This window comes from Mytilus edulis, chromosome 9 (genome assembly GCF_963676685.1).
Source record: "Mytilus edulis chromosome 9, xbMytEdul2.2, whole genome shotgun sequence".
NCBI classification, from domain to species: Eukaryota; Metazoa; Mollusca; class Bivalvia; order Mytilida; family Mytilidae; genus Mytilus; species Mytilus edulis.
In genome coordinates, this window is record NC_092352.1 from 80,218,411 (window position 1) to 80,290,499 (window position 72,089).

Consider the following 72,089-nt stretch of genomic DNA (forward strand, 5'->3'; position numbering starts at 1 on the left):
GGTGTTCGTAGCTACTGCAAGAAAAAGGCCAAATATATCAAATATACATTCAAACTCATAATTAGAAAATAAATTAAAACGACATGACAAAAAAGGATAAAAGCGAATAACAGTATATAAAACAAATATAAAACTAAATACTGAGCATCACAAACCCAACAGGAATGTGATGGTTATCGCAGCCGCTCCGGGTGTAGCATTTGCCGTGTTGCTCATGTTAGTACAGATTCGAAGTTAAGGCTTAATTGGTATGTCATAAGCGGGATACATAGACTGGATGTAAGTTGCAACAATTTGAATATATCCGATGTCATCTGTGAAACTGATATTACAATGCGGTAAGCTACATTTTTGTAACTCGTGATGCCATCTGTTAAATTTTCGAAAAGATGATTTCATTATCACTACTTGGAATTCTTTATTTTATAGCTTCTTTGTAAACAACAACCATCTAACAAGGAAATTACGATATGAAACGCACACTCTGGAATATCGTATCAATTTCAAGACATATTTTCCATATGCAAGCGATGCTTGAATGTTGCTACATAGAAATGGGAAGTTCTTAATTGGGAAGCCAAAAGTTTCTCTTTTGTCATAAAGTTTTGTTCTCAACTCACCCATATTTTAATTTATAGATACAGGTCAAGATATAAGGCACCCCTAACTGTAAATGTTGCATCCTATATTTCAATTTCGTTGGCATTGATGTGTTCATCAAATTCACCAAACTTTAAATTAACTAGTAAGAGAACATTATCTCAAACTCTTAACTAGTCCAATCTGACAGAAAAATAAATATCTATATATGCACTTGAACCTATATTATTATGAATATCCATTCAAGATAGGTTTTCTGCTAAAAATATATTGTTGGAACAAGAATCAGATTTATAAGAGATAAGGATACATACCAATGAGACAACTGTCCATAAAGATGTAACAATTAACTGTATAATGTAATTTTCTTTTACATGTTTTACATGCACAGCTATTTCTATAAAATAGTTTTGATTAGTCAAACATGTTTAAAGTGATCTAAAGATAACTGCAATAGTTATAATTAGGTAAAATCTAAGTTATCCGGAACTAAGTATGTTCCATCAATTTCAACTTCAAAGATGATACAAAATTAATAAGATTGAGGTGCTTTCTTCTGTAACATCAATATTCCAATTAACGTAACATGGGAAAACATAGTGGTACTTCCGGCTCTATCAAATAAATCTGATGCAGATTTCTAATATTACTGAGTGGGCAAGGACATTATTGTAATAATACTTAAGTATCATTTATGTCTCACTGAAAACTTGAAGGTATGGGGTTTAGATAATACACTTTGTCTGGAAATTATGTATGTTAAGAATAAGTACATTTTTAAAAGATAGAGATATATGCAGACAAGTCAACGAACAAAACAGGCTAGCGGAGTGCAATTCACATTTATGAACTTGATATGTATCTTACACTACATGTACCTCTGAGTAAACGTAAAACAACATGAAAAATTATGTGAGGATTAACGCTTAATGAATGAAAAAAGAAGGTGTCATATGACTTTCGTTCATGGTACATGTCTTTAGTCTAATGATATACTTCATACAGTGATATTGTTTTACTAAATTTCTTAAATATTCTTTTCAGTGGAAACAATTTGTTTTGTGTGAAAACTATCAAAATCTTACTTGATATGTATTTTCTGTTCAATGATGTAACGGCCAAATACGAAAAAATCATCCCCAGCAAACCAACAGACAAGTAATAAAAACAGATCACAGCTTTGCATACCATATGATCATGACGATTGTCGTAAATGTGAATACTAAACAATTATAAAAATACAGAATAAGCCTCTCTTTTCATGCAATATCATAGCTTATGTGACTCTTCCTGATTCTTAACATTAGCTTATTTTTCCAAATTCAGAAGACTAGAAGAAGAAAATAAACCTCTGTGTTACAAAGAAAAACAAATGGCCAACGCATAGAAAATAATTATGTAAGGTATAAAAACAGCTGTAGCTGTATAACGCTGTTCGAAAGTCATAAATCGATTAAGACAAAAACAAATCCTGTTTACAAACTAAAACCGAGAGTTACACATCTACTATAAGAGGATAACAACGAAACAACAGGAAGGAGCTAATCATCATTTTGTGAACGAGAAATAAATATATTATAAAATCATTTTGATCCAAATCTTCAGGATGCATGAATGTTGTATTAACATTTTTTTTTAATTATTTGCATGAGACAGACACTATATTGAATAAACATATTTTATTTTGTGTTTATAGGCATTTATTGTCCTCAATGCTTTTCAACTTAGTACTTTATAAGGCCTTTGAACTGTTTTATTGGAACGTTACTGATGATCCATTTGTAGACAGAACGCTTGTCTGGCGGACAATATTTCAATCCTGGTATCTATAATGAGTTTATTCACATAACTCTTTGTGTCTTTTATAGGAGTAGGTGACAAAATCATGTCACCAAAAAGACAACCTTTACAGACTATAGTAATAGAAATGGATACATGCATTTGAACCTTGTACATTTAAAACGAAATATAGAAGTTAGCTGTGAAGCCGTTTTCCTTTCCTACGCAATGTTCCAGTTTTTCTAAGTCATCTTTTTAAAAGCATATTGCTAGAAGCTTCTGATTTTTTTTTCATATCTAAGTTCATAAATGTTTTAGCATTAGTTTCAATGACGATGTTGTACTTCAAATCACCATTAATCACAAATGTCATGTACCTTTATAAACTTGAAAATAGAAATGCTAGAATATGTCAAAGAGACAACAACCCGACAAAGAGCAGACAACAGACAAAGGCCACCAATGGGTATTCAACGCAGTAAGAAATTCCGTTTAGTAACTGGATTTTATTTAATAAAATAATAAAATTAAATTCAAGTTCATTATTGTTTTCTTTAAAAATTCAATATCATATTGGACAGCCGACTAAACTAATATGACTAAAAATAAACGAAACTTTCACAAATATTTCAGTCAGAATTTCAGATTATAAAACAATTCTGAATACCCTCTCTGTTGATGGAGTGACAGATCAAGAAAAAGGTGGTTATTGTACGTCTTTAATGGACCGGCATACCTGAAGGCTAAAAAGCAAAGCCAATACCTTAAGCTAATTTTTCGGTCCGGTAGTATACATTTCATACGGTGCAATTATAATATATTAAGAAAAAAGACATTTGGATTTTTTTTTCAAATTTCAAGATGGTAAAAAAAAATGAATATTGTTACTTTTCTTTTCACATATGATTTTGCATTTTATAAAGAGAGTTTAATTGTTTATTCATAATGTAAAACTAGAATTCCTATTTTTTTTCTAAATTTTGTCAATTTTTACTCAGTTTGGCGAAAGCACACTGTATTATTTCAAAGAAATGGATGCAACATTTGTAAATTTAGATAACATTGAAAATTTCATGATTTTCCGAATTAAAATGTTTAAAACTTCCTATTGTAAAGTTTCGAAGCCATTCCAAGTCAGTATTTCTTATAAACTAACTTTAATGAAAATTGTTAACTTTGCATTATAGTTAAATGAATATGATATGGACCTCCTCTTTATCCTGGTGCTCATTGAACGATTGTAGTAATGTTTCTAAACTTCCTGTCGACAAACTGCAAAAAGTCCTGACAAAAACAGAATGCATACTTGCTTTAAACATAATAGTTATCAAAGATACCAAGATTATAATTCAGTACGCCAGACGCGCGTTTCGTCTACATAAGACTCATCAGTGACGCTCAAATCAAAAATAGTAATAAACAAACAAGTACAAGGTTGAAGTGCATTTGAGGATCCAAAATTCCAAAAAGTTGTGCCAAATATGGCTAAGGTAATCTATGCCTGGGATAAGAAAATCCTTAGTTTTTCAAAAAATTCAAAGTTTTGTATACAGGAAATTTATAAAAATGACCACATAAACCTGTTAACCTAATTTTACCTTGCTTAGGCATTACAATTACACCATGAGTTTTGCTCTTAAATATTTTTTGAAAATCTAAACTCTTATGTTTTTTGTGCATCCTTTTCTGAAGTACGTAGATATCGGACTAGTTTAGCAAATTTGTAAATAGACAGAATCCAAGACATGTCCTATGAACCTAATGGTATTGCTGTATTCATAAAAGGTGGTCGTATTATATATACAAGAGGGAGCAGAAAATATTGACTTAAACACTGAAACAATCGATGGTAAAAATACATTTCACTCCATGGCACGAGTTGCATTTCAGTATCAAAACGAATCATCAAACGCCCACATGAGTTCCATTAAGGTTAAACGGGGACTAAAGATATCTTTAACGTTAAATGATTCGAATACCTATATTATGGCATGTTTACCTTTCGGCAAGCCAACAGAACGGTATGGACCTCTTCGTTATTCTAATGTTTATGGGCAGATTGTGTTTTGTTTCATCGAACACCGAGATATATCTATCCTATCTTTAAGATTTCTGTGACTTCTTTCGGGACACAACTTAGATTCGATTCCATTTTCTGCAGAGAGCACTGAACAAACTGTTCATTTCGAACCGGGTCTTACAAAAAGCTAAATCTGAAATTTCGTATGTAGCCTATGCTGCGGTTATAGATGCCAAGCCTAGACATGGCAATAGTATTTACAGATATGAAACAATGTTTAGATATGTCAAAACGTGTTGGTCAACAACATGCTGTGCAAACATTTGACAATTATTTGTATGTTGTTGCCCAAATGTAAATGGTCTATTCCTGACGTGTTCGAGGATGAACTTTGGTATATGATGCAAGCTCTAATGGCTCTTTTGTTTAATTTAAAAGCATTCTTCAATTGGTGTTAAGACGAAAATCGTTAATTAATGTCAAACCCAAATATTTATTTATGTCACAAAACGTTCATTTGCTGTAACACCAAAAAGCGCTGAAGGTATTGCAAATGTTTTGGATAAACTCTCATATTGCTAAACCAGTGATCATACTTTCCAAAGCCTCTGGCATTTCTGGTTGGTAAGAAGGTAAAAACAGTTTGCTCTCGGTTGTCTTTGAGGGACCTATGTCAGTAGATTTCCTTCAATAACTTGTTTGTATGTATACGGACTAGATAAAACAGCTTGCATTAAAAACAGTGTATGCAACCAACAGAAATCCGCGTATACCAATATTTGTTCATGTGAAGGGTCTGATGGTTGTAGAAATTATTTAACTCACCGAACAATATTGGAAGAAGATGACGATGAAAACGATGACTGGTGTCAGGTTTTCAAAAGTTTTCGTGCCCTTTGTGTGTTAAAATACCCCATACAACCACTGTTTTAAGGGGTCCATGTATGCTTTTGTAAGGCAAAGGCACATAAAACCAGAAAGTGTCATAGAGCTAGAATATACGCTGAAACTTAAGTACATCGTTTAACTCATTTGATTAAATTGCCTTGTGAAATATTTGTGACTGGCAATAAATATACATCAAAGCAAAAACCAAATTGACTTCGATTATTTTTATAAATGCCGTAAAATTCAGAAATATATCTTTAGAAGTACATGCGATGTAAAAAAAAAATGAATTGAGATTCGGTAATTCTATCTTCTACTTTGTTGCTAGTCTGAATTCCCTTTAAAATGTGCATTTGGTGGTTTCATTATTTTCAAATTAAGTTAAAAATGAAGTGTCACAGTTTTTTTCATTATGAATTTCTTGTTAAGTGTCAATTCAGATATTTTTGGAGACTTTTTATAATCTCTTGTGAAAATAAATTGACAATAGTGAAACAACTCTATCACTAACCTTTGACCTTATTTAAAAAAAAAACAATGCACCATATTTCAATTCTACGACCAGGCAAAAATTAAAAAAATACACCTTTCTCTTTCCAAAAAGTCATAATTTAGGGTGTTCCATTAAAGTTGAAAAATTGTTGGCTTTGTCACTCCACTATTTGTATTACATACCATATTAAGGTGTGAGTAAAGTTCTAAAATGTAAACTAAATCAAACTAATTGTAAAAGACTGAAAAAGAATTATCAGATAGGATGTACAGGAAAAATCACCAAAGGACATAATCGATTATTTACATCCAAAATAAATTCAAAATGATATAAGATTGCATGGTTTATATTTTATATGTATTAGGCATATATCACAACTGAAATTTCGAGATCTGTTTTGAACATTGTACTGCAGATTATATAGATGTACATATATGTAGAATTGGACAATATCCCAAAATTTAACCTTACAAAATATAAAAAAGCATTACATCTTGCGTTTATCTAGTACAATGTAGAACGTACATGTAGTACACACGTTTTTTGTGACTTTCCTGAAAGCTTATAACGACTGATAAATGAAACCAATATACGTTATAATAGAGTTTTGGCCAATGAAGAATTGAGATCAAACGAACCACATGTCGAATAAATAAAGATAATCAACACGACTTGTCAGGGCTAGAATAAATCGTGTAAGAATTAGAGAAATGTTTGTATTCAACAATGAATGGATGAACAACATTATCAATGACAACTATTGTGTCTTTCCATGTCTAGCTTTTATTTAGTATTTGTTTCAGAAAACAAGTGAAACATTTATTTTTGAACAATTTTACATTAATTTATGTTTTTGGCATTTTATGAAAATGTATTTTTACATGAAACACGATATTTCTCTGTTTTGTTTCCTGCAGTTCCCGTGATATATAGTACAAAACTATACTCTGCACTATGTTTGCTCGTTATAGTTTTCCGAAATGATCATGTTTATTATGATTAATGCTTGTATTTGCGTTTGAATTGCGTAAGTATGCAACATATACGGCTGTTTAATGAGTTGCAATAATCTAAATGAAGGGAGAGAGAAAACATTAATTTGATCACGCATATTTTAGTGCATGCTATCATCACAAGGGTAATTTAAGTGCATAAGGTCATAAGCTCGTCAGAAACAAAACACTTTAAAAATACCTCTAATTGATAGATGGTCAAAATCTAGTTTCAAAGAAAGCTAACACATTAGATAACGGTCTCTTAGGTAGTCAATATATATAGAAATACAAAATTTAAAACTGACAAGATCAACTTGCCGACTAAATTCACAAATGAAATTTAGACTACTTGTCATTCATAGTGATCATGACCCTTATATAAAGAACTTACTATCGTTGTTGTATGTAGATGAAATTGCTATGAGCTTTTGTTCAATGAAAATAGAAACTTTTTACTATTTTTTTTTAATTTAATTTAATCATGTTTCAATGCTGTTGAAAATATAGTTTTAATGCAGTTAAACATATAGTTTGAATGCTGTTAAAAATATAGTTTGAATGTTGTTTAAAAATATAGTTTGAATGCACTGTTTGTTAAAATAATCCTGAATACAATAAAATCTTTAGATTGTTAGATAACGATCTACTGTCACTGTGGTGAACGTCAGAAATCAAATTAAAATTCAAGCATTTTTGTGGATTTTGTGCTAAAAATAATTACAAAACTACATACTAGTAGTCCATATTTCATGTCACAATGTCAACAGACAACGAGGACATTTAAGGACAAATAAACGGCTCTTGTATTAAAAGCATATATAATAACTATCTTTAACACTTGTTAATTGCATGTTTAAACTATTATTTCGTTTGATATTATCGCATAAATATCATTTTCTATAAAGAAGATTTGAACCGAATCATTTTTCATCATGAAAAAAACAGCTTTTAAATTGTTGTTTTTTTAAATAGACTGCAAAAACAAATGCAAACAAAAACATGATGGTTAGCTTTAGTGTGTTTTCTGCATTTATTGCATTCATCATCCAGATTAAACGTTTATATTGTTGCATCTTCCAAGTGCTCCACAAAACCTCTTTCTAAATTATTAACATCTATATTATCAGCAACCAAAGACTCATTTGATTTAATTGCCTTGTGAAATATTTGTGACAATAACTATACATCAAAGCAAAAACCAAATTGACTTCGATTCTTTTTATAGATGCCGTAAAATTCAGAAATATATCTTTAGAAGTACATGCGATGTAAAAAAAAAATGAGATTCGGTTGTTCCATCTTCTATTTTGTTGCTAGTCTGAATTCCCTTTAAAATGTACATTTGGTGGTTTCATTATTTTCAAATTAAGTTGAAAATGAAGTGTCACAGCTTATTTCATTATGAATTTCTTATAAAGTGGCAATTCAGATATTTTTGGAGACTTTTTATAACCTCTTGTGAAATAAATTGAAAATAGTGAAACAACTCTATCACTAACCTTTGACCTTATTTTAAAAAAAACAATGCACCATATTTCAATTCTACGACCAGGCAAAAATTAAAGAATACATCTTTCTCTTTCCAAAAAGTCATAATTAAGGGTGGTCCATTAAAGTTGAAAAATTGTTGGCTTTGTCACTCCACTATTTGTATAACATACCATATTAAGGTGTGAATTGAAAAACAATTACAGTTCTGAAATATAAACTAAATCAAACTGATTGTAAAAGACTGAAAAAGAATTATCAGATAGGATGTACAGGAAAAATCACCAAAGGAAAGAATCGATTATTTACATCCAAAATAAATTCTAAATGATATAAGATTGCATGGTTTATATTTTATATGTATTAGGCATATATCACAACTGAAATTTCGAGATCTGTTTTGAACATTGTACTGAAGATTATATATATGTAGAATTGGACAATATCCCAAAATTTAACCTTACAAATTATAAAAAAAGCATTACATCTTGCGTTTATCTAGTACAATGTAGAACGTACATGTAGTACACACGTTTTTTGTGACTTTCCTGAAAGCTTATAACGACTGATAAATGTAACCAATATACGTTATAATAGAGTTTTGGCCAATGAATAATTGAGATCAAACGAACCACATGTCGAATAAATAAAAAAAATCAACACGACTTGTCAGGACTAGAATAAATCGTGTAAGAATTAGAAAAATGTTTGTATTCAACAATGAATGGATGAACAACATTATCAATGACAACTATTGTGTCTTTCAATGTCTAGCTTTTATTTAGTATTTGTTTCAGAAAACAAGTGAAATATTTATTTTTGAACAATTTTACATTAACTGATATTTTTTGGTATTTTATGAAAATATATATTTACATGAAACATGATAATTCTCTGTTTTGTTTCCTGCAGTTCCCGTGATATATAGTACAAAACTATACTCTGCACTATGTTTGCTCGTTATAGTTTTCCGAAATGATCATGTTTATTATGATTAATGCTTGTATTTGTGTTTGAATTGCGTAAGTATGCAACATATACGAATTCTTAATGAGTTAATTTTAATGAAGGGAGACAGAAAACATTAATTTAATCACGAATATTTTAGTGCATGCTATCATCACAAGGTAATTAAAGTGCATAAGGTTATAAGCTCGTCTGAGACAAAACACTTTAAAAATACCTCTTATTGATCGATGGTCGAAATCTAGTTTCAAAGGAAGCAAACACATTAAATAACGGTATCGTAGGTAGTTAATATAAATAGAAATACAAAGTTTAGAACTGAGAAGATCAACTTGCCGACTAACTTCACATATGACATTTATACTAAATGTCATTCATAGTGATCATAACCCTTATATAAAGAACTTACTTCCGTTGTTATATGTAGATGGAATTGCTATGAACTTTTGTTCAATAAAAATATAAACTTTTTAGTATTTTTTTTTAAATTTGATTATATCATGTTTCAATGCTGTTAAAAATATAGTTTGAGTGCACTGGTAATGAAAAAAAAAATCTTAAATACAATAAAACCTTTAGACTGTTAGATTACGATCTACTGTCACTGTGGAGAACGTCAGATTTCAAATTGAAAAAAAAACTTGTTTTAAACATTTTTGAGCATTTTGTGCTAAAAATAATTACAAAACTACATACTAGTAGTCCATATTTCATGTCACAATGTCAACAGACAATGAGGACGCTTAAGGACAAATGAACGGCTCTTGTATCAAATGCGTTCATAATAACTTTCTTTACCACTTATTAATTGCATGTTTAAAATATTATTTCGTTTGATATTATCTTTGTCAAGTGAATTTCTACGCACAACATCTTTGCCGACATGATGACTATGGACATAAATATCATTTTCTATAAAGGCGATTTGAAATGAATCATTTTTTCATTCTGAAAATAAATAGCTTTTAAGTTGGTTTTTTTAAAACAGACTGCAAAAACAAATGCAAACAAAAACATGATGGTTATCTTTTAGTGTGTTTTCTGCATTTATTGCATTCATCATCAAGATTAAACGTTTATATTGCTGGGTCTTACAAGTGCTCCACGAAACCTCTTTCTAAATTATTAACATCTGATTTATCAGCAACCAAAAACGGGCTTCAAAGTTATTTTGAAACTGCCTATTCTAGAGGTGGCGTGAATCAGATGTGGATACTTAAAAATTCCAAAGATCTTTTAGAATACATACAATATAACTCTTTTTCATCTTGTACTAGTATTAAAACATTTGCCTTTTCTACACTTTATACAAGTATTCAACATTCAAAACTAAAAGACAAATTGAAAAAGTTGGTATTGCTTTGTTTCATAAAAAAGAATGGCAAACGAAGATACCTTCTTCTTAGGAAGGGATCAATCCTACTTTGTAAAGGATCACTCTGACTCAAACAAAACATTCTCTGAAACTGACATTATCAAGATGCTTGATTTCTTGATTGACAACATATTTGTTACGTTCGGAGGATGTGGTTTTCAACAGACTATCGTCATTCCAATGGGAACGGATTGTGCCCCTCTTCTTGCCGACTTGTTTCTTTATTATTTTGAGGCTGACTTCATACATGAACTTCTTAGGAAGAAAGATAAGAAGTTAGCAACATCTTTTAACTCTACTTTTTGCTATATAGATGATGTTCTTTCACTAAATTATTCAAAATTTGGTGACTATGTCGAACGCATCTATACCATTGAATTAGAGATAAAGGATACAGTTAAGTCGGCTTCATACAGTTGTATATTGACTTACATCTAGATATTGACAATGAGGGTCGATTGGAAACAAAACTTTACGACAAAAGAGATGATTTCAGCTTTCCAATTGTGAACTTTCCATTTCTAAGTAGCAACATTCCAGCAGCACACGGTGTATATATCTGCAAATTGATACAATATTCCCGTGCTTATATTTCCTATCATGAGTTTCTTGATAAAGGGTTGTTGCTCACAAGGAAGCTATTAAATCAAGAGTTACAAATGGTGAAGTTGAAATCATCTCTTCGTAAATTTTACAGACGCCATCACGAGTTGGTTGACCGTTATGGAATAACCGTTTCTTAAATGATATCGGATATGTTCCTTACGTCGTAACTACAATCCCCTTCCCTTTCATAAATGTAACCTAACGAATTAGATTATTTACCGAATTTCTTATCTCATAAAAAACACGACGGGTGCCTCATGTGGAGCAGGATCTGCTTACCCTTCCGGAGCACCTGAAATCCCGCCTAGTTTTTGGTGGGGTTCGTGTTGTTTGTTCTTTAGTTTTCTATGTTGTGTCATGTGTACTATTGTTTGTCTGTTTGTCCTTTCATTTTTAGCCATGGCGTTGTCAGTTTATTTTCGATTTATGGTTTTGACTGTCCGTCTGGTATCTTTCGTCCCTCTTTCATATTTTTCCTCAATGCAGATTTTGATAAAGGGACGTAGCACAATAACTAAACATGCATGAAAATATATCATTCCTACTAACCCCATTAGAAATATCCATGTTCTCCACGCGGTAGCTTTTAACCAATCGTATTCCAATAAGTTATTGGAGGTATTAATATACTAATGGTTTCAAATTTACCAGTGCACATTTAAATTTTTTCTCAGTGAAGTCAAAATTAACGCATGCTTGTAGTGCCATCATTATTTTCAGAATAAGTCAGTAAAATCTGGGTTATCAAGAACTAAGTATTTTCCATCAATTACAACTACAGAGATGATACAAAATTAACAAGATTTATGTGCTTTCTTCTGTAACGTCAATATTCAAATTAATCTAACATGGAAAAACAGAGTGATTCTTTTTGTTCTATCAAATAAACATCAACATGCAACCGAAGCCTCTCTCTTCACGCAATAGCATAACGTTTTTAATTCTTCCCTTTTCTTTACATTAATATACTTGAATTTTAAGACAAAATCGTATTAATAATTTGTTTAACAAATCAAATATGGCTACACAGAAACACATATCTTGTTTCAGGAAGGAACCAATCAACATTTGAAAAAAAGAAAAAAACACTAAACGGAACAAAAACAAATGAAACAATACTTGCAATATACCTGAAATCGTCAAGATGCTTTAATTGTATAGTGCTGTCATTATTTCACTATAAGTAAGTAAATTCTGGATTTTCAGGAACTAAGTATGTTTCATCAATTACAACTACACAAAGGATGCAAAATTAACAAGATAAAGGTGTTTGCTTTTGTAACATCGATATTCTAATTAACCTGATATGGAAACACATAGTGGTTCTTTCTGGTCTATCAAATAAATCTGATTTAGATTTCTAATATTGCTGAGTTGGCAAGGAGGTCAATGTAATAATACTGAAGTACCATTTAAGTCTATCTGATAAGTTCAGGAGCCCGGAAGGTATGATGTTAAATTATACACTTTGTCTGGAAATAACATACTAAACGAAAAACTATATTTATAAAAGATGAAGATAGAAGCAGATCAATCATAATATGTGAACAGAAACAAAAAATAAGCGCGGTGAGAAATTTAAATATAGTAATTTCATAAATAATATACCTTACATTTATATTACCTCTAGGTAAGTGTAAAACAACACGAACAATAATGTAAGCACGGGATTATGATAACAGTTTATAAGTGTAATTAACTTAATATATTTTTTAAATAAAATTCTCAATACCATCCCTTTCTGTGTAAACATTATTTCTTGTGAGAACCACCAAAATGGAATTCGAACTTGACATGCATTTTATGATTTATTATATTGTGACCAAATAAAACAATAGGTTCAGCTGAACTTGATTTATCATGAAAAAACAACAACAGTGTGATAAACTGTCCACAGCTGTAGATTCCCTAGAAGCAAGGTGTATGTGAATACTAAACACAGCAGTACAATATTATCCACCCTCTTCAGGCAATAGCATAACTTATGTGACTGATGTCTATTTTTGCATAAGTTTTCCTTAATATAAATTTCAGTGACTAAAAGAAAGAATTAGTCATTTGTATTACAAACAAAATGGCCAACACATATACAAATATCTTGTGTTAGAATGGTGCAACTCAACATTTTGTTAAAATGAAAAGAAAAGCAAAACAAAACAAAACAAAACACCAATCACACAATAATTTCGATTTAACTGATATCTTCAAGATGCATGACTGTTGTAATGACATATTAATTTTTTTATTTGTATGATACGTACGATATATGGAATATAGATTAGCAATTTTGTATTTATAGGCATTCTGATTCCTCAATGCTCTGAACTTCGTACTTAATTAGGCTTTTTGAACTTTGTTATTCGAGCATTTTCTATGAGTTGTAGACGAAGCGCGTAATAACATTTATATCCTGGTATCTATGATGAGTTAATTCACATCACCCCCTTTTCATGTCTGCCATAAGAGTAGTCGACAAATTCAATTTATTAAAAAAAGACGTCGGCATTTAAATTTTGTTTGTCCACTAAATTGAAAAAAAGAAGTTTATTGTCAAGCAATTTTCCTTTCCTACGCAATGTTCCATTTTTTTATATAGTCATCGCCTTGAAAAGGTTATTGCTACCGGCATGCAATTCATTATATCTATTTGCAAATGGTTCTCTTAGTTTAAACATGTTTTAACATTAGTTTTATTGACGATGTTATACTTCAAGTCAGCATTATACAGGTCATATACTCTAATGTTATATAACTAGATCTTTTTCATAGAAAGTCAAATTGAATTCAAGTGAAAATAAAACTGTTAAAAAAACTTTAGTCAGGATGTCAGAAGAAGAATTACTGAAGGAGAATAAACATTATTTTTATAGCTTTTCACATGGACGTTAAAATCAATTGAAAAAAATACAATCCTTAAATCTTAACTAAAGCAACCTCACTGTAAAAAGCTAAAAAAAAAATAATTATCAGTCAGCATGTAAAAAAAGGCAAAGGAAAGAGCCAAAAATTTACATCGAAAATTAATTCCAGATGATATAAGATTGCAGCAACTAATATTGCTTAGGCATACACCACAACATTAATCTAGTTATCTTTTAAGGACTTTGTGCTGCATATAATGCGATAATGTGTTTATATATCTAAAATTGGAAGATAATGCCAAAACAAACATTACAAATTATTACAACTTGTATTTACGTACGTTACATTCATGTTGGTTTCTTTTTTTAATTTCCTGAAAGCTAATAACGACTGATATATGTAACCAAATTTCCAAATATAAGCTTTAATTCGAACAACATTAAGATGTAATAGGAGTAAACACGCATCATGAATATAAAAAAGGATATAAGTATAGGTATGATATGTTTTATGAGTTTTTATTCGTATAAACCATAAACCAGCTTCGTCTGTTTAAAACACTTCCGAATTGACACTTTCTAATCTGTCTACAAGATTCAGACAGGAGTCTGTAACACTCTCGTTTATATGATAAAGGGTAATAACAAAAACTACGACAGCCGTCAAATATTGTCAGTAAAGAAAAGTAAGAAAATATCTTGTTTACAAAACACCATTCCTGTCTACGAGTATCTAAACTTTTTTTCTTTCTTTCGAAGTAATATTTAAACATCTTAAAAATGCTTTTATAGCTGACTATGCAATATTGGCTTTGCTCATTGTTGAAGGCGATGACGTGACATGTAAATGTTAGTTTATGTGCCATTTGGTCTCTTGTGGAGAGTTGTTTTTACGGACGCCATCACGAGTTGATTGACCGTTGTGGAATAATCGTTTCACAGATGAAATCGGATTCGTTACTTACGTTGGAACTACAATCCTCTTTCCTTTCATGAATGTGACCTACTGAATTAGACTATTTACCGGATTTGTTATATATGAGCAACACGACGGATGCCACATGTTGAGCAGGATCTGCTCACCCTTCCGGAGAACCTGAGATCACCACTAGTTTTGGTTGGATTCGTGGTGCGTATTCTTTAGTTTTCTATGTTGTGTCATGTGTACTATTGTTTGTCTGTTTGTCTTTTTGAATTTTAGCCATGGCGTTGTCAGTTTATATTCTATTTATGAGATTGACTGTCCCTCTGGTATCTTTTGCCACTCTTTTGTCTCATTTGAAATCATACTGTCTGTTCTTTTTTATATAAACAATGAAGGAATGAACAACATTACCAATGACAGTATTTTTTTCTTCACGTGTCTAGTTTTTATTAAGTATCCACTAAGAGAACAAGTGAAACATTAAGTGTTGACAAATTTTATACTATTTTTTTTTTGCGTCTTTTGAAAATAGATTGTTACCTGATACACTATATTTTTCTGTTTTGTGTCCTGTAATTCTCGTCACAAAGAGTGGACAACTATATTCTGCACTATTTTTGCCCATTATGGTTTTCAAAAATGTTATTATTGATCATGTTTGTAATGCTTACTGCGTTTGCATTTTGTTATTATGCAACATATACGGATGACTAATGAGTTACAATTAGCTTAAATAAGGAACACAGCAAACATTCATTTCATCACGGATATTGTGATGCAGATGAACATCACAAGACTAATTTAAGTTTGTAATGGTAATACTCTCGTTTCAGACAAAGCATTTTAATACATGTAATTGATCGTTGTCGAAATCTTGTTTCAAGGAAAGCATACACATTAAATAATGGTCTCTTGTGTTTTCAAAATAGATAGGAATACAAGCTAAAATACTGAATAGATCATGTCTTTATTCTAACAGTCTTGTTATTGCGACGAAAGTTTGCGAACTTCAACTTGTTTCAAATTCAGTCAATCTGGTGAATTAGTTATTGTCTTGCAATTTGGTTTGATCACAACAGTTTGTGATTTTCATAAATAAGAAATATGGTAATTTTTTCGATAAATTTCATTTTGTGCAAATTTCATTTAAATTGCTTTTATTGTGTCAAGACATTTGGTTAGTAGTCGGTATATTTGTTTTGCATCTAGAAGACGCCATATTCGTTAAATTTTGTACTGGAAACGTCATCAGTATTCTATAGCTAGTACAAGTTATAATTATGTTATTGTGCACACTAATCATGAAAGTGTCTGATATAAACGGTGGTATCATGAGATAACAGATAATGTTTGGACCATCAAAGTTGCTTTAATGTCATTAACATTTCATGTTGTTAAGCTTTCAGACTTAATTAGATGTTTCAGCTTTTTGATACACTGACAGATGAAACTCTTCAACACTAATATCAATTTACGATGGATAGTCAGTTTTTCTATATTGGAGTAAACAAATGGAAAAGTAGAAAAAAGTGATATGACTGCTAATTAGACAAATCTTTAACAGAGATTAAATGGCATATAATAGGGCATCGCACAGCCCTCAACATTGTGAAAAAAAACCGTACCAATCACCCATATGTTCAACAATAGATCATCATACATTTTGTTAAACAAAATTATAAAGTCATGTCAAATCATTTAAAAAAGGTTGACTCTTGAATGTATATGTCAATCATAACAGCTGATAATCTACAGTATGCTATTCAAATAAACATGCATTGACCATCTTGTCCATTCGTTTTTGATGTGTTTGGTCATTTGATTTTGCCATGTGATTATAGATTTTCCGATTGGATTTTCCTCTGAGTTCAATATTTTTGTGATTTTACTTTTTGACCTAAAAACCTTCATTGTAATTTAATGCTTTAATTTGTATGTACTGTTGCTGTAAATATATAAATCATGAGTATTTTATTAAAACTTTCAAAGCGGTTTGTATTGTACCGGCCGACAAAGCAGCCAACAATGTGGTGGTGGTATGCCGTAAATACTATACGGACGTTCTAAAGAATGAAATTTTAAATTCATCTACATTCAAGTCCATGCGATCCACAGAGAGCCATATAGTAAACAAACATATCATGACCACATCAAAGCTTAAGGCTTCTTCTGAACATTTGAAGGTCCCTACTATGTATTGGCTTCCCAAACTACACAAAGAAACATTCAAATATCGTTTCATCTCGGCCTCTAGTAAGTGTTCTACAACTAATCTTTCATTGCTTTTTTACAAGTTCATCATTTACTATCAGAGAGCTTATTATAAACTATTGTAATAAAATATATGTGAACAAAATTCTATGGATGTTTTAGATAAATTACGTGCTTTTGATGGTCCTTTTGTTTCTGTTGACAGTTGTGATTGCTCTAGTCTCTTTACTCTACACTTCCACACTATCTTATCAAACAAAATGTTCCTATTTAATTAAATGGTCGTTTGGTAAATCTGATTGCAAATATATTTGCTGCAACTCATTTAAAGCCGTCTTCTCCAATGAGAAAGGAAAATATGCTAGATATACTACTGGAGTTGTGATGAGATGATTGAAGCTGTTAATTTTCTCCTTAATAATATTTTTGTGCGTTTCGGCAACAAAATTTATCGACAGGTTGTAGGTATCCCATTGGGCACTAATTGCGCTTCTGTAATAGCAGACTTGTTTTTTTGTACTGTTACGGATCACAGTTTATGACTAAACTCAGTAAAGACCCGTCGAAATTTTATTTACTTAATAAATTTAACAATACTTACCGTTATCTTGATGATATTTTGTCGTTAAATAATCAACAATTTTCTCAATATAGTGCTGGAGCTTACCCCAAGGAACTTACTTAAAATAAATCAAATTTAGACGGTAGTAACTGTTCTTTCCTAGATTTAGATGTTTCGGTTTTAAACGGGAAACTCCACACTTTACGACAAAAGGGAGATTTTTCGTTCCCTATTGTTAGTTTTCCATTTTAGATTGTGTTGTTCCTTTTGCACCATCTCACGGTTTTCATATTTCACAGCTCGTTCGATATGCCCGTGTCTGTTGTAACGTTTTTGATTTTAACGTACGTAATCTATGTACTACTGGTAAATTATTAAACCAGGGATATCGTTACCATAAATTACTTACAACCTTTACTAAATTTCTCCATAGATATAAAGATTTGGATTTTGATTATACCTGTAGAGAACTTATTTCAAACTGGTTAGCACATCCTCATTTTTACGGAAATGTTGTTAACCGTGCCCGGAAATTAAGAAATGATAATTGTTAACTTATCCCTTAAATAAACTTATTCTCAAAGGTTACCAATTCAACACTGTTATAAGATCATTGAATATTGTTTTATTGGTATAAATATTGATTGATTGTTATCAGTAAATTAAAGCAAACTAAGTATTACTAAGATGTTATATACATATACACATTTATGAATCTGTTGATACCTGTATCTTAGCATTGCATAAGGTCATGTTTTTCTCTGACTGTTTATAACGTTTTTACTCAAAATCCATTGGTTGTTGGATGTGTACAGATTGATAACTTAGTCTTAGATGCATGATTTTTTTATCACTTAATGGCTTTGAACTAGCTGTCCGTTAACTGTGAGTACTCTCCGATCTGTTCCTAGTGTGGTTTTTTGTTGTTGTTGGGATGTACAGTTAGGCGGCAAGTCCACTTGTTTGTTGTCCAACTGATGATTTAATCCCTTTTCAACTGATTTTCATAGTTCGTTCTTGTGTTGTACTGTTACACCACTGTTCAAGGTTAGGGGAAGGTTGGGATACCGCTAGCATGCTTAACTCCGCCATATAATATATGTTCATGCCTGTCCCAAGTCAGGAGCTCGTAATTCAGTGGTTTTTGTTTGTTTATGTGTTACATATTTGTTTTTTCGTTCATTTTTTTTATAGATAAATAAGGCCGTCAGTTTTCTCGTTTGAATTGTTTTACATTGTCATTCAGAGCCTTTTACAGCCGACTATGCGGTATGGGCTTTGGTCATTGTTGAAGACCGTACGGTGACCTGTAGTTGTTAATTGTTGTGTCATTTTGGTCTCTTGTGTAGAGTTGTCTCATTGGAAATCATACCACATCTTCTTTTATATACTAACATTGCTAATAACATTGTCAAAATTGATATATATCAGTTACATCTATGGACGAAAAACAAAAGTGTGAAAAAAATCGCAACAATAACATTTACAAAGCTCTAGTCAAATTGACTGGTATCATGCGTTTCTTATGCAGGCACCGTCCTATACTTTGGGAATAGCTGAAACAGATAAAAACAAGACATAAGTTCTCAAAATACAATAGTACTATCAACGCACAAGCTCAAATATGTACATTTACTTGATAATGACAAAAACAACTAAACGATACGATTATTTCATTATTTATTTTAGTAGGTACGTGTGAATCTTATCGCAAGCAAATATCAAAAGGATGTTGATCGACAAAAGGACAACAAAAAAAAGAATAATGATTCACCTCATAACAGATTCAAACAGATTTTAATAGATTTAGTTAGCACTTAACTGTACTTTTTGTGTTTTTTTATTATAAAATTGCATATGTATTTTAAAATAATCTAAATGCAAGTGGTAGTTGTCAGTTGCCGTTTGCTATATTGCTTTTTCTGTTTAATGATGCTGGAACACGTCATGCAAACTGGATGTGTATTTGATTGAATTAACATGTTGTAATTCCTGGAAGCAAACATGCTAACTTATGTTTCTCTTTTATTAGCATCACATATTCTTTTTTTATTCGATGTTTGACTAAACCTTACTTTCAATTGCAATTTTGGTTACATGTAGATGGTATTGGTGTCAGTAAAACATTGTTGAGTCTATTGTTACTTAGATCAAGATATGTCTCATTGGCACTCATACCACATCTTCTTATATATCTATATTATTTATATTATGTATTATGGCTTACACCTCATCCCTATGGCAATGAGACGAAGATAAAATGTGATTTAAAATCTTTAATGTTATTGTTGTTCCTGCCTTCCCTTTCGCCCCTCTTTTCAACTGACAGTTTTAATTAAAGTTATTAGTTATCAAAGGTACCAGGATTATAATTAAGTACGCCACACACGCGTTTGGTCTGTATAAGACTCATCAATGACGCTCATATCAAAATATTTATAAAGCCAAACAGGTACAAAGTTGAAGACATTGAGGATCCAAAATTCCAAAAAGTTGTGCCAAATACGGCTAAGGTAATCTATGCCTGGGATAAGAAAAATTCAAAGAGTTGTAAACAGAAAATTTATAAAAATGACCACATTATTGATATTCATGTCAACATCGAAGTGTTGACTTCTTGGCTGGTGATACCCTCGGGGACGAAACGTCCAATCAGATATGTCTTAAAACTTACCAAACGGCAGACCTAATGCTGCTTTGATGTTTAATACGTTTGACGTCAAAAATCCACCACATCCACCCATATGCATCTCCCAATCCATATAAAAACTGCTGTCCATATATTGAGGGTAATCAATTGCTGTAGAGGAGGTAATCCAATGTGTCATGAAATCATTCGCTGAACCTAAAGAACCAGGGGATGCATGTTTCGGGTTGAAGAAAAATGTGATATAGCTGTTGGGGTTTCCATCGCAATTAACAAACGTGAAGTCCATGTCTTTAGCTCGATATCTTTGGGAGTTTCTATTTTCCGACAGCTTGATTGGGAGGAAGCCAAGGAAAAGATATGGTTGAAGTCCCGAATCTGGAGACGGTCCCTTATATCCATCATGACTATTCAGTGCAAAATGAAGATTGGACAAGTTTTGAAATGATAACATGTTTTCTACAAGTACCTCCCTTTGCTCTCCAGTATTTTTGAAAATTCGTATTTTTGCGAAATTGTTAGTGCTGTACAATGCAGTTACGTCAATACTTGCTTCTGCAGACTTTCTTGAAATATAGGTGAATCCATAATCTCCTTCGAATGAACAGTACACTTTTACAGCATGTTCCCGTTGATAAATGATATACTCTCCGCTTGGATTTCGACGGTCTTCAAAATATATGTCTAAGCATGATACTAAAATATCGTTCAAACAACTTTTCTTAATTTCAAAGGCAAATTTGGTCCTCCAGAGAAGATATCTTTGATTTTAAAACTGCATACAAAATGTGGCTCATTTTTTAAAAAGACTTTATGCAAAACCAATGACGTTTCAGACAATTGTATTACTACAGCCATTTTGAATGCTTTCTCCTCAAAATAAATCAAAAATGATGTCAACTTTTATCAAACATTATTCCCGTGTTTTTCTGTTGTTAAAACAATTCCGGAAAATTGCATAAATAACACGGAAGTAGACGCACAAAAATATCTATAAACAAGACGCAGAAAGAGTAATATAACAAAGGAAATTACAATAAGCTATAATTCAACTGATTTATGATATGAAGAATTGGAAGTAGATGAAGAAGTCGATAGTGGCATGGGTCCCTTTTCACCACGAATGTGACCTACTGAATAAGACTATTTACCGGGTTTGCAATACCATGAGCAATGCAACGGGTGCCACATATGACACAGGATCAGCTTATCCCTCCAGAGCACCTGTGGTCAATCCCATTTTATGGTGGGATTCGTTTTGCTTAGTCTTTAGTTTTATATGTTGTGTCTTATGTACTATTATTTGACTGTTTGTATTTTTGTTTAACCATGTACGTTTATTTTCGATCTATGAGTTTGACCGTCCGTCTAGTATCTTTTAAACAGATAACAGTACATTGCCATAAACAGGTTTAAGTATTAATTTTTATACATTATTATCTTAAATTAAATTAATCGTTATATCCGATTACAGGTAAACATCACCATTTTGTTTATCATTTATTCTAAAAAAAAGTGTTTACTTCTTTTTAGGGACGTCAACGAATACTCGATTGCCGATTACCAAAATGATATTCGACTAATCGGTTTCCTGTTAGAATTTTGCGTTCTTACATTTAAAAACAAAATATATTATATTAAGAGCGCCTCCCTGGAAATAAGATATAGATCAAAATGAATTAAATTTAAAAGACAATTCGAATGTTTGCGTTTAACTGTCATTTAAAATGCTCTCAAACATTGATATGTTTTGAACAAGAGAACCTTTTAAAAGCTCGCATTTTAAAATAATAATTTCTTAGGCAGCCTACCACGTCTGACATCGGAGCAGATATTTTCATTAGCTGGACTATTAGTTACCTAACAAAGTTTAAGAAATCGCCTAGTCCCAAGAAAAGTTCACAAGATAATATTTTTGAATAAAAATAAAGTCGTTGCACCCTTTGATTGTAGTCATCAGTAAGTTCCAATCATCACCCCTTTGATGATCATTTAATGTGTTTTTCAAAGATTCACTAACACTGTTGTTTGTGAGTAATCATTTCTATAGATATTCATTAATTACTTGATTAGATTATTGCCTGTTTACATAATTAGTACATGTAGTAAATCTTTTAATGAGCTATCAACTATGGTAAAAAAAATCCTTTAACTTTGTAAATATTTGTAAATCAGTATGTGACACTATAATAAAATAAATATGTATTTATTATTATAAAATTCCTTTAACTATTATCTACTAGTAGTCTTTAGTACAAATATTGAAGGTGTAAAACCAAAGACAATGACCCATAATCATAAAATGGATATAATTGTGAGTTTCCATTTTGTAAATGTTTCACCGTGCGAGTACTCGAGTATCGCTCGGTCAATCCAACGGGTACTTGATTAGTAAATCTTCACCGAGTTGACATCCCTACTTCTTTTATATCTCCATTCTACGCATTGTAGAGGCACCATAAGACACTATATACATGATAATCTTACGATCGGACGTGCTTACCTGGTTTTACACACTGATGTTGTTGGTTCCAAGTTAGCAACTTTTGTTGTATTGTGACAATACTTGAGGTTAAACGTTGTTCATTAATTTCCAAAGCTGACAGACGGTCATCTGTTTCTGTACACTGAATTCGATAGATCAGAATCATTACAAGAAGACTAACCAGCATTGTTGTCGTCATACCTATCCGAAAAGAAATTGAACCATTACTAGCAATTGTATTGGTAAAATATATTGAAAAATATATATATAATATGTTTATGATATATTTATATTGAATTAACAATGAGATTAAATGATAACTAAATAATACCGTTTAGCAATATCCAGCTGGACGTCTAGTTATACTAAATAATCACACATCCACTCAATTCGACGTCATTTTACATAACAGTGTAATTGTTGTGCAAAAAAGAAAAGCATACACAATTAACGTTAATACTTGACATCTACAACGTAATAGGATGCAAGAACGGATATATCTCGTTGTATCAACTATTAGTATAAATATTTTACGCACATGTTATCTTTACAATCTGTAACCAACAGAGTCATATAATTATAAGGGTTTATTAGATTTTAACCACAAATATTGATAAATAAACCATGATACCTATCAATTTCATCAATCGATATAGGCGAAAAATCATGACATAAAACAGAAACCGAGAAAAAACAAATCTGAAACACATGGTTCAAGCTCGGTTCAAGACCTAATATTTACTATTAGACCTTTTCAACCACGCTCAATACCGACATTTGACACATACAGTTTACAGGAGGAATAAAGGGGTCATATCAAAGACAAGAATCGTTCATGTTTAACATGTTTATTACATTTATATTACATAAAAACTTAGTACTACATATTCGATGTGATAATAAAAAAACGAATATTTTGCACATTGTTTTGGTTGATTTTCAGACTAGTGTTTTTCACATTTAATACCTAATATCATAAGTTAAAAAAAATTCAAAGCATCTCACTCTCAAATCTTTAAAAAAATAGCCAATATATTTTATATTCGAAACTATTACATTTTCGGTAATATGATTATTGATATTTATAGTTGTTCGATTTTCATTGGAAGTCTGCTTCGCCTACCAACATTCGTTAACTCGTTTTAGGAATGTTATTTTATGACTTTACATTTTAGCATCCCCATAGTAAAAACATTACAGATAGTAGTGGCTGATCCCGAAATTTTCCTAAGTGAGGACTCATTGACTGCCTAAGAAGAGGCCTGGCCCAGTCATGCATCAGCGATTCTCTTGTTGACCATTTATGTATATTCTGTAAAACACATCCAGACTCTTATGCATTCTCAATCCAAAAAAATAACTAAACATATAAATCAGTAAATTGTTAATAACAACAAACATAACAGTATCGTTGTGATAAATTATAAATTTTGAAACTATAAGGAAACTAAGTTTTCATCTCCCTCAGGCAAAGTTGACTTTTGATAAATTTGGCTAATTATTTTAGTTTTTTTTGGTAATAAGCAAACAAGTTTTTTTTCACTTTTCTATTCAATTACGGACCAATTACAATTATATAAGAGCATTACTATTTTAAAGACCACCACTTACATTTTACCTGCCGTAGTCGTTGTCAACTGTAAGGATAGACAATTGTTGATAAGGTCTACTGGCTAGGGTGTTGACAACTAAACTCAACAATAAGCACTATAAGACGGACAGAGTGTGCTAAGTTCGTATTGGTAGAATCATAAATGGCGTTTTTGTTCTTAGTATTTCTCATTTAAACTTATACTTATTGTAGTATATACGGGGTAATAAGGGCAGAGATACAACATTAGTAAAGTACAGGCGCGTTTCTAAAACGTTTTATAGACACCAGTCTTCAATTGATAAGAAACTTAACAAATGTTGAATATGTTTCATATACTTGAATGGTCGAGTTTCAATTTATAAAAGTGTACGTAAACTTTATGGTACAATAATCCTTTATTTTGGCAAGGAAAACTTTGATGAGAAAAAGTAAACAAACGTGTACTGAAAAGTAAGTTAACTAATTTTAAAAGAACATATTCACTCGACTAATCATTGAAAACTGTTAATAAAATGTTCACAGATTGGATCACATGAAAAATATAAAAACATATATTCATGATATTGTGGCTCTATTAAATCACTTATCTGTCACATGATGCACGTGTATGTATTACTTATTAATGACTCCAACTGATATCACTGCAACAAACTCGAAGTTACAATTATCATTCTATCACCAATCATAACGATAATGATTTATAGATTCTTAAATGTGCATACAGGACAACTTACACATTTAACCAGATAACTACGATAATAGGTTAAGGAAAACAAAATGGACAATGCAACATGAAAAGTGAAAGGTTGTACCAATGTTTAAACAGCAAGTGTGTACAATTGCAGATCTAAATTCTATTAAATGAATCATTGGTATTAGAATCATGGCATACCTTTGATAAATTGTATATACCTTTCTGTTGTAAAACTTTGCATAAAGTAGAAAAACGACAAAAGTAATAATCTTTACTAACTACATGTACATGTACGTGCAAGAGCGTGATATATGTATACATACGAACACAATCAATTAGTGGTCTTTCCGGGATTCGATAACATTTTAATGGGAAATTTACAAAGAAAAATATTACTACAGAACGGAATCAACGATTTTTCAAATTAACCAACATTTTGAATAGGAGACAGACAGTGTGTTCAAGTACCCATCTTTTTAGTTACAGTTATCAATGGTATTTACTGTTCCTTGTCATGTGAACTATTTATCTAGTGTACGGTTTTACTTAGAATGCGAACTGTTGATAGCTCCCGTGATGCCGACATTTCAAATGAGTAGTCTCTTTAAATATATCGTATTGATAAGTTTTGTATTCTACAATTCTCGTCGTATTTAGATTAAACAATATTCTTGACTACTCGTGCCCATAACGGTATTCTGAAATATAATAGTTGTGATGCAAACCGCTGGTATCGGCATTTGAATTACGCCACTAGAGATTATATAATGCTATCTATTGGGTTACAATTATCTTAATTGAGAAATACTACAAATATTCACTTGTTCGCAAACATTGTCGTGCAAGTAATTATTACAATAATGGTACTTATATCATTTTGCAGTAACATTTCAATCTAAACAAATGAAAAACTAAAACAAAGATAATTACTTTATATCTCTCATGAAACCAAAGTTCTGTATAAGTTAAACGTGTTAAACGCGGAATTAAAACTGTTGTCTTATTGTTTTGCAGCTATTGCATATGCATGCTGTTTTATTCTGTAGATATATGTCGACATGTACATAGTCACGTCGTCTTCAGACCAATTAGCACATTACTTATGAGCTGATAAAACTGGTAGATAGATTGATTGGTTGATTGATTGATTGTTGGTATTTTAACGCCACTTTTAGGCGCCACATTTGGGCTATTTCGTGGCGGCCAGTTTAAATTGGTGGACGAAGCCGGAGTGCACGGAGAAAACCACAGACCTTCGATAGGAAAACTGACAATCCTAGTCAATAAAGGTTGACGCCGAGTGCACCAGCACGGGCGGGGTTCAAACTTTTGAAAAGCTTTTGGTTTACAAAATGGTTAATACAGCTTATTCTGAATTTAAACTGAGAGCCATAACATGTACCTATTTTTCCAGTTTTTTTTAAAGTTCATTATCAGTTTTCAAATATCATATGTTGTGCATGTCTTTTACAAAATGCAAAAGCTATTCATGAATGCATATTATCAGGTGCCAGCTGAAGCCCGTCTTCGGATGCGGGATTTTCATTGTTGGCCTTCTGCTCTTTGGTCGGGTTGTTGTCACCTTGACACAATCCCCATTTCCATTCTAAATTGTTTTCGTTCATGTTCATAATTAAATTTTACAATGGCAGTAACAGATGAATGAGTGCTTTGCTCACAAGAATCTGATAACACACCGTTCATACCTCGGGATATCTAATATAAGTCAATAAACTTCCACCCTTGAAAAATTTTTGAAGTTGTGTATCTTTTTACAAAACCATTGGTATCCGAAAGGTCTATAACACAGAATTAGAACGGAGTATTGTCAAATCCATGTAAGCGAAGTGTGGAAATAGTATTTGTATTTCATCTAACTTGGATGTAAATGACCTATTCATTAATTCTGTCAATCAAATCAATGCTGATATTCTTTTTAACTCTCTATCAATTTCAGTAGGATAACATACGAAAAAACTATGTTCCCATATATTGGACTTGATATACCAGTTTTCATTAATACACAAAAGGGACTTCTAAACGGAAAATATACCAAAAAGGGAAAAAATGAAATCATACAAGACATTATTAAAATTATCGATCAAACCCAAAGTCACCAGGAAGCACATGCCATGATACCAATGTTTAAATCTATATTAACGAGTAATTATTGTAAGCTAAACGGGGAATACAGATGTATTTAAGGTCGGAATGAAATACCGTCTTCTATATTTATGTGCCTGTCAAATGCCAGGTTACCGTATGTCTTATATTTATAACATATTTTTGTTTATTTAGAGAATTAGGTTCTGATGGTACTTCTTTGATCGTATATGAATCCCTCAACTTTTTAGACTCGAGACGATTGACACCATAGTGGTCTTTATTTATGTATATCGTAGGGTTGCTTTTTTAAATGAATTTTGAAAAACTTTTTTTTTCCATTAGGGACCAAATGGTTGATTAGGTCAGAAAAGTATAGTTTCCTGGATGTTTTTCTCTAAGGTAAGAGATATGCCTAAGAGATATGCAGTGGAATAGAAACGTTTTCGACGCCACGTGTAATGTATGCAGTGTGTAATACTTTCTGTTAAAAAAAACCTTCACACAAACTCACAGAAATACCGGATCCTTGGTGGTAAATTGCCATGCAAAATTACCTGCCCAATCCAACATGCGTCCTTGTTTTGACCATGTTTGTACAACAAGTGCAGAACAATTAGCCATATCTATTTCATAGCAGTAAGCCGACTTATCTATCGAATTTATTGTAAATTTGTATTAGTTCTGAATATGCATGATTTTTGTGTGCTAAAGAAACAACAACAATCAATCAACACATGTTCATACATTATTTCAGCTTAAAAATTATAGCCGCTTTTAGTTGTTTTTGTTTTTGTAATTGAAATTGGAACATTTATTTTGTTTCAGTATTTTGACGAATATCATACAAGGGATCCCAAATATCATACGTTTAACCATTTTGACCTGTTTTGTTTTGTTTAAATTGTTATTTTTTCTATACAGTAAAGACACATTTTATACTTGTGAACACATAGTATTTTAAAGTTTCTTGACTTCATTTGTATACGTCTGTTGTTCATATCTCTATATAAAAAAGAAGAGGCCGTACCAATCAAAACTATCTACCAATGTTTAAAAAGACAGGCATTTAAGTAAGCAACTGGAGGTCACTATACGGCCTTCATTAATGAGAAACAACAAATACCGTAAAATTTAAAATGCCCTTACATGACAGACGTGAAATAAGATAAACTTCAAAATAAGCAAAAAGCAAAAAAAAAAATGGCCTGATTTATGAATGACAAAAACAAGAGAAAAACAAATATAACAATGCATATCCTTGTTCAGTGTGTTGTGTTATGTTGCTTTTTCTCTTGCTTTACATTTTCCCAAATCGTCGTTTTATTCGTTTAATTTTTTTCTGGTTTGAATTATCTTCAACTACTACATGTTTACCCCGAGACAAAATTGCCTTAGCCTTATTTGGCTTTTTTTTTGTTGAAAAATTCAGTTTTAATACTCTTTAACAAATTTTATAAATAAAGAAGGGGAACCATGATCAAACGTAAAGTTAAAATATGGATTTTATTTGAGTTATCGACAAAACTATCTAGTTGTTTTATTTTGTTTCCCACTGTCTCTTTTCAACCTGTACTCCACTCATAAGTCATACTCATTGCAAGGGATAAAGGTCATATTCGTCGACAGTTAAATGAGATTGATGAGAAATTACTGGAACATAAATTTATGTTATCTCGTGTCTTGGCTCGTCCGTTAATGATATGTTTTTTTCCTAAATCAGCTTATCATGCCTGTGTACTAAAGACTATTAATTATTATTGTTTGATAACCATAATCTATTTTCCGTGTTAAGTAATCACCCCTGCAGACCAAAAATGTGTCTTCAAAGAAATCAAAGTGTTTTCTTATTTATCTAGCCGTTATAAAAAAAAAACGCTATTGTTCACGCTGAAAATAAAATTACCTGCATGGAGGTATTAATTGATCATACCAAAATTATTACAATAACCGCTATAGAGATATCTGAAATATTACCGTACGACTAGTCTAGAGATGATAATTATAATGTTTAAAAAGAATTCTTCTTTTAATTACTCTTTACTTCATCCTATATTTATTATTTATATATGTATAAAAAAATGTATCACCATTTTGGCGTCGTCATATTTGGTTATTTGAATTAATTAACAAGCTATATATTTTGTGGAAGGATTCTTATCTAAATATTTCAATTACAAAGGAAATATATTGAGATAACAATACTGCTGTTAACGTATTATTGGTATTGCGTATGCATGCTGTCCTGTTCGGTAGACATATGTCGCCATGTACATAGTCACGTCGTCCTCAGACCAATACGTACATTACTTATGAGCTGATAAAATTAGTAGAAAATATTTACTTTAGTTTGTATATGCCTAAAACTTTATCAAAAGCTAAATGAATAATTTCTCCTGTATTGTTGATTTGTTATCAAAAAGTAAAATAACAAAAATACCGAACTCTGATAAAAATTCAAAACGGAAATTCCCTCATCAAATGGCAAAATCAAAAGCTTAAATACATCAAACAAATGGATAATAACTGTCATATGTCTGGCTTGGCACAGACAAACCGCACATCTTTTTATTTCAAATTCAAACTATAATTTGACGTATCGACATTTCTAAATAAATCGGCAGTTTTTAAGGATGAAGGACGTAAAATCCAAGTTTTAAGAAATACATGTAACTCTTCAAATCAATTCGACGTTTGTGTCAATCCCTTTCGTCAAGTGTTTTAATCTTTCAATACTATATGCAACTAGTTTCTTGAAATTATTAGGTTAAGGAAATTATTCAACCAATATGTGTATTACATGTTTACGTACCCTTAACGTTTATAAGTAAAATTGATGAGATATTTGGTATGTAAAAATTGTGTTTTTCAGATTGTCCCACTTTTAAAATTCCAGGTAAAAAAGTAATAACATTTTATGGGACAATCAGGAATATGTTTGTGGGACAATTTGAAAGTTTAAATGTTAAACAATTGGGAATTGTTTTGATAGTGGTTAATTTGTTTTATAGTGTGTAGGAGGTTAATTACAGGTTACTCATCAATGTAACTTATAAAATATAAAAAAAACATGAACAAATGATAATATTTACATATTATATCCTCAAAATGGAATATAATATGAAGTCAACAAATTTTAGTCTCAGATGCATGATTTTTTTATTAAGTTTTTATTGGCTTTCAATAAGCTGTCAGTAACTGCGATTACTCTTTGATCTGTACTTACCGTCTTTGTTGTTTGGATGCAAAATTTGTCTTTGTTTTTGTAAGATGCATTTCTATGTGTCAACTGAATTTAATAGTTTATTCTTATGTTGTACTGTTACAACACTGTCCCAGGTTAGTGAGATGTTTGGCGCCTTGAAATAAGTTTAACCCCGCCACATTATGTATGTGCCTGTCCCAAGGCAGGAGCCTGTAATTCAGTGGTTGTCGTTTATTGCTGTGTAACATATTTGTTTTTCGTCTATTATTTGTACATAAATTAGGTCTTTAGTTTTTCTCGTTGTAACTGGTATACATTTTTTACATCGGGGTCTTTTAAAGCTGACTATGCGGTATGGGCTAGTGGGAACATCTCTCCTTCAACAATTTTGTGTAGAGTGTAAAATGTAAATGAGTTTATACCGTCTTTTTTTAAATTGCATGCATTTTTTTCTAAATTTATCTAAAAACTTATTGAGAAAATATAATTAAAATTACGGTATTGACATTTGTTTTATAAGAACCAAGAAATTGTATATTTGAATATACAATTTATTAATAACGTACCATTGTTGGTACATTTCATAAATCAGAATTATTATATTTTATTAATCCACAATGCATTAATCTAATGATTTAAAAAACATTTTGTTTTATACTTTTATAAAATTAACATTAAATTTGCAATAATTAATTCTTGTTTATATAGCAAAACAAACACCAGTTACATTGTTTATCTAAGAACATCTTACTTTAACAATAATGTGGGACAATCAGAACTTTTCATGTGGAACAATCAGAACTCTAAAATTTTAAAAAGTGAGACAATCTGGAAAACAACCGTAAAAATTTATAACAAACTCTTCCGAGGTACCATGATTATAACGGAAAAAAAGAGTATAAATTGCTATTAAAATTATTAAAAAACAAAGCTGAAGAATATTGAGTTTAGATATTGTTTTGCAGATGATGACTCTAAAGTCAATATAATCTTGCAATAATGATTACTATAATAATTGTTATCACATATGTCCGTAAATGTCCTCCCTGATCTGAACACCGAGTCTGATATTAGTACTGGTATTATAATATAAAAGATAACTGTATTGATCACATAACGCATTGTCACTAATATTCATTCAATTTAAGCCTTCAAAAATTATTAGATAGACCAAGCACTGTGATATATAGTGTTTTTACATTTGCATTATGTTTTTAATTAACGGTTCATATTGGTTTTGTGAAATTTTTTTAAATAAGTAAACAATGTCTGGTGCTTTAGTGCGTTCTGTTTTGCTAGTAAGACGAACGTTTGAAAGAAGAAATAATCCTTTTTTAATAAGAGATAATATCCGTTTATATATAGTCTCTTCGAAATTATCATTTGCCAGTAGTAGATATTGCATACGCATGTGTTTGAAAAGCTTTTGGTTTACAAAATGGTTAAAACAGGTTATTCTGAATTTAAATTGAGGGTCATAACATGTACCTATTTTTCCTGGGTTTTTTTTCATTATCAGTTTTCAAATATGTTGTGCATGTCTTTTACAAAATGCAAAAGCTATTCATGAATGCATATTATCAGGTGCCAGCTGAAGCCCGCCCGGGTGCGGGATTTTCATTGTTGGCCTTCTGCTCTTTGGTCGGGTTGTTGTCACCTTGACACAATCCCCATTTCCATTCTAAATTGTTTTCATTCATGTTCATAATTAAATTTTACAATGGCAGTAACCGATAAATGAGTGCTTTGCTCACAAGGATCTGATAACACACCGGTCATGCCTTGGGTTATCTAATATAAGTCAATAAACTTCCACCCTTGAAAAATTTTGAAGTTGTGTATCTTTTTACAATTTTTACAATTCCACATTGGTATCCGAAAGGTCTATAACACAGAATTAGAACGGAGTATTGTCAAATCCATGTAAGCGAAGTGTGGACATAGTATTTGTATTTCATCTAACTTGGATGTAAATGAACTATTCATTAATTCTGTCATTCAAATCAATGCTGATATTCTTTTTAACTCTCTATTAATTTCAGTAGGATAACATACGAAAAAACTATGTTCTCATATATTGGACTTGATTTACCAGTTTTTATTAATACACAAAAGGGACTTCTAAACGGCAAATATACCAAAAAGGGAAAAAATGAAATCGTACAAGACATTATAAAACTTATCGATCAAACCCAAAGTCATCAGGAAGCTGATGCCATGATCCCAATGTTTTAATCATTATTAATGACTAATTATTGTAAGCTAAATGGGAATACAGATGTATTTAAGGTCGGAATGAAATACCGTCTTTTATATTTATGTGCCTGTCAAATGCAAGGTAACCGTATGTCTTATATTTATAACATATTTTTGTTTATTTAGAGAATTAGGTTCTGATGGTAATTCGTTGATCGTATTTGAATTCCTCAACTTTTTAGACTCGAGACGATTGGCACCATAGTGCTCTTTATTTATGTATATCGTAGGCTTGCTTTTTTCAATGAATTTTGAAAAACATTTTTTTTTCCATTAGGGACCAAATGGTTGATTAGGTCAGAAAAGAAAAGTTACCTGGATGTTTTTCTCTAAAGTAAGAGATATGCCTAAGAGATATGCAGTGGAATAAAAAAGTTTTCGACGCCACGTGTAAATTAGGTAGTGTATAATACTTTCTGTTAAAAAAACCTTCACACAAACTCACAGAAATACCGGATCCTTGGTGGTAAATTGCCATGCAAAATTACCTGGCCAATCCAACATGCGTCCTTGTTTTGACCATGTTTGTACAACAAGTGCAGAACAATTAGCCATATCTATTTCATGGCAGGAAGCCCACTTACCTATCGAATTTGTTGTAAATTTGTATTAGTCCTGCATATGCATGATTTTGTTGTTCTAAAGAAACAACAACAATCAATCAACACATATTCATACATTATTTCAGCTGAAAAATTATAGCCGCTTTTAGTTGTTTTTTGTTTTTTTGTAATTGAAATTGGAACATTTATTTTGTTTCAGTATTTTGACGAATATTATACAAGGGATCCCAAATCTCATACGTTTAACCATTTTGACCTGTCTTTGTTTTTTTTAATTTGTTATTCTATGCAGTAAAGACACATTTTATACTAGTGAACACATAGTATTTTAAAGTTTCGTGACTTCATATGTGTACGTCTGTTGTTCATATCTCTATATAAAAAAAGAGGTCGTACCAATCACAGCTGTCTACCAAAGTTTAAAAAGACATGCATTTAAGTAAGCAACTGTAGATCACTATACGGCCTTCAATAATGAGAAACAACCAATACCGTAAAATATAAAATGCCCTTACATGACAGACGTGAAATAATATAAACTTCAAAATAAGCAAAAATCAAAAATAATGGCCTGATTTATGCATGACAAAAACAAGAGAAAAACAAATATAACAATGCATGTCCTTTTTCAGTGTGTTGTGTTATGTTGCTTTTTCTCTTGCTTTACATTTTCCCAAATCGTCGTTTTATTCGTTTAACTTTTTTCTGGTTTGAATTATCTTCAACTACTACATGTTTACCCCGAAACAACATTGCCTTAGCCTTATATGGCATTTTATTGTTGAAAAATTCAGCTTTGATACTCTTTAACAAATTTTATAAATAAAGAAGGGAACCATGATCAAACGTTAAGTTAAAATATGGATTTTATTTGAGCTATCGACAAAACTATCTAGTTGTTTTATTTTGTTTCCCACTGTCTCTTTTAAACCTGTACTCCACTCATAAGTCATACTCATTGCAAGGGATTAAGGTCATATCGTCGACAGTTAAGTGAGATTGATGAGAAATTACTGGGACATAAATTTATGTTATATCGTGTCTTTGCTCGTCCGTTAATGATATGTTGTTGTTTTTTCTAGATCAGCTTATCATGCCTGTGTACTAAAGATTATTCATTATTATTGTTTGATAACCATAATTTATTTTCCGTGTTAAGTAATCACCCCTGCAGACCGAAAATGAAAGAAATCAAAGGATTTTCGTATTTATCTAGCCGTTATAAAGAAACGCTATTGTTTACGCTGAATATAAAATTAGCTGCATGGAGGTATTAATTGATCATACCAAAAGTATTACAATTAGCGCTATAGAGATATCTGAAATATCACTGTACGACTAGTCTAGAGATAATGATTATAATGTTTAAAAGGAATTCATCTTTTAATTACTCATTACTTCATCCTATATTTATTATTTATATATGTATAAAAAAATGTCTCACCATTTTGGCGTCGTTATATTTGATTATGTGAATTAATTAACAAGCTATATATTTTGTGGAAGGATTCTTATCTGAATATTTCAATAACAAAGGAAACATATTGAGATAACAATACTGCTGTTAACGTATTATTGGTATTGCGTATGCATGCTGTCCTGTTCGGTAGACATATGTCGCCATGTACATAGTCACGTCGTCTTCAGACCAATACGTACATTACTTATGAGCTGATAAAATTAGTAGAAATATTTACTATAGTTTGTATATGCCTAAAACTTTACCAAAAGCTAAATAAATAATGTGTTATCAAAAAGTAAAATGACAAAAATACCGAACTCTGATAAAAATTCAAAACGGAAATTCTCTAATCAAATGACAAAACCAAAAGCTCAAATACATCAAAGAAATGAATAATTACTGTCATATTCCTGGCCTTGGTACAGACAAACTGCAAACCTTTGTTTCAAATTCAAACTATAAAATAAAATTGAGAATGGAAATGGGGAATGTGTCAAAGAGACAACAACCCGCCCAAATAAAAAACAACAGCAGAGGGTCACCAACAGGTCTTCAATGTAGCGAGAAATTCCCGCACCCGGAGGCGTCCTTCAGCTGGCCCCTAAACAAATATATACTAGTCCAGTGATAATGAACGCCATACTAATTTCCAAATTGTACACAAGAAACTAAAATTAAAATAATACAAGACTAACAAAGGCCAGAGGCTCCTGACTTGGGACAGGCGCAAAAATGCGGCGGGGTTAAACATGTGTGTGAGATCTCAACCCTCCCCCTATACCTCTAACCAATGTAGTAAAGTAAACGCATAACAATACGCACATTAAAATTCAGTTCAAGAGAAATCCGAGTCTGATGTCAGAAGATGTAACCAAAGAAAATAAACAAAATGACAATAATACATAAATAACAACAGACTACTAGCAGTTAACTGACATGCCAGCTCCAGACTTCAACTAAACTGACTGAAAGATTATGATTTCATCATATGAACATCAGGCACAATCCTTCCCGTTAGGGGTTTAGTATCATACCATCATAACATATATGAGAAGAACATAACCCGTGTCATGCCAACAACTGTTTTTAGAATAAATGTGTTTAGTTCCGATGCAAAGACCTTATCAATGACTCAATATTAACGCCAAAATATGCAATCTTTAATGACTTGACAACAGTATCGTAATTATATCCCTTCTTAATAAGTCTATTCAAAGGTTTTGTAAGTTTCTGAGGTGAATACTGACACCTTTGTGCTTTATAAAGAATATTACCATAAAAAATTGGATGTGAAATACCTGAACGTATTAAAAGTCTGCATGTTGAGCTATATTTACGAATAATGTCTTTATACCGATGATAAAATTTAGTAAAAGTTTTGACTAGTTTGTGATATCGAAAACCCTGGTGTAATAATTTTTCAGTAATACATAAATTTCTCTCGTTAAAATCTAAAACATTGTTACATACACGAGCGAATCGTACAAGTTGAGATATATAAACACCGTAAGATGGTGACAAGGGAATAGTTTATCGTATCGACATTTATAGATAAAACGGCAGTTTAAGGATGAATAACGTAAATTCAAGTTTGGGAACATAACTCTAAAATCAATTCGACTTTTGTGTCAATTCCTTTCGTCAAGATACTCTAGTCTTTGAATGTTATATGCAACTAATTTCTTGAAATTATTAGGATAAGGAAATTAACCAATCTATGCATTAAATTTTCTGGAAACCCTTAACTTTTATCAATCAAATTATTAAGATATTTGCTATGTATAAATGTATAACAAATTCATCAGAGATACCAGGATTATAATGTGTCCAAGACGCGCGTTTCGTCTACAAAGACTCATCAGTGACGCTCAAATAAAAAAAAAGTATAAAAAGGCAATTAAAAATACAAGGTGAGGAACATTGAGTTAAGATATTGTTTTGCAGATGGTGACTTTAAAGTCAATATAACCTTGCTATAATAATTACTATAATAATTGTTATTACATATGTCCGTAAATGTCCTCCCTGAACCGAACATCGAGTCTGATATTAGTACTGGTATCATAATATATAAGACAACTGTATTGATCACATAACGCATTGTGATTAATATTCATTCAATTTAAGCTTTCAAAAGTATTTAGATAGATTAAGCACTGTGATATATAGTTTTTTTACGTTTGCATTATGTTTTTAATTTACGGTTCAAATTGGTTTTGTGAATGTTTTTAATAAGTAAACACTGTCTGGTGCTTTAATGCGTAATGTTTTGCTAGCAAGACGAACGTTTGAAAGAAGAAATAATCCATTTTTAATAAAATAAGAGATAATATCAGTTTATATATTGTCTCTTCGAAATTATCATTCGCCAGTAGTAAATATTGCATACGCATATGTTTGAAAAGTTTTTCGTTTACAAAATGGTTAATACAGGTTATTCTGAAGTTAAATTGAGGGTCATAACATGTACCTTTTTTTCCTGGGTTTTTTTAAGTTCATTATCAGTTTTTCAAATATGTTGTGCATGTCTTTTACAAAGTGCAAAAGCTATTCATAAATGCATATTATCAGGTGCAAGCTGAAACCCGTCTCCGTGGGCGGGATTTTCATGGTTGGCCTTCTGCTCTTTGGTCGGGTTGTTGTCACCTTGACACATTCCCCATTTCCATTCTAAATTGTTTTCGTCCATGTTCATAATTAAATTGTACAATGGCACTAACCGATGAATGAGTGGTTTGCTCACAAGCTAGGATCTGATAACACACCGTTCATACTTAGGGTTATCTTATATTAGTCAATGAACGTCCTCCCTTGAAATTTTTGAAGTTGTGTATCATTTAACAAAACCATTGGTATCAGAAAGGTCTTTAAAACAGAACTAGAATGGAGTATTGTCAAATACATGTAAGCAAAGTGTGGACATAGTATTTGTATTTCATCTGATTTTGATGTAAATGAACTATTCATTAATTCCTTAAATCAAATCACTGCTGATGTACTTTTTCACTCTCTATGTATTTCAGTAGGATAACATACGAAAAAAACTATGTTCCTATATTGGACTTGATATACCAGTTTTCATTAATATACAAAAGAAACTTCTAAACGGAAAATATACCAAAAAGGGAAGAAATGAAATCATACAAGACATTATTAAAATTATCGATCAAACCTAAACACACCAGGAAGCACATGCCATGATACCAATGTTTAAATCTATATTAATGACTAATTATTGTAAGCTGAATGGGGAATACAGATGTCTTTAAGGTCGGAATGAAATCCCGTCTTCTATATGTATGTGCCTGTCAAATGCCAGGTTACCGTATGTCTTATATTTATGACATATTTTTGTTTATTTAAAGAATAAGGTTCTGATGGTAATTCGTTGATCGTATTTAAATTCCTCATTTTTTTAGACTCGAGACGATTGACACCATAGTGGTCTTTATTTATGTATATCGTAGGGTTGCTTTTTGCAATGAATTTCGAAAAACATTTTTTTTTCTTTAGGAACCAAATGGTTGATAATGTCAGAAAAGTATAGTTACCTGGATGTTTTTCGCTAAGGTAAGATATATGTCTAAGAGATATGCAGTGGAATTAAAACTTTTTCGACTCCACGTGTAATGTAAGGAGTGTGTAATACTTTCTGTTAAAAAAAAACTCACACAAACTCACACAATCTCCGGATCCTTGGTGGTAAATAGCCATGCAAAATTACTTGTCCAATCCAGCATGCGTTCTTGTTTTAACCATGCTGGTACAACAAGTGCAGAACAATTAGCCATATCTAAGTCATGGCAGTATGCCCACTTACTTATCGAATTTGTTGTCAATTTGTATTAGTTCTGAATATGCATGATTGTTGTCCGCTAAAGAGACAACAACAATCAATCAACACATGTTCATACATTATTTCAGCTTAAAAATTATAGCCGCTTTTAGTTGCTTTTTGTTTTTTGTAATTGAAACAGTAACATTATTTTGACGAGTATTATACTAGGGATCCCGAATATCATACGTTTAACCGTTTTGACCTGTTTTTGTTTTGTTATTTTTTGTATGCAGTAAAAAAACACTTTATACTAATGAACGCATAGTATTTTAAAGTTTCGTGACATTATATTTATACGGCTGTTGTTCATATCACCAAAGTATAGAAAGGAGAGGCCGTACAAATCACAACTATCCACAAAAATTTTAAAAAAGACGTGCATTTAATAAAGCGACTGTAGGTCACTTTACAAACTTCAACAATGAGAAACAACCAATACCGTGAATATATAAAATGCCCTTACATGACAGATGTAAAATAATTCAAACTTAAAAATAAATAAAAATAAAAAACAATGACCTGATTTATTCATGACAAAAACAAGGGAAAAACAAATATAACAATAATGTTCTTTTTCAGTGTGTTGTGTTATGTTTCTTTTTCCTTTGCTTTACATTTTCCCAAAGTCTTTAGTTTGTTCGTTTAAAGTCTTGGGGTTTGAATGATCTTTAACTATTACAGTTTTACCCCCGAGAAAAGATTGCCTTGGCCTTTTTGGGCACATTTTCTTTTAAATTCAGTTTTAATGCACTTTAACTTTGTATTTGACCTTCCAACTGTTTTGGTTCGATTGTTCCCTGTTACGTTTTAAGTAGACGAAACTCGCCTCTATCGTTCACAATTATAAGCCTGATATCTATGATGAATTAAATCAATCACTGTTGTTCGGCGTTTTGTACACGAGGTTATCAGCAGCCCAATATTCATCACGTATGTGTTGACATGCATCATCAATGATATGTTACTGTAATATCTACTGTTAAAATGTTCAATTAATCTAAACAATAAGTTTTTTTTTTTTCTACTTCCAAGTCTAAATGGCCTTAGCCTTATTTGGTATAATGGAATTTATGGGTTTTTTTTTAATGCCTATCAACTTCGTATTTGATTCGGCCTTCGACCTATTTTATTTCAATCGCCACATAAGTCTTTTGTAGACGAAACGCGCGTCTGATGTACAAGATATAAGCCTTGTAACGTTTATGAGTCATTTTCTACCAACTTCACTTCCCTTAAAACGAATTCTACATTTTAAAATAATCGTTTGATAACCTGGACAGAGATTGTTCCATGTTTTCTTCAGTTTTGAAAATTCATTATTTCGTGTTTTTGAATGATATATTCAAATATTTTGTCCGTCTGAAATTTATTATTTATATATTTATGCTATACCAAGTTGTGTGTGTATCAATGTATAAGACGTCATAATCGCCCACTCTATTGTGAATCTCATATTCAATATAGTTTGTAAAGGCATATCAATGTCCGTTTTTATTTTGCTAATAAAACATACATGGCAGAATTATAACACAATGCATTTGACGTAGAAACAGACTTTAAAAAAGCGCGCGCTGATAGAAGCTGCTTAAGTTCTAGGGAGTAAAATTGTCAATGAGAAACAGTGCATATGTTCTCGTATAAGATTATAACCTGTTAAATCATATATAAGAATTGAAGCTGTAATTGATATTTCCGACAAACCAACTGATAAGCTACACTATTAGATATGTATTGTATAATTACCTAAAATAGACATACGTTCATCCCAAATCTTTTTCATCACATAAACAAACTACCTTAGAAGGCATACAATTTGTATTTGATTTCCTATTTACTACTTTGTTGGTATCGTTGTCACTGTTAAGAAACGTAACTAACATTGTCAGAAGAAGGATAAAACGTCACTTATAATGGAAACTTCGCTTTGATTATATACTAATGTTTTTTCCTAATAGCATTCCTTGTCCGAGTCTATTAATACTTTTTTATGAGCAGTATTATGCCTTTACTTAAGGGATAGCTAAAACAATTCAAAAACAACTAAATGTATTCTAAAAAGAAATGCAAATCTGATGCAGTAAAAATGTTACCGTTAAAATTAAAGTTGCACAACTTTCACAATTATAACATTATTCTACAAAGTTGAAAATTTGGAACTTTTTTTCGTGTCTATTTTATAGCATATATGTTGAGTGTGTTCAACAAAATATGGTTAACTTACTGTAACAGGATAAAATGTGATACAAGCTTCTATAAACCAATCAAATCACGAGGCAACTAACAAATTGATAACTGAAAAATCCTTTCGATTTCTTTCAATAATGTTCTTTAATTATTCCCGCTTAACAATTTTATCTTTACAGTAACATCAAACCCTGTAAATAAGTTAATCGTAGTTATCTTCAATGTTCGAGTAGCCTGTAGTTAAGTGTTAAAGGTTTTTTTCAATTGTGCTCTAGTCAGGATATTGATATCTCTTTTGAAACAATTCACATTTTGTCGTCCCGGTTTTTCTAAAACTTTTTTTATGGTATTGGTTATGCTATTTGCTAATCACCATACGATGACCTGAAAAATGTAAAATAACCAAAACACTGAACTCCAAGGAAGCGGAGTGTCCTTTATCAAATGGCAAAATCAAAAGTTTACACACATCAACCAAATGGAAAACAACTGTCATATTCTTGACTTGATACATTCATTTTCTTATGTAAAACTATTGTGGATTAAACCTTGTTTTATAGCTAGCCAAACCTCTCACTGGTACAACAGTCGCATCAAATTCCATTATATTGACAACAATGTGTGAAAAAAAACCCAAACATAATAGGTTAAAATGTCGAAATAGGAGTACAAGAGTCAACATTGTGTAATAAACTTAATCACTATAAAACAAACAAATATGTGAACAAAACAATGGCATATATACAAAGCACATACGCAACAATGAAAGACAAGATTACAAAAAATGTCCGCAGAACAACAAGACATTGGCGGGATGCATAAATACCGAGTCAGTCAAATGGATATTGCCAAAAAAATGAATTAACAGTAAAGATTCACAAAGACAAATAAGACATCACTATAACACATAATTAAGACGATAAACTACGTTAGTACTTAAAATCTATACTTCAAGACCATCATGTATTATTTGTGAGGTTGATACGGAATATTTGTCCACAATTTTTTGGTATCTTCCGCTGGCCTTTTTTTAGAAAAAGGACCAGACGATCTTTGACATAACACTGGTTCATCATCATTCTGCTCAGACACTGGTGGCGTTTGTAAGGTTTCACATCCTTGTTGGCCTTAAACTTTGGTAAATAATTTTCACAGTGGCAATCAATATCTCTTTATTTCTTATATCTTTTGCTTGATCAATACATATTATTATTATTATGGTTATAGTATAACGACAATTGTGTCAGTAAAACGTTGCTAAAATGTCCTTGCAACATCGCCCAAAACACATATCATTAACACTACAATATTACATGTATCGAATCGGTAGGTTTCTTAACAAACACTGTACTGTTCAAATGATAATTGTATAATTATCGACATGGAATATCGAACAAAATAAATGCTTGTTCAAAATATAAAACAAAGTATATTGCAGAACTAGCACTTCCATCATGTCAATATATGTGTGCAGATACAACAATGGGTACTTTCCAACATTGTAGACCATGAGTATTTTTTTGTTTGTATTTATCTTGTATTGCTGATAATTTTGTCAGTATAGTTTCACGAGATCTAGTCATGTTTATAGCAAATAAAAAAACATTATTATTGCAGCAACCCCTATAAGTGACCTGACAATTTTGATATTAGTGACCTGTTTGTTGACCAGTCTTGGTGATAACTTTCAACAGTTTATCTCTCTTTTCTAATTAAATTGTTTTCAAAAATCCTAAAAACAATTTCAGTCATTTATTAAATATTGTATTTATCTTTCTTGTATTGCTGATCATTTGTACTTTTGAAAATATCTCTTTTCATTTTAGATTATATAGATCAAAGATAATAGGCAATATTAAAAAGATTTTGGTAATTATTTTAGGGTAATAACTCCTATTATAAGTCGTCTGACAGTTTTGTTGTAAAGAACAATAGGTTGATTTCAACAATCCTACATTTAAGCTTAATTCAGATTATAGCGGGGTTTTTTCTACAGTTCAATTTTCAGTCATGTCGGCTGTGTTTGCTGAAAAAAAGAAAAGCAAACATATCGAACTGCAAGGAAAATAAAAAAAAAGGGAAATCCTTAAAAACTCAAATCAAACGGTAATAATCATATTAAACTGCACTAATCATGGCTTGCTACAGGCATGATCATCGAAGCATTTTTATTTAAAATCAAAGAATTTGTGTGAGCATGCTCACATTCCCCACGCCCCCACATTGTCACTGGGCAAATACAAATTGTATTTTAGTTCAAATGCTCATAAATCCCGCAATTAGTGAAATGATATTTTTTGTCTGTAAATATGTACATCTGTATAGTATTTCCTATCTTTCTACAAAGTTATATTCGAATTTGTGGTTTCACAGGAATCACGATTACAAACTGTTGCAGTAGTATATCAAGGCCAAAGTTCTAAGTTCAAAGAAGCATAACTTCGAGTAAAAAATTCCTGTTTGTATGCACATCCACATAGTGTGTTCTTGTTGTATACAAAGTATCATGAATTATGTTGTGTGGGGTTTCAAAGAAGTTGCGATAACAAGAACAGGACTGACGGACGGACTGACTGACTGACAGACGGACAAATCAAAAACATTTTCTCTACGGAATTTTTTTCCGTGTGGTATAACCAAGCTTTAGGATTAAACTGTCAATGTTTTGAAGGTGTTTTACGAATGTAGTGACTTTCATTTGTACTTAAAGAAAAAAAAACAGTAAATTTTGTACCACTTTTGTTGTTATGTATAATGTTCCGGACCATACGCGTATGGTCATGACCTCATGAGTACACCCCTACTCTAAAATTTGGACCATATGAGTATTAATTACTCGTCTGGTTGTTAACGGCCCGATCCATATGAGTATTTAGACTTTATAGGTATTTGACTTTATTGATCTGTTCCTGCTCTAATGCATACGAACTTAGAATACAAGTAGTTTATACATGCTGCTGCCATTAGACCATAGAATGACAGTAATTTATACGTGATGTACATCTTTTCCTATTTTCCACATAAAAATGAAGGAATAACACGTATACACCTCTATTATAGTAAGATAGTATAAATAGTTGACGTCTTATGAAATGGTTCATTACGACATTGCCTTTAGTTATTTTCCAAAGTCGACATATTACTTTTTCTACGTAAAAACTGATAATGAAAAAAAAATTACTTTAACTAATGAGTAAATGTCACTTTGCTTTATTATTTATCAACGTTCATCATATTGGTTACACGGACCATACGGTCTGGAACATATATATATAGTTACATATAAATTATAAGTATTTCAGGTACTAGATTAATAAAAAAAAACAATCAATTGGTTTCGCTGTGTCATCTCAATATCAATGTATTTTTTAGATTAATTGAACGCTGGAAATTAAGCAGCGTCAGTAATGAAAAGACTAATATTAATAATATACTTTCTTTTTTTTGTACCTATTTCTGGACAGAATCAAAATATGTGGTCTTTTTATTTATATTGGAGCAATTGCGATTAGGATTTTTTTATTCGTTCAACTGTTGATCTAAATTTACATAATTGATTATTAGCAAAAGTTATTCACACCATAACGTAAACATGTTATAAAGAAACTAACCATTCAACGACCCTGACATAAACCTAATTGACAAGTAGCATTCCTAGATGACTAAAATAAATGATTTGTTCACAGTTGTTTGTGATGTCGTCCATTGATCAAGTGTCTTATAAAAGACGCAACGATATCAATAACAGAATACAAGATATAATTGTTAAAAGGAAGAAATGATGTATAAATAGTTTTATCATTGTACTTATATTGCTAAAATTCTTCATTTTGTATTATACTATTACAAATCTTCATTCTGAATCATATTGTTAAAATTCTCCATTCTGAATTATATTGTTTTTATTTCAGTTATGTAGCCAGAAGTATTATATTGTTTTTATTATGTTTGACAGTTGTTATCCATTCGTTCGATGTGTTTGAGCTTTTGGCATCTGATTAGGGACTTTCCGTTTTGTATTTTCCTCGGAGTTTGGTATTTTATTTATTTTACTTTTTTTCCAATGCAAAACAATATTGGCATGTACAACAAACAATATTGTTTACAAACCGGTTATGACAAAAGTTTCATATTCATGTTTGCCGAGCCATTACTCCTACCAAAAAATTGGACGCTGCTATTATTTAAGTATTCAACTATTCTGAACTAGTTACTCGGTAAAGTGGTGATCTCACCATGGAGGTTCATAGATTAAAAAATGACATGGTATGGTTATCTCGTTATAAAGTACATGACATAAAAATCGACAATTTGTATTCATTTTGTGAAGCTACACAAAGTAGAAGATAACTGTATGTCAAGGTCATTCAAATTATCTAACCTTTTGTGAAATTCATGTTTTAATGGAACATTAAGGAAAAAACGACAAATCTTGTTTGCTGTAATTTTTACATAGCTGTCTTTGCTAATGCATATACAGTGTCGATGAAGTGCTTTTTCTGCCAAAAGTTCTCTGTTGTTGGATATACGCAACAATTACACGTGTACCTCCGCCAAATATTCTGTTTTATAAATACTAGATTTTGTAAACATTTAATTTATTCTTTTTTATTCTTTTTCTTTACTTCTCTTCATCAGGAAATGTTAAATTGAATAAAGTGGAACCAAAATATTGAAATCCTATTTGAAAGTAGTGCATTGACACGCGACAGTGTACAGGAAATTAAAACAGTGAATATCATCACAAGTTACATCGAATGTATTGTTGCTTAATACTTTAAAACGTATATTATAGCTGTTTTTCAAATGAGTTATGAAATTGAAAAAAATAGTCTTGAAGGTACAGAAAGAAGTTATTAACGGATGGTCTGACACTATTGGTATTCGAGACCTGATCGGTGAAAAGTGTGTCATATTATCACATATTATTAAACGATGATAGTCTAAAGTAATACATTTATTATTACGAATTCCATTTAATATACGAGATTGATACATATAGCTCTGTTCACTGCGTTAATTGATTATGACCGATATGCGATTATTAGATATGCATTTGTTAACAGTAATTTGTTTAACTATCACATTACAAAAAGTATGTGTCTAAAACAAGTACAACAATTTCAACCAAAACACAAGTATATAACGTCAAGATAGTAGGCGTAACCCTCGGAGCATGGTAAATTTAAAGTATCAATTTGCGTGTTACTCTCGCTTTGTACTGTGTGTGATGCTGAAATAACGAGTATCAATTAACGTGTACCCGACAGAAATAATTTAAGAGAGAAAAATATTCGGTAAAAATTGACGGTATCGCGTGTCAATTCTATCAAGGATATTCGAATATACTCTTCTGCGTCTAATATGTCCCATGAACAATTATATAGTTAGGCTATTTCATGAGACATTTTCCTTTCACAGTCTCCTATTCGTTACATTCAGAACGTTGCTTTTTCTCTGTTGAGAAGGATTTTGTATGATATTGCTTCATATTCCTACTACTAATGACTGGAACCATGCAATTATCAATCTGATGATTTATCCACGCTCTGTGTACTGCTACCAATGGCTTGTATGGAAGGCATGGACACATAATCTATATTGTAGAGGTAATTAGTGTAAGGATTTATATTAATGAACTATATTAATATAGAAAACCTAAATGAAAGTAACCGAAAATATATAAAAAAAAAAACCTGTCTTTTTCTCTAAACACGTAAAACTCACAACAACAACAAAATAGCTACTCAAAAACAAAAGCTGATGCTATTGTTAGAAATGTACCAACGGGATGATAAATTGGCTGTCACAATCTATTGGAACTGTCATTTTCAGCAAAAAATAGTAATGTGAGAACAAATTTGTTACTGTAATAAGAAGTATTAATTTGAAAGCAGAAGGCAACAGCTGTGTGACAAATTTTGTCGTGTCCCAATAACATCATTCCAAAGTTCATTATTCTGTTTTTTTTTAAACACTTGTCATTCTACTTAAATTATAAATTTTCTTGTTTTACTATTTGAATATTTATTATGTATTAAATCCGTTTACATCTAAAGTGTTGTATTCCAGGATTTAAGGATAAAAGCCAAATATTAATATTATCATGTTATTTTTTATCACGCTTCTGTATATTGAAATAGTTCTTTTTTTTAATTGTGGAATTGTCCTCTAATACAGTTTGTTAGCAAACCAAATCATATTCATTAGATATACTATGCATTAAAATCAATATCAAAACTGTTAGTTATTGTGCAAAATAATTCAAAATGAATAAACGAATAAATTATTTGAACAGGATGCTGCTATAAAGTCTCCCAAACAAAGCCCCCATAAATATATATACCTCTGGGGATTCATCCAACACATGCTACAATGTATATTTCATTCAATTCATCTCGACATGTAAAACAAGGAAATCATATGATTGAGGGTTACGATCTCTACCGTTTATAAAATAACTGAATATAGTAAAATTGTGGACGACTCACGGACTTTGTTGATATATAAAAAAAAAAATATTCAGTTTCAGTTTAGAGCTTGGGATCTGATACTTTAACGTTCTCATTTGAAAGGCAGAGCCATATCAACATACCATAATTTTCCAGTTACAGCTGGAATTTCGGACCTTTATTAAGGCAACAACATGATAACCGAACCATGTTTTTTTAACATGATGCAATGAATCACGAGCATTCGGCGGTTGAATTTGATATAAGTGTTTGAAAATCTAATGAAAAAGATTTCCGACGTATAGCAATGGTAATGTCAAACACAATGTCACAACTGTGCATTCTTACTAATTTGACAATTAGTTCTTCGGATAATATTGGCCATATTGCACAATCATACTTTTCTGTTGGATTTGTATCTGACCTATATATATATTTGTGAACACTTTATGTTTGTCGAAGGATGTGGTCAATATTTATAGAATGATATAGATCTTGAAAGTTTGATTGAAAAATTCTTCAAAAGGGTAATATAATAATTATTATCATACCTTATAAATTTTCAAAATGGGATAAGTTAATAAGTTGAGGAAAATCATATACTTTAACTAAATAGTAATATAAAGGTAAGCCTTATGTGGTTCTTCTTCTTTTGATTACGGACTGAAACATTTCGAATTGTTACCTTTTTACCTTTTTGTCTGATTGTTTGCTCACACATTGTTGTCAATATAATGTATTTCTATGCGACTGTCAGACTGATTTGTACAAGTGAGAGGCTTATCTAGCGATAAAACCAGGTTTAAACCACAATGTTCTACATTAGGGAATGCCTGATCCAGGTCAGGAATATGGCAGTTGTATTCCATTCGTTTGATGTGTTTAAGCATTTAAGTTTGCCATTTTTTCCGTTTTAAATTAAATCTCCTCGGAGTTCGTTTTTCTTTTCTTTTACTTTTAAAACTAATTTGCACACAACTTTTGAATAGTATAAGGTGTCAGTTTATGATGGTATAAGGTCTGGAGTACATGGAGTCACTCTGCAGATTTTTTTTTCAGATACGTTTGATTTTATTTGCAATTTCGAACAAATTATATCTTCCTTAAAACAGACGACACCACTGTTCAACATGTCTTAATTCTATTTAAATAATGCTATATTTACAGCTGTTAATTTCTGTGTCATTTGGTCTCTTGTGGAGAGTTGTCACATTGGCAATCATACGACATCTTCTTTTTTATATTAAGATATTAAAAGTGCAAGCCAATGTTTATCTTGAGAATTGAAAATACTTTTAACATGTCATGAATATCCTCTGAGCTTCCTTTAAATATTCATCGTCTAACTAATGAAAAAGACTTTATAACTATCAAGCATGCCAGGGTACATTAAAAATATATCCTCAACAAATATGACAGATTATAACTATTCTTGTTCCAATTGACCTATGCATTTCGATATCTCTATTAAGGTTGAAACAATGTCAAACACAACCATTGAATCATTTAATCCAAATTACTGAATAGAGTGTATAGTCGATTATGAATAATAAGGTGAATATTCAATGATTATAAATTCAACGATTATAAGGGATTCACACTCGTAAGTCAAACATAAAATGACAACTACACAAAAAAAAGAAAAGCGGCGAAAAGACAAACAGCAGTACAAAAAACACAACATCGAAAACTAATAGCTTAACAACCCAACCAAATATCATGGGGTGGTATCAGGTGCGCCACAAGGGTGTGCAGATCCTTCTCTAAGTGTGGCACCTGTCGTGTTGATAATGCAACTACAAATCCGGTGATCAGTCTAATTCTGTATGTGACATTAGAGGGAAGAGAACGTGATTGTGGTTATAACAACTTCACTACTTAGAACTATTGGTTCAATAGCTCAACAATAAGCAGTAACCTACTATCAAGGAACTCATGATAGACAATGCAATTTCTGGAGTATAATGGTATCAACTGCCAGATATATACCACGTCTGTAGGTGCTGCTGGAATGTTGATTCATAGAAACGAAAGTTCACAACTAGGGAAGCTGAAATCATTTTTGTCGTCTCTCATTTTTTGAATAAACATAACATTGTAAAACAATTTGTAACTTATAAATACACACTTAGAGTTTAATAATTTTGTCATCTTTGTAAAGCTGAGGTATCAAAAAAAACATACGGGCGAACTGAGATATTTTAAAATTTCATCTGTTTAATTTATCCACTTTATGGTTTGTTTGAGTCGTTTGGTCTACAAGTATATTTGAATTTTTGAATTCCAAATTTGGGTCATCAAAGTTTTTTTATCTTCGTACTTTATAAGGAATTTTAACGTTTTTAATTCGAATGTCATTGATGAGTCTTCTGTAGACGAATAGTACGTCTGGCGTATATAATTTTAATCCTGGTATCTATGATAAATTTATTTGGCTCACTGTCTTTCTCTGATTAAATCAGATGTAAAATAAACAAAGTCATCAACTCTTGAAGCTTCACTCACATCAAGTTTTTGTTTCATGATTTAACCAGTGCATGTAACAATTAGTTGTAAGTCAAATAAAATGATGATAGAGTTACAAACAACGGTATATTGCTGGGTCTTCCAAGTGCTCCACGAAAACTCTTTATAAATTATGAACATCAATGTTATCAGCAATCAAAGCCGGGCTTCAAAGTTATTGTGAAACTGCCTATTCTAGAGGTGGCGTGAATCAGATGTGGACACTAAAAAATTCTGAAGATCTTTTAGAGTACATACAATCTAAGACTGTTTCATCTACACTTTACACAAGTATTCCCCATTCCAAACTAAACGACACATTGAAAGAGTTGGAATTGCTTTTGTTCATAAAAAATGTCCAACGTAGATACAAGTATCTTGTCTTAAGGAGGGACAAATCCTACTTTGTAAAAAATCACTCAGATTCAAACAAAAATATCTCTGAAACTGACATTAGCAAGATGCTTGATTTCTTGATTGACAACATATTTGTTACGTTTGGAGGACGTGTTTTCGAACAAATAATCAGCATTCCCATTGCAAGCAACTGTGTCCCTCTTCTTGCCAACTTGCTCATTTATTCCCATGAGGCTGACTTCAAACAGGAACTTTTTAGGAAGAAAAAAAGAAGTTAGCAGTATCCTTTTACTTTAAATTCCGCTATATAGATGATGTTATCTCACAAAATAATAAAAAAATTGGTGACAATGTTGTACGCTTGTATCACATCGAACTTGAGATAAAGGATACAACAGATACAGTTAAGTCTGCCTCATATCTTGACTTACATCTAGAAATTGACAATGAAGGTCGGTTGAAAACAAAAGAGAGGATTTAAGCTTCCCGATTGTGAATTTTCCATTTCTATGTAATAAGGTAGCAACATTCAAGCTGCGCCTGCATACGGAGAATATATCTCGCAATTGAAACGATATTCCCGGGTTTGTATTTCCTATCATGATTTCCTTGATAGAGGGTTGCAGCTCACAAGGAAGCTATTAAACCGAAACTTCCAAATGGTGAAATTGAAATCATCCCTTCGTAAATTTTACGGACGCCATCACGAGTTGGTTGACCGTTATGGAATATCCGTTTCACAGATGATAGCGGACATGCTCTAAATGTTCTAACTACAATCTTGTACCCTTTTCACGAATGTGACCTACCGATTTAGACTTGTTACTGGGTTTGTACTAACATAAGCAACATAAACGGGTGTCACATGTTGAGCAGAATCTGCTTACCCTTCCGGAGCACCTGAGATCACCCCCAGTTTTTTGTTGGGGTCGGGTTGCTTATTCTTAAGTTTTCTATATTTTGTTTTGTAAACAATTGCTTTTCTGTTTGTCTTTATCTATTTTAGCCATGATGTTGTCAGTTTGTTTTCGATTTTTTTAGTTTGAATGTCCCTCTGGTATCTGTCGCAACTCTTATACAGGAGCACAGAGAACCACAGTTTGTTAATGATTCCTACATAGTACATAACCTCTGTTTTCTTTGCACCTTGATTGTAGACTTTCAAAAATAATCTTAATTGAGGAGTATTATATTACTTACAAAATAGCCCAACAACTGATGTATCGACTCTTATTAAATATAATTGCAAAACATAAATGATTGATAGTTCCCGAGAGAAAAATATAAGTCTATCAGTAATCGTGTTCTTGCCGCATCATTTGTTCGTAGTTTTGAACAAACAAAAAATTTAAACAAAACAGTAAGAAAATTGTGTATCTATTTCAATTGCGACTTTTAACTGCGTGGTAATTTGAAAGGCGGGTCATTCATGCGTAACATTAATCGCTTATCCAGTTGAGTCTCTCGATCTACCTCCTTTTGATTTCATGCTTTTCTCCCATTTTCTGTTTATAACCTTGATTCGTCTCTTCCTTACGTTAATAAGAAAATGCTTTATTTATATTATTTTTTTTTTTTTTTTTTTTTTTTTTTTTTTTTTTTTTTCAACTTTAAATATTTCATTTCATTCCTGGTTGTGAACAATGTCCCTTAGCGCTACAACAATGACGCTAAGGTTCCTCCCTGTGTTATTAATTGCTAATAAAACCAGGGGATTTGATTAGCAAAATATACTTTATATTTATATCTTTTGTTAGTTGCATATTACAAAGTATTCATACGAGCACACAATACATACATATTATTCAAACAGTGATCCTATATATAAACAATCATATAAGAAAGAAATTATAATAATAAAAAAAAAAACCAAAAAGACGGATTTTTGTCCGTCATTTGTTTTGATTGTATAAAACTAGTTTAACCGAAAGTAGAATGATCAAGAATGATCAAGCATGGTCGACCTCATGGCTAGACGAATAATTTCATGAAGTGGTGAGTAATTTATTGCAGTCATCAAGTGACTTATCAAATGTGTAAATTTCTAAACTTATAATAATCAAATATTTCTGGTAAGTAATAATGAAATATATTGAAGAGATCAAAGAAGGAGCTATTGACCCCTGATCTTGATTGATTTGTAAATTATTGATTGATTGATTCTTTGTTATTTAAATACTGACTGAAGTATTTATATTAGATCTAATTCTCCTAAAAAATAGATATAATCAAAGTTTGGATATTTTCCTCTGAAATTTTTTCAAAAATAGATTTTCTGGATGATATAACATTTGTGTTTCAATCTCATTTTTTAGAACTGACAACATGTTCACAAATTTAGTTCTCTTTTCTGATAAATAAAAACATTTATAAATCACAAAACAAATCATTGTTATGACATGATTAAGTGGATTATATTCAATATCTTCAATTTTATATCCAAGCACAAGATTTTTAAGACAGAAGACATGTTGGTCTATATTGAAATACATAAATATGTCATAAATTATTGACCAATAATTTTTTACCCATTTACATTCAAAAAAAAATGATTATAGTTATCACATTTGGAACAAATCACACAATTTGGATTATCAGATATTTTCCAACGGTGCAAATTAGAATTAATTGCTGTAATATTATGCAGTAATTTCCATCTAAACATTTTCATTCTATTATCTTTTAAAAAATGGAACGTAAAAATAAGGTTCTTCTTTATAAAATAAGTAACGTTATCAAAAGTGAAATGATTTTTCCATACATAGAATCCTACTGGGAGCTCTTTGTTAGATATAATTAAAATATTATATATTTCTTTGAATGAAATTTTGTCCAGATTGTAATACAATCCATGGCTATTCATCTTTATATCATGTTGAAAATGAATTTTAGTATTTAAAGATGTTTTACTCTTTAATTTTTCTTTCCAAGATTTGGGTATGGCTTTACGTAAAATACATGTTTCTGCTATCCAATTTTGTTTCCTTTTAAGTTTGTCTAAGATTTTTTTTGAAATTTCTCCTTTATCGTCAATTATATCGTTTATAAAAATTATATCTTCTTCTATCCAATGTTTAAAGTACAAACTTTTGCCTTGATTCTTAATATATTGATTTCCCCATATAACTTGTTTCCTGATATCTAAATAGGTTTCAGGTTTATTTGTCTTCCCGCCACCATTTTTAATCCAGCATTTTAAGATTTCTAAGTAAAAAGTAGGCAGGTTTTTTATGTTTTCTAATGATTTATGAGAACCCAGATTCATTTTAAATATAAGGTTTTTACCCCCAAACTCACTGAAATAATAGGTTGGAATAATTTTCCAGTTTGCCCAAGTTTCATCTGTAAGTCTTTTTACCCAATTTATTTTCATTGCCTCAATGTAAGAATCTATATCTGTCATTTTTAACCCCCCTTCTAAATAATTTTTTCTTAGCACTGAGCGTTTAACTTTCTCACTACCACCCTCCCATAAAAAATTATATATCATCTTCTTAAACTTAGATATAGTTTCTTTGCACAGATTTATTAGTGATGCAATATATGTTATATTAGGTATGACAAGTGTTTTGATGATAGTGATTTTACCAATCATGCTAATTTTCCTTTTTTTCCAATCATTAATTATTCTTTCTGATTTTTCCAACTGTTTTTCTGTATTAAGTTTTTGACATTCTTTCTTATCAGAGCCAAAATAAATACCAAGACTTTTTACGTTATGTTTCCAATTGATATTTTCAAATTTGTCTTTGCAGTGTTTAAGTTTACCTAGCCATATACCTTCTGTTTTGTTTCTATTGAGTTTGAGTCCTGAGAGCGATCCAAAGGTTTCAATAATATTAAGTGCATGCTTTATTTCATTTTTAGATTTTAGAAAAAGAGTTGTGTCATCTGCTAATTGTGAAATTTTTAGACTATGAGTTTTTTTTATCAATTTTGATTTGTATTCCTTTTATATCATTAGAGTCTCTTATTCTGCAAGCAAGTAATTCAACTGATAAAACAAACAATAAAGCGCTTAAAGGACACCCTTGTCGAATTCCGCGCTCAATATTAAAGGTTTCTGAAATCCACCCGTTATTTAAGATACATCCTTTTATGTCATAATATAGGGTTTTAACCCACTTCTGAAATGATTCATTAAACCCAAATTTCTTTAATGATTCCAGCATAAAATCCCACTCCAGTGAATCAAATGCTTTAGAAAAGTCAATAAATAGTATAGCTCCTTCAATATTAAAATTTTCAGAATAATCTATGATGTCCTGAATTTGACGCACATTGAATCCTATATAGCGATTTTTTATGTATCCATTTTGGTCTCTATGGATTATTAATGGTAAGATTTTCTTAAGTCTTTGTGCTAAAGTATATGTTATTAATTTCACATCTATATTTAATAAAGTTATTGGACGGTAGTTATCCAGGGACAAAGGGTCATTTTTCTTATAAATTAATGATATAATCCCAATCTTTTGGGTATTAGATAAAGATTCTTTATCATAACAAGTATTAGAGACTTTCAAAACTATGTTCTTTAGTTTTGACCAAAATTGTCTGTAAAACTCTACAGTTAAACCGTCTTTCCCAGGTGTTTTATTTAGTTTCATTTTAAAAATAGAGGATGTTAACTCTTCTAGTGTTAATTTACCATCTACTTGTTTACTTTCAGAAGATGTCAAAGAATGATTTATCTTTGTTCCTTCAATATATGATTTTAAGATTTCAGTATCAGGGTTAGAGCTTTTGTATAGGACTTTGTAGTACTCTTTACTCATATCAAGAATTTCACTTTGATCTACAGTTACCTCCCCATTTTGGGACAATAACTTATTAATAGATTTTTTTGATTGCCTGTGTTTTTCTAAAGATAAAAAGAATTTTGTATTTTTTTCACCTTCCTCAACCCATTTGATTCTTGACCTAATTTGAGCCCCTTTTGCTTTTAATGAATATATTTGGTCTAATTCATTTTCTAATTGTTTAATTTCATTTAAAAGATTATTATTTGTGTCTGTGGGTAATGTATCTAACCTATCGTTTAAAGTTTTAATTTCGCTTTCCAAAACATTGATTTTATTTTTTCTTTCTTTGGCTTTCGATTTACAGTATTTAATTGTAGTGTCTCTGATTTCAATTTTGAACAAGTCCCACTGAGTAAGAAGATTTTCATTATTAAATTTATTCTCATACTTATCAATCAATTTATTTATTATTTCTTGATATTGAAAGTCAGCTAATATACTATTATTCATTTTAAAGTAACCCTTTCCTCGATTACTTGAATAAATATCTACTTTTAAAGAAATAGCTTGGTGGTCTGTACTTGAAATGTGAGCTGGTCTGATGTCAGCTGATACTGTCAGCGTGCGTACTTGTGAACTTATTATAAAAAAGTCAATTCTACTTGCCTCATTTGTAGAATTTTTTCTTTTCCATGTATATTGTTTTTTGGTTTTATTTAATAGCCTCCAAATGTCTATCAGTTTATTTGTTTTAATTACCTGTTTAAGATTATTTACTGGTTTTTTAAACTTTTTATGAAGATTTTGATTTTTTGTATCTAAACTAGATAGACGGTCGTTCATATCTCCTCCTACAATTAATGCACCAAGACTGTGCTCTTCAATTAAACCTTGTACTTTTTTAAAGAATGTGTTCCTTGCGTGGACTTCATTTGGTGCATACAAGTTTAATAAAGTAAATATCTTATCTTCTATTTCCAAATTAATTAAAATTATTCTTCCTTCATTGTCACAAAATTCATTTATTATTTTAAAATCGAGTGTTTTGCGTATAAAGAAAGAAACACCTCTCGAATTTGTTTTGCCTAAACTGTGATGGTGTTTTCCATGAAATTCATTATTAATTTTCGTTATAATATCTTTTGAAAAATGGGTTTCTTGTGCCATTAAAATGTCACACTTTTGTTGTTTAAACCATGTGTATAGTCTAAAGCGTTTATCCTTCTTTGCTAACCCTTGACAATTTAATGAACAAATATGAAGATTTTTAATGTTCATAGTAGTTAGTTGTATTTGTTGTTATAGAAAACAGTTCTAAAAAAAAAAAACATTTAAATGCCAACAGAAGTTTTGTTTATCGAGCTTGATCATGACCCAGATAAACACCAGGTTATTTATAGATCTATATATAGCATTGTGAAAGGTTAAATCTATTTTTAGTTTCATTACTGACTTTCCGAAAATCTCTCTTAATAGGTAATTGAAATGTACCGGATTTAGATAGTTTTGAAGTGTAATTATTTTGATGTTAAAATTGACACTTACGGTATTTATAAGTATAGACTATTCCATTGAATTAGAATGACACATTCATATTAATATTAGAAATAAAATATAAATGCTATTCCATGCAAACCGTGTCATGATAAAATTTGTGTACACTTAAGAAACGTATCGTTCTTTAAATGTTGTTCTGAAATAATATAAATTGTCAAGTGCAATAGTACTAACAAATAACCCTATTTCAAATGTAGTCTCTCTAGTTTAATTGAGGATCAAAGAGACTAGTATTTGCTTATGAAAACAAAATGTTTGATAACCAATTTCTTTTCACAGCAGTTATTCTTTGTATTTCTGTGAAAATTGGTTGTTTACAAAACTCTTTGAATATGAAAGAATTTCAAATAAAAAAGATTCTATTTTTAATGATTTTAAATGGCATCTCGACACTGTTCGCACTGATGTTAAAGTTCATTTCATTTCAAAGGGAATGCCTAGATTTGATACAGAAATAAGAAGATGTGGTATGATTGCCAATAAGACAACTCTCAACCGAAGACCAAATGACTTAAAAAGAAAGAAATAAATGTGATAAAACATCTAAACTAAATTGTTATAGCTTGCCCTCATCGTGGTACGTTAGCACCTAGCTATTATTTATCAGCAATTAACTCAAAATGACGTCTGCCTTTCTTTATACTTATTCGTAGAAAACATAAAATAGTTCCCGCTGTACATGTTATTATATTAATGTGACCGAAACAGTGATTTGTCGGTTAGAATAGAGTAGTATACCGCTGTTCGAAAGTCATAAATCAATTGAGAGAAAACAAATCCGGGTTACGAACTAAAACTGAGGGAAACACATCAAATATAAGAGGAAAACAACGAAACAACAGAAATACTAAAAGCAAACAAAAAACCAAACGACAATGAAACACACACAGCAACGAACTATAAGATAACAATTGCCATTTTCCTGACTTGGTACAGGACATTTTAAAAAAATAAATGGTGGGTCGAACCTGGTTTTGTGGTTGGCCAAACATCCCGCTTTCATGGCAAAGATAAATATAACACTAAAATGACACTATCACATGACAAGACTAAAAAAGTAAAAAGTAAGATAATAAAAATACCGACCTGCAATGGAAATGCTAAAACGCAAAGTCCTTTATAAAATGACAAAATCAAAAGCTCAAACACATCTAACGAATAGAAAAATAACTGTCATACTCCTCACCGAGTATGGGTATTTCCTTATGTATAAACTTGATTTTTAAACTAGATAACCCATTTATACGAGCGCTGCATTGCATTCCATTATATTGTGTGAGGAAAGCAAAGACATAATAGCTAAAAACGTCAAAAATTGGGGTAAAGCAGACACCATTGTAATATAATTTTAATCACAATAAAACAAATAACTGGTTCAACAAAGAAACAGAAAAGGGCATAAAGACAAAGTATAAGCAAATATGAAAGAATGTATTTCAAATTTGACCATAGCACAATATCGGGATGTATAAGTACCGAGCCACGTATGTATATAATCCTAAATGGGCTTAACATTAAAAGAAATTATTTACACAGACAAATATTATCAGATTATTACATGGCATTTTTCATATCAGATGTACATTTTTTTTTCTGATGTATTATCAGCTCAAGGTTCAATATCAGCCCAAGAACCGAGGGCTGATAAAACATCTTATATGAAAATTGACATGTTATGCGGAGCCGGATCTGCTTACCCTTCCGAAGCACCTGAGATCACCCCCAGTTTTTGATGGGGTTCGTGTTGCTTAGTCTTTACTTTTCTATGTTGTGTCTTCTGTACTACTATTTTTCTGTTTGTCTTTTTATTTTCAGCCATGGCGTTGTCAGTTTATTTTCAATCTATGAGTTTGACTGTCCCTCTGGTATCTTTCGTTCCTCTTTTATGATCTTTTTATCATATGCTTCAACAATGAAGAAAAATTACAGTTTAATATATTGAGCCTTTTAAGTGGTTTTTACGTAGAAGTTAAAAAAATAAACTACTAAAATTAACTTTCTGCTCAAATACTTTTCGGTCAGACGAAGTCTTGAAACGTAGTGAGAAATATAAATTGCAAGAGAGTAACTGAATTTAATTTTAAGAGCTCAAGGAAAATCATTAGAAATGAAATCTTTTTATTACTAAACAAATCATACACAAAGTGAACAATTTAAATCGTTTTAAGCATTGTGCATATTTGTCCGTGTAAACATTTAATGCATACATTAACTTTCTTTAAATTACTATCAATCAATCTAAAAAAAAAAGAGGCAAATGTATGTTAAAGATAAAAAGACACCGATCATAAAAGCAAATTAAACACCTTAAGTTTTGCAATAAACTGGCACCAACACTGTCAAGAATTTTGACTGCGATCATGACCTTGCAGACATTTCAAAAGCAGAAAAACAATCAAATGGGATTTATTTTCTTCTATATCAATCATTATACTCTAGGCCAACAGGCTTTCCGTCAATCAGTTTGCTCTCCGGATGATAAATCAAATACTTAATATCAGATTGCAATCCTTGAATGTATGATTATTTCTAAATAATGAGTAGTGATTATTCCTTTTGATGTCGAGGTCACTGTCTAAAGGTCAAGGTCAAAGCTGTTAAACATAGACTTAACATTTGTGCAGCAATGTGGCTTCCGGGTGCTATTTTAAATACTTTATATTTATGTCACAGAAGCTTTATTTAAAATCGACTGAAATTTGTGAATAAAAGGTGTTTCTATATGATAAGTCAAATGTTTAACATGGGATTGGAACCTGCTATATATTACAAAATATTGTCATACCTGTTTAAATTGTGTTACAATAGTCATTTTGGGGGCCCTTTATAGCTTACTGTTCGGTATGAGCCGAGCCTCCGTGTTGAAGGCTGTACTTTGACCTATAATGGTTGACAATAACAAACTGTTACTTGGATGGAGAGTATTCTCATTGGCATGCATACCACATCTTCTTATATCTATATATAATGGAGTTAAAATCCTTTCTTTTTTAAGTTTGAAATAACTTTACACTAGTAAACTAATCTTGATCTGAAAAGGTCATTTTGAACTGTACATCACCTATACGACTAAACAATAACTTTTCAGACGTATATACTGCGGTTAATTCAGAACTGTTCAGACAATTCACTTTAATTCAACAATGTGCAATTAAGTTCTGATCAGTAGCTTTTCATGCAATTCATTATGTTGTGTTGTGTACAGGTACAGTTCCCGAACATTATGTACATAGATTAAACAGCTTATAATTAACATGGATTTACTCCTGACATAAAAACTGTTCCAATTGTGTTGAGAGAAGAACTAACTGAAATTGACACAACATATTAAGAATTACGGTAATCATCTCGAATTTGATGACTGACGATACGACCATCCTGAAACGGTTGTCTTTCTTCTTTATTATATTCGTATTGTTCCCTAAGTTTGACCTTCTTTCAAATGTAGTGACATGCAGACGAAATTCTAAAAAAGAAATGTTAAATATAAATCCCAATCACCTCCTGGATTGGCGACATAGCCATAGGTTAATGGACTATTAACGATTTGAATGATAAAAGACTTCGAAAAAAGTTATGGAAGATAGACGAGACCGGATTATGGTAATATCTGTTTGCAATATTTTTAAATGATTGCAGCTGCATCTTTATTAAATCAGTTAATGAGGTTTATGACAGCATTCCGTGACACAAATTAGTTATATTGAAAAATTTGCCTTTACGAAAGATCACTTTATTTATTTCTTCCACTGGGAACTGGATGATGTGAACCTTTCTTAATATGTATTCAAAATACTGCATTTTTTCCATTTTTGTTTTTGTTTTTGTCATATGTATGAGAACTTATATATAACCATAATGAAGAATACAAACATTAAAATACCAGGATTGAATTTTGTACGCTAGATTTTATACCTGTTTTACCTGTTTACTTCCTTACTGTTCTTAACTTCTGGAATTAAATATTCTAAAATAAAGAAAAGATCTAAAACAGAATGAAAGGAGATAGCATCATCATTTGAAATTGAGAATTGAAATGGGGAATGTGTCAAGGAGACAACAACCCGACCAAAAGCAGCAAACAGCCTATTTTTTTTTCTTGGAGTTGCGCCCCTTTGAACTTATTTGCTTCAATGTACTACTGCAACAGTTTGTCATCGCAACTCCTTTGATACCACACAACGAAATTTCATGAAACCTTTTTAGATAATAAGGACATACTATGTAGATGTACATATCGACAGGAAATTACGGTTCATTTTTTTCTAGGAGTTACAGCCCTTTGAACTTATTTGCTTTAATGTACTACTGCAACAGTTTGTCATCGCAACTCCTCTGAAACCGCACAACATAATTTCATGAAACTGCGAGATAATAAAGACATACTATATAGATATGCATATTGACAGGAAATTATGATTTAATTTTATTTTCTTATACATTTTTTTTCTTACACATATTTTATTTCTCCAATAACAATGTGGTGACGTGGGGTATGTGAGCGAGCTCACTAAGGTTCTTTAATTTTGAATGTTTTTATGACATGGCAAGTTTCAGATTGTAAATTGAAAAATGTGTACCTGTGTTTCGAAACGTTCTTGTTTGGTAAACTATAAAAGAAATTAAAAAAAAATGATAAATATAAGTCCCAATCACTTCTGGATTGGCGACAGAGCCATAGGTTAATGAACTATTAACGATTTGAATGATAAAAGACTCTGAAAAAGTTACGGATAATAGACGAGACGGGATTATGGTAATATCTGTTAGCAATATCTTTAAATGATTGCATGCGCAGCTGCATCATATATAAATAATTTGATGAGGTTTATGACAGCATTCCGTGACACAAATTAGTTATATCAAAAAAGTTTGCCTTTTCAGAAGATCACTTTATTTATTTATACCACTGGGAACTAGATGATGGGAACCTTTCTTAATAAGTATTCAATTTATAAATTGATACCATGGATTTCCTCTTTTTTTGTCATATGTATGAGAACTTATATATTACCTTAATGAAGAATACAAAAATACCAGGATTGAATTGTGTACGCTAAATTGTATGCCTGTTAACTTCCTTACTGTTCTTAACTCCTGGAATTAAATATCCTAAAATAAAAAAATCCTTCTAAAACAGAATGAAAAGAGATAGCATAATCATTTAAAATTGAGTATTGAAATGGAGAATGTGTCAAAGAGACAACAATCCGACCAAAAGCAGCAAGCAGCCTAAGGCCACCAATGGGTCTTCAACATAGCGAGAAAATCCCTCACCCAGAGGCGGGCTTCAGCTGACCCCTAAACAAAAATGTGTACTTGTTCAGTGAAAATAGAAGTCACACTAAACTATAAAGTATATACATGAACTAAAATTAAAAATCATACAAGATTAACAAAGGCCAGAGCTCCTAACTTGGGACAGGCGCAAACATGTTTGGTGAGATGTTTAACTTCATGTTTTGTAATAAAAATGATGTCTTTTCACTTAATAATTCAAAGACGTGCTACTATGTTGAACGCACTTATCCCATCGAACTTTAAAGAAACAGCTGTAGGCAAAATATATTGACTTAAAGTTGAGGGTCGGTTGATAACAACACTTTTAAACAAAAGACATCATTTCAGCTACCGAATTGTGAATTGTTCATTTCTATGTAGCAACCTTCTAGCAAAGCCTGCATTTGGAGTATATATTGTGGTAGCATTTCCTATAGTGATTTTTCCTGTTAGAGGTTTGTTGCTTTTAAGTTATCTTGAGTCTAGTTTCACGGATGACGACGGAAATGTTCCAATTGTCGTTACCACAATGGCGTCCTATTTTTTTATCTACGAATAAGACTCAGCATAACATTTATACTAATATGAGCACCATAACGGATGCCACATATGCTGCTTGCCATTCCTGAGCATCTAAGTTCACACCACGTAAGTTTATGTAATTATTTAGTTCTTAATTATCAATATCATGTTTAGTAGACTGTAGTTTGTCATTTGGTCGTTTTTCTTTTGCCATGCCATTGTACTGTACTATAGAAATGAGGAGATGTTGAAAACAATTCAATTAAGAAATATAACGGCCTAATTTTTAACAAAACAATTTACGAAAAACAAATCTGACAGACATGAACCAACGACAACCACTGATAAAGTACAGGCTTCGGACTTGGAACAGGCACATACAGAATGTGTGGGGTTAAGTTCGTTTGTGACTTATGAGTTTGAATGTCCTGTTGGCATCTTTTGTCTCTCGAGTTTTTTTTTTTTTTAGATATTGTTAATTAATCAACTTACACATTTATAGCTAAGGAAATTCGTCTCCTTTTAATATAGGTGACTAATTGACAAATTTATGCCTTTTCCTCCACAAGGAAATTTTGCCATCACCAAGTTTCCAGAATTTTTTTTTATTTTATTTACCAAATGTATCTTTAAAAGTTCAGTGCAGTATTCCCAAAAGAAAATAATAAAACATCATAATGCCATTTTTTAATATACTGGTTTGGTAAAACCTGTTTAATCAGCAATTCCTAATCACAAACAAAAAGTCAAAATAGGAAGGTTGATAAAATCAGAACATGCAGAGAGAACGAAAAGTAAAACCAAAGCATCACAACTTACCTTATTTTTTCGGACAGAACATCCATCTTATTCAGAAGGCATAGTCAAAATCTGGTTGTTAAAATTGAAAACAAAAGGCTGTCAGATTGACAGCAAACCGCATTTTCCTCCATGAAAATTATATTTTCAAAGGTGGACTCCGAAACAGAATGAAGTAAAAACATAAATGATTTGTTGTCGGGTTCAGAAATGGAAAGGCTCAAATAAATCTGAGTATTACTTTTCGATACCTTAAGGGCTACAACAAAACAAAGATGAAAGTCAAATTCATGAAAAGAGAACTTGACATTCATTCAGTCATAGGAAACAGCAATATATAAATTTGAAAAGATAGGGTTCAGAAATGGAAAGGCCAAAATTAATCCAAGTATTACATTTCGCTACTTAAAGGTATACACCACAACATGGATAAAAGCTAAAATCAGGAAAAGATCACATGATCATCATTTAATCACAGGGAACAAAATATCTAAATTTGAAAAGATTTCGTCAGAGCGTTATCAGTAATTGCACGGACAAAAGTCTGAGGTTCACTTTTGTTACTTAAATGTCTACAACTCAACAACAATAAAAGCTAAAAGCGTGAAACGTGAGTTTGACCACCATAAAGTTAGGAAAACAATATTTATATTTAAACAATGTTAAATTTTACACGATTTCTTAAAAGCGTTTTCAAGTTAGAGACAACACTCTAAGTATCACATTTCGCTACTTAAAGGTCTCTACATCTCAAAGTTGATAAAAGCTCAAATCTTGAAAATAAAACTTGTTCGTCATTCAGTCACAGGAAACAACATATTTAAATTTGAAAAGATTTCTTCAAAGGGATTTCAAGTTATTGCGCGGATAGCGCTCAAAGTGTCACTTTTCGCTACTTTAAAGTGTACAACAATTCAACAACTCAACAACGATAAAAGCGAAGATCGTGAAAATCGACCTTGATCTTCATTTAGTCACAGGAACAACATATTTAAATTTAAAAAGATTTCGTCAAATAGTTTTTAATTTAATAAACGGACACTGCATGCACTGTTTAGCAGCCGATGCAACCTTACATCACAAAACCAATAACCTATATTTTCTTTCGAAAATCCGGTTAAAACTGTTTAATCTTGTTGTATATTTATTGTTGATTGTTATAATTGAAATATTTCTTTAAACGTGTTTAAAGCTATTTTCTACTAAAAGTTAAAGCCATCCAGCTGACATGATAATAAGCCTTAAAGCAAAATATGTGTCGTTCTAAAAGACTGATTAATATAACAATAACTGTATCAATTAACTGCAGCAGATGCGCATTTCAACAACTAATGTATTTTCAGTGATTGTCGAACCCATAAACATAGTACACACGTTAAAGAGCTAACATAACTAAAATTAAAGCAATACCCGGACAAAAATTTACGAGCGAGGGCGATATATTTCTGCATCAAAACATATGAGCAATGATTGTTTGTGTAGCAGACAAACCTCAATAACATTATATAGTTGTAGAATGACTTTTAAGACATTTTACTATAAAATTCAACGATATTTCTTTTTCAAAAAAGTTAGCTTCAAGTTCCTGTAAATTAATCAATTGACGCAGATGCTCTGGAATAATCACGGTAAATGTAGTCGTCTATGTTTTGCCAAACAAGTGTAAGATTTAGCGAGCTATAAGACCAGCGCATCTGCTGCAGTTAATTGCAGTTCACATTACTATAAGACGTGTCACGGTACTTATCTATCCCAAATTCATGTATTTGGTTTTGATGTTATATTTGTTATTCTCATATGATTTTGTCTAATGCTTAGTCCGTTTCTGTGTGTGTTACATTTTAATGTTGTGTCGTTGTCCTCCTCTTATATTTAATGCGTTTCCCTCAGTTTTAGTTTGTTACCCCGATTTTGTTTTTTGTCCATTGATTTATGAGTTTTGAACAGCGGTATACTACAGTTGCCTTTATTAACTTCTTAAATCAAGTTACTTATATGACAGTTGTTTTTAATTCATTTCATTAGTTGATAAAGTCGACTGTTTGGTTTGTCAGTATTTATGGACTTTTTGGAACAGCCCAGTCCTCCTGTATCATTATAATGTCTAAGACCATATTGATGTATCATTGACACCCAATTTCTCATCATTCAAGGTATATATATTTAAAGTATCATCAGTCGTATTTGGCTCATATCAAATCGGATTCTAAATAATGGTAATGCGCGATTCGATTCAAATGGTTCTGTAAAAATGAAGCATTCTGTGCATCCGTACCGCTTTTCTGGATTAGCCTTCATCAGGAATGTTCAAAGCCGAATGTTTGAAAGCCAAGGATGTGACAGAACCGAACAGATGCAGAGGTTTATAATTAATCAGGTTTAAGCTCGATCCTTAAAATTGTTCTTGATGTTCTAGATAATGTATGAAGACGAGTCAAACAGCGGTTATATCTTGTAAGAATTCAATTGAAAGTATTTGAGACTTATGTGTCTCTGTAATATCAGAGTTCCATTGTTTTTACTGTTCCTTTTAATGGCAAACTTTGATCTAGCCATTAACATGATAAACTATCGAAGGAAGTAAACATCATTGACAAAGAAATTCTGATATTAAAACTCATCAAAAAGTTAAAAACAAACGGTTTCTTAGAGATAAGGTATATAACTGTATAGTATTTACCTACACATTCGTTATGCAGTTTGGTTCAGTTACAGACAACCTTTAAAACCCTGGCTATGTGATACGCTTCAGCGAAGACTATATCAATTTAGCATCCAAATCGCACCTCCGAGTTCCACACATGTGGATATTATACGCTTCTGTGTTGTTCCATTATTTGTTATACGTTGATAAAACATCTAACATTACGAAAATTTATTCCGAATATTTACGAATTTAATCAAATAAATCCATTATTCATCCTAAAGATACGGACCTCATTTCAATTAGTTGGAAACACCACACCTCGATGATATAATAATACAAACCAAAATGCTGTCATTCTGGGTTCGTTTTTGAATAGATTCCTTTTAACTACAGTGTTTAAATCATAATGATGTTGGTTTACGATATTCAAAAATAGATTTTGGTTTACGATATTTAAAACTAGATTTTGGTTGATGATATTTTAAAAATACTAAATTTGACAAAAGCATGAGGAGTAACTGTATTTTTATTTCAGAGGTTGATAGCTACAACCATAAGTTTTTGATTGCATTAGCGTTGTTGTACAAGAAAAAAATATTTCATCACACATTTACTCTCCAACATTTTTTTATGCAACTAGTGGTTAAAGAATCCTTCATATACTGCTTTGTAGTTTCTCTAGCAACTAAAAATATATCTGCATAATAAAGAAATAACTAGTGATGAACATGTATTGTCAATAAAATAAATTCAATACAACACAAGTATTTGTTTTGAAAGGAAACTGAGTCAGCCTAAATTTAGTCTCCGTGGACAGATTCTGTCTTTTCAAAATATTTACTAAGATAATAAGCAAAACGAGAAATGGATTGTAATTGTAGTATAAAGACACCAACTGCTTTAGTTGTCGATTAATGTTTTCATTTATATTAGCTTGTTCGGAGATATTGTTGTGTTGTCATAATCTGTATATACAAACACTTAAAAAATTGTTATTGAATATTAATTTGTATAAATATTCGTCAATCACGCATGCACTGTATTCTTCATCATTGAAGCCTTGTTGACCCCAAAGAAGAAGAAGAAATGAGTGTTCACGATATAAGTTAAACACAAAAACCAAACATAAGGTAAGCTTTTACCCAATGAATTATTTTCTTGAAAGTTTGTATTGTGATTTCAGGTTATTTTTTAATATTTATGGTTATTACTTTTAACATACAATTGATTAGTAACCTTTATCGCTTAAAAAATACTTTATATTGTTTTTTGTATACTGTATTTTTCATTTTTGGTCGGGTTGGACAAAGTCCAAATGAGGCTTTTAGTATAGTCATGTTGGGCGGGAGGGGAATTGTGCGTACCTTATTTATGTAATCAACTCTTTCTTAAGAACTTTGTAATGGTTTTAACAGGTATATAAGGTTTGCATTTTGAGTAATTCATTTTTTTTTAGTTTTCAACCCAGATCTCTGAAAAAACACAGGCAGATTGTACACCTGCTAATATGGAATCATATAATTGATATTTTTTTCCAGTCGTTTTTAGCATTTGGAACTTTTATTTTATCAGCAAAATTTTGTCAAAAATATTGCAACCCCGGCCATTTGAGATTTGACCAATGTGTATCTATCAATATAACGTTATGTTGTTATATAGTATCCAATTTGTTACTCTACCGAAGGAGTTATGCGTTCAACAAGTTCAAATTATCATAAATGTCAACATTTACATAGTTTCACCCCATTATACTTAAAACATTAACGCAACTCATCCACGCATCCCTATTGTTTGTTGAACTTGACAATGATTTAGTGTTTTGGGAGCTTTTCTTCAATTTCAAGGAATAGTTGTTTTTTGTTTATATATTTGTAGAATATTTGATACGTCTGATCTCATCAGGGTCTCCTAAAATATTTGTTAAATCATTGATTTCATTCCAGATCCAGTGAAACTTCAGTTTTCATGTTTTGTTTAATTGTGCAATAACCTGTTTCTCCGTTAAACGTTTCTTCGGATTTGGTTTACTAGTAGAATATTACAATACTTTAATAGGGTTTTCTTAATAATTGTTTTCCCCAAGAGAGGATTGTATGGAAAAATCAGAATTAGAGGAATAATAATGATTTCAAATCAGATACACAATTTGATCTTTGTTTACATAACACTATAAACATAGTGTTGTCAATTTCCTATTAAGAATAGCGATGATAAGTTCAATGTAAAGTCCTTGGATGGTGTAAACTTCCCACTAACACCATACACCATTACACCATACACCATACACCATTACACCATACACCATACACCATTACACCATTACACCATACACCATTACACCATACACGTTACACCTTTGCACCATACACCTTACATATTACACCATACACCATTCCTCATTCTATCTACACGATCCGAAATTACACATTATGCAATTAAATTTCAAATATTAAGATTATTTTTATAGTTTATGTTTACAATCCGAAAAATTAAAATAACAATAACTTCGTTTTCAACCAATGAAATGTTGTACACCGTTCATTCACACCATTCCCGATCGCACGTTACACAATAACACCATTCCTTATACACCATTACACCATTCCCCTTACACCATACACCATAGCACCATACACCATACACCATTACACCATACACGTTTTTTGGGGAAGTTTACACCATCCATGTCTTTAAGTATGGGATACCAATATTCTTTAATTGCCCGGGTATAGGTGAACCATAAACATTGAATTTTGTTGAACATTTTCAACAAAATACAAATATGATATACGCCTGTATGCAGATTTTGAAAAAAACCACGAAATCAAATATCGACAATTTTTTTTTGCATTCATGAACAAAATTAATATCCACGAAAACAAAGTCCACAGCAATATGTCTTTTATTATATATGTAGGAATTTAAAATGCAATGGGGACGCCATGATCATGATAGTACGATGGTCACGCTAAAATGCGATGGTCTGCGCTAAAGTTCGATTCCTCCATACGCTTGAAGTCCGATGGTCCACGAAAACATAGACATTAGAAACATAGTTGGATTATGACATTAACAGTCGTTTATACAAACCAAAACTAAATATACCGAAAGATAAAGGTATAATAAAGGTACAAGTTTTTTGAAGCGTAAATTATAAATTGTCCGCTTAAACAGTTTGTACAGTGTAGGACAATACAACCTGTATTTTCACTCGTTTCGAAAAAGTAGAAAGCTCGGATAAAATTGCATTTTTCTCGCATTTTAATTAAAGCTTGTACAAATAAATGTCAATAATTCCGACAATGAAGGAAGGAGGTTATGTGGTTATTGAAAGACTTTGTAAGCGGCAAGCTATACCAATTTTTCAAATATTTAATACGTCCGATTGTTAAAAATTCATTTAACAGGAAATATAGTATTTTGGGACATTTAAATTACCCTTTTAACAATTATTACTTGGTCGGTCTTTTACATTTAGAAAAAATCACTTAAGACTACCCGTAAATTACAAAGCCTATCATATATGTTATACCTTAGCATACTAGCTTTTGCAAAAAGACTATTTTTTTAAATCCATGTATTTTATCGTTTTAATCCCTCGAACCTTACCCTATGGGTCAATTGTACTTTAGCATGATGTATCATTGTGCTTTAGCAAACCAGCAACCTTCGCACTTAAGAGTACCATCGCACTTTAGAGTCCTACATATATATATATATATATATAATATTATTACAATCACTGAAAGTGTTTGTATTTCTGATGTACCGTATTGATATTCGGTAAATATATACTCTTACAAAATATAAAGATCTAAGAAATCAGTTATAGACGATGCACGTATCTAAAGCTGTTTGGTGATAAATTATTTGATTTGTCAAAGAATAAGTATATTTCCTCTTTAGTCCATGATAAATAATCTCTTGTGTCTGAACGGCTCAGATAGCGGTTTCTTTTTGTTTGTTTGAATATATGAATAGTATCCCATCCCCTTTTGTTAACCGGCAGCATGACTTTGGGGTGTTTTTATGCAAAATAGAAAAAAATCAGTATATGTAAGAAAATATGTAATAAAAATCTGCATGACACTTTTGCATATTATATAAATGGAGTTGTATATACACCCTCAAGAACCAAACGTAATTTATTGGGAAAAAAACATGTATATATATAACACTACTAATCAGTTTCTTTCATAAATAAAAGCACAGGTTACAAGTTTTTAGTACATTTCTAATGCTAGTGTTGATTTTTTCAAAATAAAATTGATCAAATATTCTTGTCAAGGACAATGCAACTGTTTTTTGTTTTCATGTACATCAAAAGAATGAAATAGCAGGTTAGGATTCTACGACCTGATGAATTGGAAAAGAGATGATTGGAATTAACTTTAAACCTTCTCACTGCAGTATTACAATGTAATCTGTTAAAAACAGACCAGAAATTTTAATGGCTTAATTGATTCCTGCTTTATCAGACTGAGCGTAAAATCAAACTAGCAGAGAAAAGTTATATATCAAATTCAAAACTCAGTTGGATCTTTATTTACTTAATATCAAACATGTATCCGTCTGTTAAACTCTTGATACAAATATATACTTATACAATTATACGGTTGGAAGTTGATTTTAATTGGAATTTATTCACTTGCATCATTGTAAATGTTTCCAATTTGTGACAACACTGGTAGGGATAAACCAATTTCTCATTCAAATTATCAATACATATGCATTTTGTAAATGTATGGAACTTATTTCTGCGCGAAAAGAACGATATTATAAAATTGTGATATTCTGTATCTAGTTATTTCGAAAAATATTAAGACTCCATTAACATGAATTGATTGAGTAGTGTTATTGCAACTTCCGGCACTTTTGTACTATTTCTTGAGATCTGTTTTTATTTATTTATTAATGAAACCCTCATTTATACTCTGAGGGGTTGAATGCATATATAAACAATACAATACAAATATATACACAATGCAAACATTATAAAATATTAAACATCATACATATATCGATAGTAACAACAAAATAATAATAGTTTACTTTAACAAATTGTGACTTGGATGTATAGTTGTCTCATTGGCACTCATACCACATCTTCTTATATCTATATCATGTATATATTAAACATTTAGTAACACCAAACAAAGACGGATGTTTATACAGTTTACTTTAATTTAATTTGACTTTCGTTACTCCAAATGTATAAACTACGGTTGTATAATTAAATCTTCTACAGAGTTGAGTACTTTATAATATAAATTTGTGTTTTGGACTATTTTTGACAAGTCTTTTATTTTCCCCTTTGAATTAAGTGTTCGTATCATAATACTGGTTAGCTTTTTGTATGATTTGTGATCATGAACTTTTAGGTATTACATAAAACAATTCAAATACATATTCACGCTCAGCACCCTCAATTTAATTTACCTAAGCATTTACGTTTAAGCGCTTCATTTTAAATGGATCTGTGTGTACATGGTTGAAAAACAGTAAGGATTATATTTCGTCAAAATTATCTTCTTATTACGCAAACTGATTTTCAATCGTGACAAGAGAAGCCATTATTGGGATGACGCGCTATAAATTTAGCTGTTGCAAATCGATAAATTTATCAACACGGTTTCATAAAGATCCTTATTTAACAGTTTTAACGTTTTTTTAAATGTATCTGCTAGCTATAAAGCATCATTTTAATGTACTTTTATGCCTTTTGTCAACGTAAAACTATTGTTTGATTGGTTGTCAGAAGGGATTTTCAAAAGTTCAAAAAACAATAAATATCACACATACAACAATTGTTTTTAAAGAATTATGCACAAAAACTACAAGAGGTAAAATTTGTCTTAAGTTTTCACATGTGTTGTAGCACAAACTTTTTTTGTTAAACTCTGTTGTAACGACTCATTAGAAAAGTATACTTGACCCATATATTTCAGTTTTTGAAACAGAGATGTTTTAATGTTATTATGTCAACATGTAGACAAAATATATAAAAATAATAGAATCTGAGGAGAAGTGATAAATTAAATATTTTTCATTTTTGTTAATTTACAAAAATAAAATTCAAGACTCAATAGTCAACTTAAAACACGACTCAGCGTAACAAGGTGAACATGACTTCCTCAATCTTCTTTTAATTTGAGTTGCTTAATGCTCTTCAACTTTGTACTACATTTGGCCTTTTATACTTTTTTTGAGTCGAGTGTCACTAATGAGTCTTTTGTAGGCGGGACGCGCGTCTGGTTTACTAAATTGCTATCATGGTATATATGATGTGTTTTCTTACCAAAAAGAGTTGCGATATGATTGCAAATGAAGTGGTAGTAAGCAATTATAGGTGTCTTTACGGCCCTCAACAATGACAAAAACCCATACCGTATATTGGTCTATATAGGCACAGACATGAAAAATGTG

At 31.2% G+C, this 72,089-nt stretch overlaps 1 protein-coding gene across 1 annotated transcript; it reads right to left on the reverse strand.

Annotated features, from left to right (window-relative positions):
• Positions 1-18,374: 18,374 nt before the first annotated feature.
• Positions 18,375-23,372, reverse strand: LOC139489151 (uncharacterized). The gene is made up of 4 exons (XM_071275313.1): positions 23,233-23,372; positions 22,920-23,102; positions 20,444-21,112; positions 18,375-19,325 (listed from the first exon to the last, which is right to left on the reverse strand). The coding sequence occupies exons 2-4, from the start codon at positions 23,098-23,100 to the stop codon at positions 19,309-19,311; spliced, it is 867 nt and encodes a 288-aa protein (XP_071131414.1). The 5' UTR covers positions 23,101-23,102; positions 23,233-23,372; the 3' UTR covers positions 18,375-19,308.
• Between the last annotated feature and the right edge of the window lie 48,717 nt (positions 23,373-72,089).

Excerpts from the sequence above, each read along its gene's own strand:
- LOC139489151 (XM_071275313.1), bottom strand. The coding sequence starts at position 23,100 with ATGACGACAACAATGCTGGTTAGTCTTCTTGTAATGATTCTGATCTAT. Across the intron at positions 21,113-22,919 it reads ACATCAGTGTGTAAAACCAG|TATCATGCTTAGACATATAT; the intron begins GTAAGCACGTCC and ends ACGATATTTTAG.